We start from the raw sequence: 72,089 nt of genomic DNA, 5'->3' as shown, positions 1-72,089 counted from the left end.
GCCTCAGTGTTCACTGGAAACACATGCCGGAAGTTGCACAAAATCCTCACAACGTTAAAGTTTCCGCTCACAAGACCAAACATTTGCTCAGTGCCCCAAAGGATTTGAGGGAACATTGCCCCTCCCCCCCAAAAAATTTTTTTGACCGACCTACCTGGGCAAGCGCACTCTCGTTTCCATTACACATCACCCCTCCTTGTTACTGTTGCAGAACCCATCAAAGCCCTGATTGGTGAACCACTGATGCATTCACAGCTCTTTGTCTGTTGTCTTTGTCTGTTGGAAACAAACAGCTGTTTTATGACATAGAGGGTCCAGCCAAAAGGCAGAATGCTGTGCTGTGCATTACCGCTGGATTTCTACAAATGTTACAGACGGGAGATGACGTGCACCTGCGTGTACGTAGCAAACTTACTTGGAACCAAAAACCCACAAGAATAAACCAGCAGATCAGTGTCAAGTGATTATGACACCAGACAGCTGAATCTAGGTTCTCTGCTCTCACCCCCAATGAAATATGGACCTATCAGGAGCATCAGAAACCATAAGGCTGATGAATGTTAAACTCATTAGAGTATAACAATATAGAAATAGAAAATGTATTTAATTCAAACATTTCACCTTAAAATTGCTAAATAATACAATAGAAGCCATTTGAAATAACCTTTTGAGGTTCCATTTTCATTTGATAAAAAATATAGGTTATAGAACTCAATCACGACTGTCTTGATTTAGTTACATATTTCAAACAAACATGGACAGTCCAGGGATATTTTACCCCCAATCTTGATAAGAAATGACAATACCAGACAATTTTATTTAAATACAGAAATTGGAAACAAAATAAAATAATATGAGTAGTCTACACCAACATTAGTGAAAAATATAGCGCCACCAGGTGGTGGGGGACTCAGAAAGGTAATGTGAAATATATACCGCCACCTGGTGGTGGGGGACTCAGAAAGGTAAAGTAAAAAAATATAGCGCCACCTGGTGGTGGGGGACTCAGAAAGGTAATGTGACAAATATAGCGCCACCTGGTGGTGGGGGACTCAGAAAGTTAAAGTAAAAAGATATAGCGCCACCTGGTGGTGGGGACTCAGAAAGGTAACGTAAAAAATATAGCGCCACCTGGTGGTGGGGGACTCAGAAAGGTAAAGTGAAAAATATAGCGCCACCTGGTGGTGGGGGACTCAGAAAGGTAAAGTGAACAATATAGCGCCACCTGGTGGTGGGGGACTCAGAACGGTAAAGTGAACAATATAGCGCCACCTAGTGGTGGGGGACTCAGAAATGTAACGTGACAAATATAGCGCAACCTGGTGATGGGGGACTCAGAAAGATAAAGTGAAAAATATAGCGCCACCTGGTGGTGGGGGACTCAGAAAGGTAATGTGAAAAATATAGCGCCACCTGGTGGTGGGGGACTCAGAATGGTAAAGTAGTAAAGTAAAAAATATAGCGCCACCTGGTGGTGGGGGACTCAGAAAGGTAAAGTGAAAAATATAGCGTCACCTGGTGGTGGGGGACTCAGAAAGGTAATGTGAAAAATATAGCGCCACCTGGTGGTGGGGGACTCAGAAAGGGAAAGTGAAAAATATAGCGCCACCTGGTGGTGGGGGACTCAGAAAGGTAAAGTGAAAAATATAGCGCCACCTGATGGTGGGGGACTCAGAAAGATAAAGTGAAAAATATAGCGCCACCTGGTGGTTGGGGACTCAGAAAGGTAAAGTGAAAAATATAGCGCCACCTGGTAGTGGGGGACTCAGAAAGGTAAGGTGCCGGTTACTATATTTGCACACACTGTATATATATATATTTTCTGTTGTATTTTTGACTTTATGTTTTGTTTACCCCATATGTAACTCTGTGTTGTTATTGTTTTTATCGCACTGCTTTGCTTTATCTTGGCCAGGTCGCAGTTGTAAATGAGAACTTGTTCTCAACTGGCTTACCTGGTTAAATAAAGGTGACATTTTTTTTACAAAATAAAGAGGCACAATGAAGAATAGGACACAGACTCAAGTTTAACCCTTTATTGCCTCAGATGAAAGAATAGTCCATGAACAGCAGTCTAGTGGGTGGCGTTGTCCTCTCCCTGGAAGAGGTCATCCTGAGTCTAGCCCGGCCCAGCTCACCTCTTATGGTCCTTTGTAGCTCAGTTGGTAGAGCGTGGTGCTTGTAACGCCAGGGTAGCGAGTTCGAATCCTGGGACCACCTATACGTAAAATATATGCACGCATGACTGTAAGTCGCTTTGGATAAAAGCGTCTGCTAAATGGCATGTATTTTCTACTGGTCCCGGCCTGGCATTGTAAATGGTCCAGGGCCAAGGTGGGCAGGGTCAAGTCACGGGTCCTGTGAGAGGTCAGAGGTGTGACCTGTAATTGGATACTTTGACACCTCTGGGGTGGAGATCTCCCCCTGCAGCAGATCTGTGTCCAAAACAAGATTTGACTGGAAGAGTTTTCCACCATTAGTTTTCCATTCATACAACGTGTATGTTTCCATAGCAATCACATTTACATTTACGTCATTTAGCAGACGCTCTTATCCAGAGCGACTTACAAATTGGTGCAATAATCAAAAACTTGAACTAAGTTGTTCTGATGATAACACCCACCAGAGGGCGAACATATCTTGAAAGACTTTGGTAGCAAGCAGGACTACGTTTTTAGGGAGCGGTAATGAGGTGACCAATAATGGTTGCAATTGAGATCAACTGTGCGGGTGAATTTATAGCGCGTATTGAAGGTTTAACGAGAGATAAACTGGTGATGATCTCAGTGGTAAACTACATTTTAGATCAACTAGTGATAATCTCAGTGGTCAACTACATTTTAGATCAACTGGTGATAATCTCAGTGGTAAACTACATTTTAGATCAGCTGGTGATAATCTCAGTGGTAAACTAAACTTTAGATCAACTGGTGATAATCTCAGTGGTAAACTAAACTTTAGATCAACTGGTGATAATCTCAGTGGTAAACTACATTTTAGATCAGCTGGTGATAATCTCAGTGGTCAACTAAACTTTAGATCTTTACAGTACGGAGCTGTAGACACACATCATTCATCTCTTTACAGTACGGAGCTGTAGACACACATCACTCATCTCTTTACAGTACGGAGCTGTAGACACACATCACTCATCTCTTTACAGTACGGAGCTGTAGACACACATCACTCATCTCTTTACAGTACGGAGCTGTAGACACACATCACTCATCTCTTTACAGTACGGAGCTGTAGACACACATCATTCATCTCTTTACAGTACGGAGCTGTAGACACACATCACTCATCTCTTTACAGTACGGAGCTGTAGACACACATCACTCATCTCTTTACAGTACGGAGCTGTAGACACACATCATTCATCTCTTTGTGGACATTCAGAGAAAGAGGTCACATCCAACAGAATGGTTGTTTAATCAGTGTGTGTGTGTACAGGTGCTCCTGGGATGAACAGAGCTTTCCATGTATCTGTGTAGAGCGTTGAAGAGGTCTGGATCAGCAGGTGAAGTTCACTGCTCACGTCATCTGCAGCCCTCACACAAGGACACCTGTTAGAGCCTCTGATAAGAAGCAGATATTCCTTCTTTTTTTTTTCTCTCTCTCTCTCTCTCTCTCTCTCTCTCTCTCTCTCTCTCTCTCAATTTAAGGGCTTTATTGGCATGGGAAACATATGTTAACATTGCCAAAGCAAGTGAAGTAGATCAACAATAAATATTAACAGTAAACATTACACTCAGAAGTTCAATTTCAATTTTCAATTCAATTTAAGGGCTTTATTGGCATGGGAAACGTGTGTTAACATTGCCAAAGCAAGTGAAGTAGATAGTAAACAAAAGTGAAATAAACAATAAATATTAACAGTAAACATTACACTCAGAAGTTTCAAAAGAATAAAGACATTTCAAATGTCATATTATGTATATATACAGTGTTGTCAGTCAGGGAGGATTGAGAGAGAGGGAGAGCCCATTACAAGTTCAATCTGACTGAGTATCCATGTATAACTGCTGAACTGGAACCCTCCTATCCAGCAAGCCTCTGGGTCAGAAATAAAAATTGTAAGGTGTGAAGGTTTTTAATCTTTGATGCTTGAAACTTGGTAATCTTTTAATAGGGGTTTGAAGGCAGGCCTGCGGGCAATGTTGTACGATGTAGTCAATATCAACCAAATAAATATTGAATCTATGTAAATCTATATCTCATAATAAGTCAGAACAGTGAAGCGCAACACAGGAACGTGTTGCACACCGTACATGTATTCTCATCACTCAAATGCATGATTGTACGCACACACAGGCGCTCGAGCGAACAAACACACACACAGGCAAACACACTCTCTCTCTCTCTCTCTCTCTCTCTCTCTCTCTCTCTCTCTCTCTCTCTCTCTCTCTCTCTCTCTCTCTCTCTCTCTCTCTCTCTCTCTCTCTCTCTCTCTCTCTCTCTCACTGTAATCACTGAAGGATTATCAGTAACCCTGTTTCTATGAAGAACCGTTACAGATGCTCCAGGACCTCTCAAGATGAAAGACTGTTGTTTTGCTGTGTGATCTTTTTCTAGGAAATGCAACTCATCTCCCTTTTCTCATTACGATCAACTAAAGTATTCTAACAATCCTCAAAAGCTGTGTGAATTGAAATGTTCACTGCTCGTTCATTTCTAATGATTGCTTGTTTGTTGGTTTGTCCGTTTGTTTTCATGTGTGTGTGCATGCGTGCACTGTGTGTGTGTGTGTCAGAAAATAACAGTAAATAAATGGGTTTTCTCTGCAGCATGGAAAAATACAAAGTAACGCTCAGGAGGGAGCCCACCTTGATATAATCAACCATTACTCCAATCAATCTGTGGACATTCATCTCAGCAGGGAGCCCACCTTGATATAATCAACCATTCCTCCAATCAATCTGTGGACATTCATCTCAGCAGTCTGGAATCGGTCCATTTAAAATCAGAAAACTACATGTCATGTAGGAGTACAGTACATTGAGGTAAGAGGCTCAACTCACTTGCATGCAGGTACAGTACATTACTGTATAAATGGGCCATGCAGGTACAGTACATTACTGTATAAATGGGCCATGCAGGTACAGTACTTTACTGTATAAATGGGCCATGCAGGTACAGTACTTTACTGTATAAATGGGCCATGCAGGTACAGTACATTACTGTATAAATGGGCCATTAGGCGGCAGGTAGCTCAGTGGTTAAGAGCGTTGTGCCAGTAACCGAAAGGTCGCTGGTTCTAATCCCCGAGCCGACTAGGTGAAAAATCTGTCGATGTGCCCTTGAGCAAGGCACTTAACCCTAATTGCTCCTGTAAGTTGCTCTGGATAAGAGCGTCTGCTAAATGACCTATTTATTTATTTCAACACAAACACTAGGGATGCATCACAAATGGCTCCCTGTTTAATGCACTACTTTTGACCAGATCCCTATGGGCTATGTAGGGAGTAGGGTGTCATTTGGGATGCACACGGTTCAGGCTGTGGCTGTTGGCCTTCAGATTGTTTGGACCATTACTCACTAGGCTGAGCTATTCTACAGCATTGTCTTTTTGATCACATTAAAGGAGCTATATGGAATATTTTTTTGCATTGTAATTCCTGAAAATGTCCTTAATATACATCTTGTTGACAAGTCATGGTCCTCTGTAGCTCAGCTGGTAGAGCACGGTGCTTGTAACGCCAAGGTAGTGGGTTCGATCCCCGGGACCACCCATACACAAAAATGTATGCACGCATGACTGTAAGTCGCTTTGGATAAAAGTGTCTGCTAAATGGCATATTATTATTATTATAAGTCGATAACAAGAGATTTGCTGGCCCCAGTCAATTTGACAACAAGAGACGGTTCGTTGTTGAATTGTAACATGCAGTCACTATTATTATATTTGTGTTGTGGCAACCCGTTGCCTAGACCCATTGGATTAACCCAACTCAAAATATATCTTTGTTCAATACTTAGAGTAATACAGTGACATCTCCACCTATATGGCTATCTTTTAAGTTGGAAGTACTTAAGTGTTTTGAGTTTCATGAACTTTTTGACACTAAATTACATGACGTATTCTGAACTACAACACTTGAAATTACTTGAACATTAATATTTATTCTAGGGAACATTAAAATGTAGGGTACCTTCTACTTCAATTATTAACCTTCATTACTTTTATTTATTTCATGTGTAAGTAGTAAGTAGTTCTGATTAGTAATGTTCAGTGGTCGTGTCTTAATGTTGAACATTGTTTCATGTATTTGACCATTTCAACCCAGCTTGGCAGTCATTGTTGAGCACAGTGCTCATCCTCTAGCAGTAACTGGAGGTAGAGATGCTGTAACCAGTCATTGTTGAACACAGTGCTCATTCCTCTAGCAGTAACTGGAGGTAGAGATGCTGTAACCAGTCATTGTTGAACACAGTGCTCATTCCTCTAGCAGTAACTGGAGGTAGAGATGCTGTAACCAGTCATTGTTGAGCACAGTGCTCATTCCTCTAGCAGTAACTGGAGGTAGAGATGCTGTAACCAGTCATTGTTGAGCACAGTGCTCATTCCTCTAACAGTAACTGGAGGTAGAGCTGTAAGCAGTCATTGTTGAGCACAGTGCTCATTCCTCTAACAGTAACTGGAGGTAGAGATGCTGTAACCAGTCATTGTTGAACACAGTGCTCATTCCTCTAACAGTAACTGGAGGTAGAGCTGTAACCAGTCATTGTTGAGAACAGTGCTCATTCCTCTAACAGTAACTGGAGGTAGAGATGCTGTAACCAGTCATTGTTGAACACAGTGCTCATTCCTCTAGCAGTAACTGGAGGTAGAGATGCTGTAACCAGTCATTGTTGAGCACAGTGCTCATTCCTCTAACAGTAACTGGAGGTAGAGCTGTAACCAGTCATTGTTGAGCACAGTGCTCATTCCTCTAGCAGTAACTGGAGGTAGAGCTGTAACCAGTCATTGTTGAACACAGTGCTCATTCCTCTAACAGTAACTAGAGGTAGAGCTGTAACTAGTCATTGTTGAACACAGTGCTCATTCCTCTAACAGTAACTGGAGGTAGAGCTGTAACCAGTCATTGTTGAGCACAGTGCTCATTCCTCTAACAGTAACTGGAGGTAGAGATGCTGTAACCAGTCATTGTTGAACACAGTGCTCATTCCTCTAACAGTAACTGGAGGTAGAGATGCTGTAACCAGTCATTGTTGAACACAGTGCTCATTCCTCTAACAGTAACTGGAGGTAGAGCTGTAACCAGTCATTGTTGAGAACAGTGCTCATTCCTCTAACAGTAACTGGAGGTAGAGATGCTGTAACCAGTCATTGTTGAACACAGTGCTCATTCCTCTAGCAGTAACTGGAGGTAGAGATGCTGTAACCAGTCATTGTTGAGCACAGTGCTCATTCCTCTAGTAGTAACTGGAGGTAGAGCTGTAACTAGTCATTGTTGAACACAGTGCTCATTCCTCTAGCAGTAACTGGAGGTAGAGATGCTGTAACCAGTCATTGTTGAACACAGTGCTCATTCCTCTAACAGTAACTGGAGGTAGAGCTGTAACCAGTCATTGTTGAGAACAGTGCTCATTCCTCTAACAGTAACTGGAGGTAGAGATGCTGTAACCAGTCATTGTTGAGCACAGTGCTCATTCCTCTAGCAGTAACTGGAGGTAGAGCTGTAACCAGTCATTGTTGAACACAGTGCTCATTCCTCTAACAGTAACTAGAGGTAGAGCTGTAACCAGTCATTGTTGAACACAGTGCTCATTCCTCTAGCAGTAACTGGAGGTAGAGCTGTAACCAGTCATTGTTGAACACAGTGCTCATTCCTCTAGCAATAACTGGAGGTAGAGCTGTAACCAGTCATTGTTGAGCACAGTGCTCATTCCTCTAGCAGTAACTGGAGGTAGAGCTGTAACCAGTCATTGTTGAACACAGTGCTCATTCCTCTAGCAGTAACTGGAGGTAGAGATGTAACCAGTCATTGTTGAACACAGTGCTCATTCCTCTAACAGTAACTGGAGGTAGAGCTGTAACCAGTCATTGTTGAGCACAGTGCTCATTCCTCTAGCAGTAACTGGAGGCAGAGCTGTAACCAGTCATTGTTGAGCACAGTGCTCATTCCTCTAACAGTAACTGGAGGTAGAGCTGTAACCAGTCATTGTTGAACACAGTGCTCATTCCTCTAGCAGTAACTGGAGGTAGAGCTGTAACCAGTCATTGTTGAACACAGTGCTCATTCCTCTAACAGTAACTGGAGGTAGAGATGCTGTAACCAGTCATTGTTGAGCACAGTGCTCATTCCTCTAACAGTAACTGGAGGTAGAGATGCTGTAACCAGTCATTGTTGAGCACAGTGCTCATTCCTCTAGCAGTAACTGGAGGTAGAGCTGTAACCAGTCATTGTTGAACACAGTGCTCATTCCTCTAACAGTAACTGGAGGTAGAGATGCTGTAACCAGTCATTGTTGAACACAGTGCTCATTCCTCTAACAGTAACTGGAGGTAGAGCTGTAACCAGTCATTGTTGAACACAGTGCTCATTCCTCTGGCAGTAACTGGAGGTAGAGCTGTAACCAGTCATTGTTGAACACAGTGCTCATTCCTCTAACAGTAACTGGAGGTAGAGCTGTAACCAGTCATTGTTGAACACAGTGCTCATTCCTCTAACAGTAACTGGAGGTAGAGATGCTGTAACCAGTCATTGTTGAGCCCAGTGCTCATTCCTCTAACAGTAACTAGAGGTAGAGATGCTGTAACCAGTCATTGTTGAGCCCAGTGCTCATTCCTCTAACAGTAACTAGAGGTAGAGATGCTGTAACCAGTCATTGTTGAGAACAGTGCTCATTCCTCTAACAGTAACTGGAGGTAGAGATGTAACCAGTCATTGTTGAACACAGTGCTCATTCCTCTAACAGTAACTGGAGGTAGAGCTGTAACCAGTCATTGTTGAACACAGTGCTCATTCCTCTAGCAGTAACTGGAGGTAGAGATGCTGTAACCAGTCATTGTTGAGCACAGTGCTCATTCCTCTAACAGTAACTGGAGGTAGAGCTGTAACCAGTCATTGTTGAACACAGTGCTCATTCCTCTAACAGTAACTAGAGGTAGAGCTGTAACTAGTCATTGTTGAACACAGTGCTCATTCCTCCAGCAGTAACTGGAGGTAGAGATGCTGTAACCAGTCATTGTTGAACACAGTGCTCATTCCTCTAACAGTAACTAGAGGTAGAGCTGTAACCAGTCATTGTTGAACACAGTGCTCATTCCTCTAACAGTAACTAGAGGTAGAGCTGTAACCAGTCATTGTTGAGCACAGTGCTCATTCCTCTAGCAGTAACTAGAGGTAGAGCTGTAACCAGTCATTGTTGAACACAGTGCTCATTCCTCTAGCAGTAACTGGAGGTAGAGATGCTGTAACCAGTCATTGTTGAACACAGTGCTCATTCCTCTAACAGTAACTGGAGGTAGAGCTGTAACCAGTCATTGTTGAACACAGTGCTCATTCCTCCAACAGTAACTGGAGGTAGAGCTGTAACCAGTCATTGTTGAGAACAGTGCTCATTCCTCTAGCAGTAACTGGAGGTAGAGATGCTGTAACCAGTCATTGTTGAACACAGTGCTCATTCCTCCAACAGTAACTGGAGGTAGAGCTGTAACCAGTCATTGTTGAACACAGTGCTCATTCCTCTAACAGTAACTGGAGGTAGAGCTGTAACCAGTCATTGTTGAACACAGTGCTCATTCCTCTAGCAGTAACTGGAGGTAGAGATGCTGTAACCAGTCATTGTTGAACACAGTGCTCATTCCTCTAGCAGTAACAGGAGGTAGAGCTGTAACCAGTCATTGTTGAGCACAGTGCTCATTCCTCTAACAGTAACTGGAGGTAGAGATGCTGTAACCAGTCATTGTTGAACACAGTGCTCATTCCTCTAGCAGTAACTGGAGGTAGAGATGCTGTAACCAGTCATTGTTGAGCACAGTGCTCATTCCTCTAGCAGTAACTGGAGGTAGAGATGCTGTAACCAGTCATTGTTGAACACAGTGCTCATTCCTCTAGCAGTAACAGGAGGTAGAGCTGTAACCAGTCATTGTTGAGCACAGTGCTCATTCCTCTAACAGTAACTGGAGGTAGAGATGCTGTAACCAGTCATTGTTGAGCACAGTGCTCATTCCTCTGGCAGTAACTGGAGGTAGAGCTGTAACCAGTCATTGTTGAACACAGTGCTCATTCCTCTAGCAGTAACTGGAGGTAGAGATGTAACCAGTCATTGTTGAACACAGTGCTCATCCTCTAGCAGTAACTGGAGGTAGAGATGCTGTAACCAGTCATTGTTGAGAACAGTGCTCATTCCTCTAGCAGTAACTGGAGGTAGAGATGCTGTAACCAGTCATTGTTGAGAACAGTGCTCATTCCTCTAACAGTAACTGGAGGTAGAGATGCTGTAACCAGTCATTGTTGAGCACAGTGCTCATTCCTCTAACAGTAACTGGAGGTAGAGATGCTGTAACCAGTCATTGTTGAACACAGTGCTCATTCCTCTAACAGTAACTGGAGGTAGAGATGCTGTAACCAGTCATTGTTGAGCACAGTGCTCATTCCTCTAGCAGTAACTGGAGGTAGAGCTGTAACCAGTCATTGTTGAACACAGTGCTCATTCCTCTAGCAGTAACTGGAGGTAGAGATGCTGTAACCAGTCATTGTTGAGCACAGTGCTCATTCCTCTAGCAGTAACTGGAGGTAGAGCTGTAACCAGTCATTGTTGAACACAGTGCTCATTCCTCTAGCAGTAACTGGAGGTAGAGATGCTGTAACCAGTCATTGTTGAACACAGTGCTCATTCCTCTAGCAGTAACTGGAGGTAGAGCTGTAACCAGTCATTGTTGAGCACAGTGCTCATTCCTCTGGCAGTAACTGGAGGTAGAGCTGTAACCAGTCATTGTTGAACACAGTGCTCATTCCTCTAGCAGTAACTGGAGGTAGAGATGCTGTAACCAGTCATTGTTGAACACAGTGCTCATTCCTCTAGCAATAACTGGAGGTAGAGATGCTGTAACCAGTCATTGTTGAACACAGTGCTCATTCCTCTAGCAGTAACTGGAGGTAGAGATGCTGTAACCAGTCATTGTTGAACACAGTGCTCATTCCTCTGGCAGTAACTGGAGGTAGAGCTGTAACCAGTCATTGTTGAACACAGTGCTCATTCCTCTGGCAGTAACTGGAGGTAGAGCTGTAACCAGTCATTGTTGAACACAGTGCTCATTCCTCTAACAGTAACTGGAGGTAGAGATGTAACCAGTCATTGTTGAGAACAGTGCTCATTCCTCTAACAGTAACTGGAGGTAGAGATGTAACCAGTCATTGTTGAACACAGTGCTCATTCCTCTAACAGTAACTAGAGGTAGAGCTGTAACCAGTCATTGTTGAGCACAGTGCTCATTCCTCTAGCAGTAACTGGAGGTAGAGCTGTAACCAGTCATTGTTGAACACAGTGCTCATTCCTCTAGCAATAACTGGAGGTAGAGCTGTAACCAGTCATTGTTGAACACAGTGCTCATTCCTCTAGCAATAACTGGAGGTAGAGCTGTAACCAGTCATTGTTGAGCACAGTACTCATTCCTCTAACAGTAACTGGAGGTAGAGATGCTGTAACCAGTCATTGTTGAACACAGTGCTCATTCCTCTAACAGTAACTGGAGGTAGAGATGCTGTAACCAGTCATTGTTGAACACAGTGCTCATTCCTCTAGCAGTAACTGGAGGTAGAGATGCTGTAACCAGTCATTGTTGAGCACAGTGCTCATTCCTCTAACAGTAACTAGAGGTAGAGCTGTAACCAGTCATTGTTGAACACAGTGCTCATTCCTCTAGCAGTAACTGGAGGTAGAGATGCTGTAACCAGTCATTGTTGAACACAGTGCTCATTCCTCTAGCAGTAACTGGAGGTAGAGATGCTGTAACCAGTCATTGTTGAACACAGTGCTCATTCCTCTAGCAGTAACTGGAGGTAGAGATGCTGTAACCAGTCATTGTTGAACACAGTGCTCATTCCTCCAGCAGTAACTGGAGGTAGAGATGCTGTAACCAGTCATTGTTGAACACAGTGCTCATTCCTCTAGCAGTAACTGGAGGTAGAGATGCTGTAACCAGTCATTGTTGAGCACAGTGTTCATTCCTCTAGCAGTAACTGGAGGTAGCACTGTAAGCATTGCAGGATGCTGCACTAGCCTCTGTCATTAAGAGTGGAGTGCACGACCCTGTTGATGGTGGGAATGGCTTGTCTCATTATTGAACGTCAATTTACCTGCTGGTCTTGATATGATTGATATTGATATGATTACACCTCATAGCACAGCAAACCGCTTAAAGCAATTTTATAAATATTATTTTATTTCTTCAAACATGCATACAACATTGTGTAAAAGTATCGTAACGTCAACAATTTTGGAATTACCCACAATCCTCTAAAAACAGAGCCATGTGGCACTATTAAGTATTCATAACTTTAAAAATGTCATAATTCGTTTTAAGTAAAGACGTAAAACATAATAGAATAAAGTAAGAACAACTGATTTAATAAATGTTAGATTGACTTAAAAATATTAAATAATCGTAACTTGTAAAAACTCAATAACTTTAGATTAGCAGAACACAAATAAATTAAGTTATATTTACTCAATTACCTAATATTTGTTACATGATTTGAGTTCTACTGACAGTTGGAGATGTTTAAGTAGCCACTACTCAGTTTCTTTAATGGTGTTAGGCAGTACATTTTTACAGTGTATGTTTAAATGTTTTTAGTCAATGTAATTGTGTATATGTCAATAAATGGAATCCCACCTATATCCCGTGGGGCATCTCTTTGAATACATTCCTGACATGAAATATGGTTTTAGGACGAACATACAGTGCCTTCGGAAAGTATTCAGACCCCTTGACTTTTTCACACATTTTGTTACGTCACAGCCTTATTCTAAAATGGATTACATTTTTTACAATCCTCAGCAATCTACACACAATAACCCATAATGACATGAAAACATGCATGAAATTAGTTTGAATAGGACATATAGCAAAATGCATAGGAAAAGTAGTCATTGACAAGGTTAGAAATAATGATTTTTAATAGAAATAATAATTGTGTCCTTCAAACTTTGCTTTCGTAAAAGAATCCTTCATTTGCAGCGATTACAGCCTTGCAGACCTTTGGCATTCTAGTTGTCAATTTGTTGAGGTAATCTGAAGCGATTTCACCCCATGCTTCCTGAAGCACCTCTCACAAGTTGGATTGGCTTGATGAGCACTTCTTACGTACCATACGGTCAAGCTGCTCCCACAACAGCTCAATAGGGTTGAGATCCGGTGACTGTGCTGGCCACTCCATTATAGACAGAATACCAGCTGACTGCTTCTTCCCTAAATAGTTATTGCATAGTTTGGAGCTGTGCTTTGGGTCACTGTCCTGTTGTAGGATTGGCTCCAATCAAGCGCCGTCCACAGGGTATGGCATGGTATTGCAAAATGGAGTGATAGCCTTCCTTCTTCAAGATCCCTTTTACCCTGTACAAATCTCCCACTTTACCACCACCAAAGCACCCCCAGACCATCACATTACCTCCACCTTGCTTGACAGATGGTATCAAGCACTCCTCCAGCATCTTTTCATTTGGTCTGCGTCTCACAAATGTTATTCTTTGTGATCCGAACACCTCGAACTTCGATTAGTCTGTCCATAACACTTTTTTCCAATCTTCCTCTGTCCAGTGTCTGTGTTCTTTTGCCCATCTTAATCTTTTCTTTTTATTGGCCAGTCTGAGATATGGATTTTTCTTTGCAACTCTGCCTAGAAGGTCAGCATCCCGGAGTCGCCTCTTCACTGTTGACGTTGAGACTGGTGTTTTGTTGGTATTATTTAATGAAGCTGCCAGTTGAGGACCTGTGAGGCGTCTGTTTCTCAAACTAGACACTCTAATGTATTTGTCCTCTTGCTCAGCTGTGCACCGGGGCCTCCCACTCCTCTTTCTATTCTGGTTAGAGCCAGTTTGCGCTGTTCTGTGAAGGGAGTAGTACACAGCGTTGTACGAGATCTTCAGTTTCTTGGCAATTTCTCGCATGGAATAGCCTTCATTTCTCAGAACAAGAATAGACTGACGAGTTTCAGAAGAAAGTTATTTGTTTCTGGCCATTTTGATTCTGTAATCGAACCCATAATTGCTGATGCTCCAGATACTCAACTAGTCTGAAGAAGGCCAGTTTTATTGCTTATTTAAATCAGCACAACAGTTTTCAGCTGTCCTAACATAATTGTAAAAGGGTTTTCTAATTACCAATTAGGCTTTTAAAATGATGAACTTGGATTAGCAAACACAACGTGCCATTGGAACACAGGACTGATGGTTGCTGATAATGGGCCTCTGTACACCTATGTAGATATTCCATAAAAAATCAGCCGTTTCCAGCTACAATAGCCATTTACAACATTAACAATGTCTACACTGTATTTCTGATCAATTTGATGTTATTTTAATGGACAAAAAAATTGCTTTTCTTTCGAAAACAAGTATATTTCTAAGTGACCCCAAACTTTTGAACAGTAGCGTATTCAGACCCTTTGCTATGAGAATCGAAATTGAGCTCAGTTGCATCCTGTTTCCATTGATCATCCTTGAGATGTTTCTACAACTTGATTGGAGTCCACCTGTGGTAAATTCAATTGATTGGACATGATTTGGAAAGGCACACATGTCTGTATAAAGTCCCACAGTTCACAGTGCATGTCAGAGCAAAAACCAAGCCATGAGGTCGAAGGAATTGTCCGTAGAGCTCCGAGACAGGATTGTGTCGAGGCACAGATCTGGGGAATGGTACAAAAACATTTCTGCAACATTGAACGTCCCCAAGAACACAGTGGCCTCCATCATTCTTAAATGGAAGAAGTTTGGAACCACCAAGACTCTTCCTAGAGCTGGCCGCAATGGTCACTCTGACAGAGCTCCAGAGTTCCTCTGTGGAGATGGGAGAACCTTCCAGAAGGACAACCATCCCTGCAGCACTCCACCAATCAGGCCTTTATGGTAGAGTGGCCAGACGGAAGCCACTCCTCAGTAAAAGGCACATGACAGCACGCTTGGAGTTTGCCAAAGGCACTTAAAGTCTCTCAGACCATGAGAAACAAGATTCTTTGGTCTGATGAAACCAAGATTGAACTCTTTGGCCTGAATGCCAAGCGTCATGCCTGGAGGAAACCTGGCACCATCCCTACGGTGAAGCATGGTGGTGGCAGCATCATGCTGTGGGAATGTTTTTCAGCGGCAGGGATTGGGAGACTAGTCAGGATCGAGGGAAAGCTGAACGGAGCAAAGTACAGAGAGATCCTTGATGGAAACCTGCTCCAGAGCGCTCAGGACCTCAGACTAGGGCGAAGGTTCACCTTCCAAGAGGACAACGACCCTAAGCACACAGCCAACACATCGCAGGAGTGGCTTCGGGACAAGTCTCTGAATGTCCTTGAGTGGCCCAGCCAGAGCCCAGACTTGAACCCGATCGAACATCTCTGGAGAGACCTGAAAATAGCTGTGCAGCGACGCTCCCCATCCAACCTGACAGAGTTGAGAGGATCTGCAGAGAAGAATGTGAGAAACTCCCCAAATACATGTGTGCCAAGCTTGTAGCATCATACCCAAGAAGACTCAAGGCTGTAATCGCTGTCAAAGGTGCTTCAACAAAGTACTGAGTAAAGGGTCTGAATACTTATGTAAATGTACATTTTTGCTTTGTCATTATGGGGTATTGTGTGTAGATTGATGAGGGGAATTTTTTCAAATCAATTTTAGAATAAGGCTGTAACCTAACAAAATGTGGAAAAAGTCAAGGGGTCTGAATACTTTCCGAAGGCACTGTATTGTAGTTTTGCCACGCGCTAACAACTGCCCCTTGAGGATTAATTAAGTTATTGAATTGATTTTAATGAAATTAAGTCAGTAAAAGCAAAATCCCATTTCAATAATTGAATATATATATATATATATGTGGTCCTCTGTAGCTCAGCTGGTAGAGCACGGCGCTTGTAACGCCAAGGTAGTGGGTTCGATCCCCGGGACCACCCATACACAAAAAAAAATGTATGCACGCATGACTGTAAGTCGCTTTGGATAAAAGCGTCTGCTAAATGGCATATTATTATTATATATACAGTACCGTTCAAAAGTTTGGACACACCTACTCATTCAAGAGTTTTTCTTTATTTCTACTATTTTCTACATTGTAGAATAATAGTGAAGACATAAAATCTATGAAATAAGACATTTGGAATCATGTAGTAAACGAAGAAGTGTTAAACAAATCAAAATATATTTGAGATTCTTCAAAGTAGCTGTCATCAAGGCAAAAGGTGGCTACTTTGAAGAATCTCAAACATAAAATATATTTGGATTTGTTTAACACTTTTTTGGTTACTACATGATTCCATAAGTGTTTTTTCATAGTTTTGATGTCTTCACTATTATTCTACAATGTAGAAAATAGTAAAAATAAAGAAAAACTGTTGAATGAGTAGGTGTGTCCAAACTTTTGACGGGTACTGAATATATATTTTTTAATGGAGAAGCTATTAATTCCAAACGTTTTTCAATTTTAGAATTTGTACTTAAAATCAGTATCTGAATTGAGTGACTTCAATTCAAATGGACCCTAACACAGCTGTACACTATTGCAAACAAAACATAAATCTCATGCAGTACAATACGACATCACTTTTTTTACATAATTAACTTCTCTTGATGTGTGACTGCTGTCCTTAAGAGGGGAAACGGTCTTAATCTCATTCTGTGTTTTCATGGTCACATTTCAGGTCTTTGTCCAAAAGGCAAGAATGCTCAGAAACCTCTGGAATGCCTCATTCACGGCATTACAGGTCCATCCCACCGAGTCTCTCACACACACACACACACACACACACACACACACACACACACACACACCCTCGCACACACACACACACACACACACACACACACACACACACACACACACACACACACACACACACACACACACACACACACACACACACACACACACACACACACACACACACACACACACACACACACCCTCGCACTCACACACACACACACACACACACCCTCGCACACACACACACACACACACACACACACACACACACACACACACACACACACACACACACACACACACTTCCCTTGACAAGCAGTGAGTAAAGTGTGTATGAACATTCTGTTGTTTGGCCTCCATTATCTTCCAATGGCCTTTGATCCACTATGTAATATCAAATCAAATCAAAAGTTATTGGTCACATACACGTGTTTAGCAGATGTTACTGCGGGTGTAGCGAAATGCTTGTGCTTCTAGCTCCGACAGTGCAGTAATATCTAACAAGTAATATCTAACAATTTCACAACATACACCCAATACACACAAATCTAGTAAGGTAATGGAATTTAAGAATATATACATATATGGACAAGCAATGACAGAGCGGCATGGACTAAGATGCAGTAGAATATTATAGAATAGAATACAGTATACAGTGAGGGAAAAAAGTATTTGATCCCCTGCTGATTTTGTACGTTTGCCCACTGACAAAGAAATGATCAGTCTATAATTCTAATGGTAGATGGTAGGTTTATTTGAACAGTGAGAGACAGAATAACAACAAAGAAATCCAGAAAAATGCATGTCAAAAATGTTATAAATTGATTTGCATTTTAATGAGGGAAATAAGTATTTGACCCCTCTGCAAAACATGGCTTAGTATTTGGTGGCAAAGCCCTTGTTGGCAATCACAGAGGTCAGACGTTTCTTGTAGTTGGCCACCAGGTTTGCACACATCTCAGGAGGGATTTTGTCCCACTCCTCTTTGCAGATCTTCTCCAAGTCATTAAGGTTTCGAGGCTGACGTTTGGCAACTCGAACCTTCAGCTCCCTCCACAGATTTTCTATGGGATTAAGGTCTGGCTAGGCTACTCCAGGACCTTAATGTGCTTCTTCTTGAGCCACTCCTTTGTTGCCTTGGCCGTGTGTTTTGGGTCATTGTCATGCTGGAATACCCATCCACGACCCATTTTCAATGCCCTGGCTGAGGGAAGGAGGTTCTCACCCAAGATTTGACGGTACATGGCCCCATCCATCGTCCCTTTGATGCGGTGAAGTTGTCCTATCCCCTTAGCAGAAAAACACCCCCAAAGCATAATGTTTCCACCTCCATGTTTGACGGTGGGGATGGTGTTCTTGGGGTCATAGGCAGCATTCCTCCTCCTCCAAACACGGCGAGTTGAGTTGATGCCAAAGAGCTCCATTTTGGTCTCATCTGACCACAACACTTTCACCCAGTTCTCCTCTGAATCATTCAGATGTTCATTGGCAAACTTCAGACGAGCCTGTATATGTGCTTTCTTGAGCAGGGGGACCTTGCGGGCGCTGCAGGATTTCAGTCCTTCACAGCATAGTGTGTTACCAATTGTTTTCTTGGTGACTATGGTCCCAGCTGCCTTGAGATCATTGACAAGATCCTCCTGTGTAGTTCTGGGCTGATTCCTCACCGTTCTCATGATCATTGCAACTCCACAAGGTGAGATCTTGCATGGAGCCCCAGGCCGAGGGAGATTGACAGTTCTTTTGTGTTTCTTCCATTTGCAAATAATCGCACCAACTGTTGTCACCTTCTCACCAAGCTGCTTGGCGATGGTCTTGTAGCCCGTTCCAGCCTTGTGTAGGTCTACAATCTTGTCCCTGACATCCTTGGAGAGCTCTTTGGTCTTGGCCATGGTGGAGAGTTTGGAATTTGATTGATTGATTGCTTCTGTGGACAGGTGTCTTTTATACAGGTAACAAGCTGAGATTAGGAGCACTCCCTTTAAGAGTGTGCTCCTAATCTCAGCTCGTTACCTGTATAAAAGACACCTGGGAGCCAGAAATCTTTCTGATTGAGAGGGGGTGAAATACTTATTTTCCTGATTAAAATGCAAATCAATGTATAACGTTTTTGAGATGCTTTTTTCTGGATTTTGTTGTTGTTATTCTGTCTCTCACTGTTCAAATAAACCTACCATTAAAATTATAGACTGATCATTTCTTTGTCAGTGGGCAAACGTACAAAATCAGCAGGGGATCAAATACTTTTTCCCCCTCACTGTATATAGTGCAATATATGTAAACATTATTAAAGTGACTAGTGTTCCATTTCTTAAAGTGGCCAGTGGCAGCATTGGAATAGCAGTTGAAATGTGACGTATGAGGTGAAATGTTTTTGTTGTGGAGAACATAAATATGTCATGAGAAGTGTTGACAACCAATGTCAGTGGTGACGACCAAACACAACTTTGATTTGATTTCATCCCAGTAGTTCATCAACGGATGGTTCACTGAACCATGTGTTCTACTATGGTCAATAACAGAAAAAGTTTGTGTGAAATAACAGGTTCTACAAGTTATTGGAGAACATTTTAGAAAAGACAGCACAACACCATAGCATGACCCTCAAGTCCTTTGTTTGGGACGGGGCTAAGAGCTTTCATTTACTGGCAGCAGTCTGAGAGAAAGGACTATAGAGAATCTATCTATAGAAGTGCCCAGTGCATCATTGAACATCTCGAACTACAATAGCAAGGACATAGAGATCAATAGTAGAGAGGTAAATGAGAGAACATATTTTTCAGGGTGGGGTTCAACCACAGTCGGCTTCAACCACAGTCGGGTTCAACCACAGATCAGGTGCACTGTGTGTCCATGACAACCCTCCATCGCCTCCATTCCATCTCCTCAGAGGAGAAACATTCAGAAATTATTATTTCCATTGCCACCCACATAAGCTTTCCAAAACTATAGCTGCTGCATGGTTATTACTTCCTATATCAGGGGCCGAGTATCAAATGGGACCCTACTCCTTCCCTATATCGTGCACTACTTTTGACCAAATCCCTATGTGCCCTGGTCTAGAGTAGTGCACTATAAAGGGAATAGGGTACCATTTGGGACTCGGGCAGGTTCACTATTTTCTGCCTTTTTTTTTTTTTTTTAGCTTATTAATGATAATAGCCGATAATTATGTGCAAATTAAACCCATGGAGGTTGATGTGATGTGTGAAGTGTAATATAAAACATTGGAGAGGGGCAAGCCGAGGCACTTTACCTCTTTTAGATTACAGCCCTCAGTTGACGAGAGGTTTTAAAATGTCTCTATCCCCCTCTGTGCCCAATTCATTCTGACTCCTCCAGGTAGCTATGGTTCATAGCAACAGTCATTACAAGAGTTCCCTGCACATTCTGCTGCAGAATTCACAGAACAGAGAGTACATATTGTAGCCTCTGTATATTTACATTACAAATATATCAACTGTACAATATGGAGTTTGGTATAGTTAATGTTGAGGATGTAATGACCAGACCGGTGGTTCCCAACCAGGGGTACTAGGACCCCTTGGGGTAGTGTACTTAGCCTATCCACAGGGGGTACTTGAGAAGACTCATGAGACCATAGGCTTACTGGTAAAATGCACATGCGGGGGTATTTCAGGGGTACTGCGGAGAGAGCAGAACTCAGTCGGTAGTACAGTAAATGATAAAGGGGCCAGAGAATATGCAGAGACAAAGCTGCAGAGAAAAACTAAAAAAAACGGGAAAACAGTTTTTGAAAACATTGGTATTGGAAAAGCGTTGGACACATGCTCTCTGTAATGACGGGGGTTTTCTGCAGCACAGTTATGAGGCCCCTGCAATAGACTGGCGTCTTGTCCAGGGGCTGCACCTGTACACCAAGCTGCTTCACGCTACAAAACCAGGAGAGCTCCTGCACCTATGAGCTGTTCTGGTTCACACAAGACAAGGCTACTTACTGGTTCACACAAGACAAGGCTACTTACTGGTTCTGCATCCTGGGCTGACCAATCACCACTATACACAACTGTTCTGCATCCTGGGCTGACCAATCACCACTATACACAACTGTTCTGCATCCTGGGCTGACCAATCACCACTATACACAACTGTTCTGCATCCTGGGCTGACCAATCACCACTATACACAACTGTTCTGCAGCCTGGGCTGACCAATCACCACTATACACAACTGTTCTGCATCCTGGGCTGACCAATCACCACTATACACAACTGTTCTGCATCCTGGGCTGACCAATCACCACTATACATAACTGTTCTGCATCCTGTTCTGCATCCTGGGCTGACTACAAAGACATACTTTAATGTTGCATCAGCTTCATGGGGTTTAACAAAACATAGCCTCCTCTCTAGTTTATTTTTCATAGTTTATCAAGGGTGTTGTGACTCTTCTGTTCTCGTTCTGTTCGTCCGTTTCATCTCAGACTCCAGTCTTCCAGTCTCTCTCTCTCTCTCTCTCTCTCTCTCTCTCTCTCTCTCTCTCTCTCTCTCTCTCTCTCTCTCTCTCTCTCTCTCTCTCTCTCTCTCTCTCTCTCTCTCTCTCTCTCTCTCTCTCTCTCTCTCTCTCTCTCTCTCTCTCTCTCTCTCTCTCTCTCTCTCTCTCTCTCTCTCTCTCTCTCTCTCTCTCTCTCTCTCTCTCTCTCTCTCTCTCTCTCTCTCTCTCTCTCTCTCTCTCTCTCTCTCTCTCTCTCTCTCTCTCTCTCTCTCTCTCTCTCTCTCTCTCTCTCTCTCTCTCTCTCTCTCTCTCTCTCTCTCTCTCTCTCTCTCTCTCTCTCTCTCTCTCTCTCAACAACCTTGGGGCCAGAATTCTGTTTGCCATCCTATCTTCTAACCCAGAATTTACCAACCTTGGTTTTGCCCTAGCACTACACAGCTAATTCAAAGAATCAAAGCTTGATAATTTAGGGCTCTATTCAATCTGTATAGCTGAAGTGTTTACTGTGAATGCTGTCTCCGCTAAAGCAGGAACATTGCCTTTGAATTTCAATCATGCTGTAAAGCTGAACTTATTGATGTGGATTGAATAGAGTCCTTAGTGTTAATTCCCTTCATTTTGTATCATTCCATCCATTACAACGATTCTTGTACCTTAATCTGCTTCCTCTGTAAATGATGTCAGGTCCGTGTGGTTGTAGCTGAAGATCACCACTAGCAAATGGGGGATAATATTTAGGACTCTATTCCATCTGTAGCGCTGAAGCGGTACGGATAGCGTGCTAGAAATGTAAAGGTCATTTTCTATTGAGCTGACATCTACAGCGTTGACAGTGAATGCTGTCTCCTCTAACGCGGGAGCATTGCCTTTTAAATTTATATCACGCAGTAACGCTGAATTTCCATGATAAAGGAGTGAACAGAGCCCTTAATAAAAAAAACATTGACATGAAGGCTGATTAAATAATTATGGAGCACAGATCAAACCGTTATTACAGTTATACTTCGTTGATCTCCATATTCTAAACACATTCTCCATAGCCTACATTCTAGTGTTGTGCCGATCAAATTCAAATTAAAAAAAGGTACACAGTTTTTAAAAGGGCTTGCTTTAAATAAATGAACGGAAAAGCACATTTAATGAAAGCTTCCTGATCAATTCTGTCGGGCCACCCAATGGGTGTGTTTTCGGGGGCTGAATTAAATGTATTCAGTGCGTGCAAATGAGCCACACCCGCATAGCTCACTAGGCACCTGCATAAGGTAAGTCTGAATTACAACAACTGAGAAAGAGTTATCTGCTCCTCTGCGTCTGCAGTCCCTGCCCATAGCCAGTTCAGAGCCCTCAGCCTCAGCTGGCCCTCAGCCTCAGCTGGCCCTCAGCCTCAGCTGGCCCTCAGCCTCAGCTGGCCCTCAGCCTCAGCTGGCCCCGTCTCCTGCTCAGCTAGATTCTCAGTCTCAGCTAGGTTCTCAGTCTCCTGCTCAGCTGGGTTCTCAGTCGCCTGCTCAGCTAGATTGTCCGTCTCAACTGGGTCCTCAGTCTCCTGCTCAGCTGGCTCCTCAGTCTCCTGCTCAGCTGGCTCCTCAGTCTCCTGCTCAGCTGGCTTCTCAGTCTCCTGCTCAGCTGGCTTCTCTGTCTCCTGCTCAGCTGGCTTCTCAGTCTCATGCTCAGCTGGCTCCTCAGTCTCCTGCTCAGCTGGCTCCTCAGTCTCCTGCTCAGCTGGCTTCTCGGTCTCCTGCTCAGCTGGCTTCTCAGTCTCCTGCTCAGCTGGCTTCTCTGTCTCCTGCTCAGCTGGCTTCTCAGTCTCCTGCTCAGCTGGCTCCTCAGTCTCCTGCTCAGCTGGCTTCTCAGTCTCCTGCTCAGCTGGCTTCTCAGTCTCCTGCTCAGCTGGCTTCTCAGTTTCCTGCCATACATGGCTTGCAGTCCTCCGTCTAGGTAGTAGGTGCTAAGTCCCTTACCCTGTCAGGCTTTTTATACATGACCCTAAGCATGATGGGATGTTAATTGTTTAATTAACTCAGGAACCACACCTACCGTATGTGGAAGCACCTGCTTTCAATATACTTTGTATCCCTCATTTACTCAAGTGTTTCCTTTATTTTGCCAGTTACCTGTATGTTGCCAACAGTGGTGTAAACATACTTTTAGGTAGTTTTTTTGGGTATCTGTACTTTGCATTAATATTTATATTTTTGACAACTTTGACCTTTACTTCACTACATTCCTAAAGAAAATAATGTACTTTTTACCCCAATACATTTTCCCTAACACCCAAAAGTACTCGTTAGATTTTGAATGCTTAGCAGGACAGGAAAGTGGTCCAATTTACGCACTTATCCAAAGAACATACCTGTTCATCCCTACTGCCTCTGATCTGGCAGACTCACTAAACACAAATGCTTCGCTTGAAAATTGTTTCTGAGTGTTGGAGTGTGCCTCAGGCTATCTGTAAATTTAAAAAACTAGAAAATTGTGCCGTCTGGTTTGCTAAATATAAGGAATTTAAATGATTTATACTTTTGCTTTTGATAATTAAGTATATTTTAGCATTTACATTTACTTTTGATACTTAAGAATATTTAAAACCAAATACTTTTAGACTTTTACTCAAGTAGTATTTTACTGGGTGAGTTTCACATATACTTGAGCCATTTTCTATTAAGATAGCTTTACTCAAGTATGACAATTGGGTACTTTATTTTACTTTTTCCACCACTGGTTGCCAGTAGAACTGTCTATCACATGGTACCGCAGTGATTTATGTAACATTACATGCTACTGTTATTAGCAGGGTGCCATTCTATAGTTTCTGGAATTTTCCAGCCTTATCCAGCTTGCTCTCATGATCCAGCGAATGTACAGTGGCCATGCCTCCAGATAACATCTAGCCAGGACAGCGAGAGGGACATACAGTTGAAGTCGGAAGTTTAACATACACCTTTGCCAAATACATTTAAACTCAGTTTTTCACAATTCCTGACATTTAATTCTAGTAACAATTCCCTGTTTTAGGTCTGTTAGGATCACCACTTTATTTTAAGAATGTGAAATGTCAGAATAATAGTAGAGAGAATGATTTATTTCAGCTTTTATTTCTTTCATCACATTCCCAGTGGGTCAGAAGTTTACATACACTCAATTAGTATTTGGTAGCATTGCCTTTAAATTGTTTAACTTGGGTCAAACGTTTCGGGTAGCCTTCCACAAGCTTCCCACAATAAGTTGGGTGAATTTTGACCCATTCCTCCTGACAGAGCTGGTGTAACTGAGTCAGGTTTGTAGGCCTCCTTGCTCGCACACGATTTTTCAGTTCTGCCCATACATTTTCTATAGGATTGAGGTCAGGGCTTTGTGATAGCCACTCCAATACCTTAACTTTGTTGTCCTTAAGCCATTTTGCCACAACTCTGGAAGTATGCTTGGGGTCATTGTCCATTTGGAAGACCCATTTGCGACCAACCTTTAACTTCCTGACTGATGTCTTGAGATGTTGCTTCAATATATCCACATAATTTTCCTTCCTCATGATGCCATCTCTTTTGTGACGTGCACAGGTCCCTCCTGCAGCAAAGCACCCCCCAGCATAATGCTGCCACCCCAGTGCTTCACGGTTGGGATGGTGTTCTTCAGCTTGCAAGCATCCCCCTTTTTCCTCCAAACATAACGATGGTCATTATGGCCAAACAGTTCTATTTTTGTTTCATCAGACCAGAGGACATTTCTCCAAAAAGTACAATCTTTGTCCCCATGTGCAGTTGCAAACCGTAGTCTGGCTTTTTTATGGCGGTTTTGGAGAAGTGGCTTCTTCCTTGATGAGCGGCCTTTCAGGTTATGTCGATATAGGACTCGTTTTACTGTGGATATAGATAATTTTCTACCTGTTTCCTCCAGCATCTTCAAAGAGGCACTGAGTTTGAAGGTAGGCCTTGAAATACATCCACAGGTACACCTCCAATTGACTCAAATGATGTCAATTAGCCTATTAGAAGCTTCTAAAGCCATGACATAATTTTCTGGAATTTTCCAAGCTGTTTAAAGGCACAGTCAAACTTCTGACCCACTATAATTGTGATACAGTGAATTATAAGTGAAATAACCTGTCTGTAAACAATTGTTGGAAAAATTACTTGTGTCATGCACAAAGTAGATGTCCTAACCGACTTGCCAAAACTATAGTTTGTTAACAAGAAATTTGTAGAGTTGTTGAAAAACGAGTTTTAATGACTCCAACCTAAGTGTATGTAAACTTCCGCCTTCAACTGTACATCTTAATGGGGCCTTGTAGTTGACAAAGCAAAAACAGGTTGAGAAATTTTTGTAAATGTATTAGGAAAAAAAACCTTAGGGTCGTTGTCCTGTTGGAAGATGAACCTTCGCCCCAGTCTGAGGTCCTGAGCGCTCTGGAGCAGGTTTTCATCAAGGATCTCTCTGTACTTTGCTCCGTTCAGCTTTTTCCCTCGATCCTGACTAGTCTCCCAGTCCCTGCTGCTGAAAAACATTCCCACAGCATGAGGCTGCCACCACCATGCTTCACCGTAGGGATGGTGCCAGGTTTCCTCCAGACGTGATGCTTGGCATTCAAGCCAAAGAGTTCAATCTTGGTTTCATCAGACCAGAGAATCTTGTTTCTCATGGTCTGAGAGTCTTAAGGTGCCTTTTGGCAAACTCCAAGCGGGCTGTCATGTGCCTTTTACTGAGGTGTGGCTTCCGTCTGGCCTGATTGGTGGAGTGCTGCAGAAATGGTTGTCCTTCTGGAAGTTTCTTCCATCTCCACAGAGGAACTCTGGAGCTCTGTCAGAGTGACCATTGGGTTCTTGGTCACCTCCCTGAGCAAGGCCCTTCTCCCCGATTGCTCAGTTTGGCCGGGCAGCCAGCTCTAGGAAGAGTCTTGGTGGTTCCAAACTTCTTCCATTTAAGAATGATGGAGGCCACCATGTTCTTGGGGACCTTCAATGCTGCAGAAATGTTTTGGTACCCTTCCCCAGACCCGTGCCTCGACACAATCCTGTCTCGGAGCTCTACGGACAATTCCTTCCACCTCGTGGCTTGGTTTTTGCTCTGACATGCACTGTCAACTGTGGGACCTTTTATAGACAGGTGTGTGCCTTTCCAAATCATGTCCAATCAATTGAATTTACCACAGGTGGACTCCAATCAAGTTGTAGAAAAATCTCAAGGATGATCAATGGAAACAGGATGCACCGGAGCTCAATTTCAAGTCTCATAGCAAAGGGTCTGAATACTTACGCAAATAAGGTATTTCTGTTTTTTATTTGTAATACATTTGCAAAAATGTCTAAAAACCTGTTTCGCTTCGTCATTATGGAGTATTGTGTGTAGACTGATGAGGATTTTTATTTATTTAATACATTTTAGAATAAGGCTGTAACGTAACAAAATGTGGAATGCACTGTATGTACAGTGGGGGAAAAAAGTATTTAGTCAGCCACCAATTGTGCAAGTTCTCCCACTTAAAAAGATGAGAGAGGCCTGTCATTTTCATCATAGGTACACGTCAACTATGACAGACAAATTGAGAAAAAGAAATCCAGAAAATCACATTGTAGGATTTTTTATGAATTTATTTGCAAATTATGGTGGAAAATAAGTATTTGGTCACCTACAAACAAGCAAGATTTCTGGGTCTCACAGACCTGTAACTTCTTCTTTAAGAGGCTCCTCTGTCCTCCACTCGTTACCTGTATTAATGGCACCTGTTTGAACTTGTTATCAGTATAAAAGACACCTGTCCACAACCTCAAACAGTCACACTCCAAACTCCACTATGGCCAAGACCAAAGAGCTGTCAAAGGACACCAGAAACAAAATTGTAGACCTGCACCAGGCTGGGAAGACTGAATCTGCAATAGGTAAGCAGCTTGGTTTGAAGAAATCAACTGTGGGAGCAATTATTAGGAAATGGAAGACATACAAGACCACTGATAATCTCCCTCGATCTGGGGCTCCACGCAAGATCTCACCCCGTGGGGTCAAAATGATCACAAGAACGGTGAGCAAAAATCCCAGAACCACACGGGGGGACCTAGTGAATGACCTGCAGAGAGCTGGGACCAAAGTAACAAAGCCTACCATCAGTAACACACTACGCCGCCAGGGACTCAAATCCTGCAGTGCCAGACGTGTCCCCCTGCTTAAGCCAGTACATGTCCAGGTGCGTCTGAAGTTTGCTAGAGTGCATTTGGATGATCAAGAAGAGGATTGGGAGAATGTCATATGGTCAGATGAAACCAAAATATAACTTTTTGGTAAAAACTCAACTCGTCGTGTTTGGAGGACAAAGAATGCTGAGTTGCATCCAAAGAACACCATACCTACTGTGAAGCATGGGGGTGGAAACATCATGCTTTGGGGCTGTTTTTTTGCAAAGGGACCAGGACGACTGATCCGTGTAAAGGAAAGAATGAATGGGGCCATGTATCGTGAGATTTTGAGTGAAAACCTCCTTCCATCAGCAAGGGCATTGAAGATGAAACGTGGCTGGGTCTTTCAGCATGACAATGATCCCAAACACACCGCCCGGGCAACGAAGGAGTGGCTTCGTAAGAAGCATTTCAAGGTCCTGGAGTGGCCTAGCCAGTCTCCAGATCTCAACCCCATAGAAAATCTTTGGAGGGAGTTGAAAGTCCGTGTTGCCCAGCAACAGCCCCAAAACATCACTGCTCTAGAGGAGATCTGCATGGAGGAATGGGCCAAAATACCAGCAACAGTGTGTGAAAACCTTGTGAAGACTTACAGAAAACGTTTGACCTGTGTCATTGCCAACAAAGGGTATATAACAAAGTATTGAGAAACTTTTGTTATTGACCAAATACTAATTTTCCACCATCATTTGCAAATAAATTCATAAAAAATCCTACAATGTGATTTTCTGGATTTATTTTTCTCATTTTGTCTGTCATAGTTGACGTGTACCTATGATGAAAATTACAGGCCTCTCTCATCTTTTTAAGTGGGAGAACTTGCACAATTGGTGGCTGACTAAATACTTTTTTCCCCCACTGTATGTATGCATTTATGTATGTATCCAACAGATCCACAGATGATGCAATCTCTATTGCACTCCACACTGCCCTTTCCCACCTGGACAAGAGGAAAACCTACGTGAGAATGCTATTCATTGACTACAGCTCAGCATTCAACACCATAGTACCCTCAAAGCTCATCACTAAGCTAAGGACCCTGGGACTAAACACCGCCCTCTGCAACTGGATCCTGGACTTCCTGACGGGCCGCCCCCAGGTGGTAAGGGTAGGTAACAACAGCTTCTACCTCCAAGCCATAAGACAGCTAATCATGGCTACACAGACTATTTGCATTGCCCCCCCACCCCACCCCCTCTTTTACACTGCTGCTACTCTCTGTTTATTATCTATGCATAGTCACTTTAACTCTCCCCCAATTTTTCTTAAAACTGCATTGTTGGTTAAGGGCTTATAAGTAAGCATTTCACTGTAAGGTCTACACACCTGTTGTATTCGGCGCATGTGGCAAATAAAATATGATTTGATTAGATTTTTCTATGTACACTTCTCATTCTGCAGTAGTTATATAGGATGAGCCGTCACTAGAATACAGGGCACCCTATATGTAGACTTGTCATTCTGATAATGGTCGTGGATTATTATTGTATACATGGATCCTCATGATTTATTCTCTCCTTTCTCATTCCACACATAAAATAGCTCTAAAGGAAGCAGCTGTGTGTCTTTAACAACAACCTTGGGGCCAGAATTCAGTTTTACAATCCTATCCTCTAACCGATCCCCTTATCTCCTCTCTTGTCCTTCAGAGGTCCTATAAAAGCCCGGAGCCTGGCAGACTCCAGCTGCCGTCGCTGTCGCCAACATTACAGTAATGCTGCCTGCCGTAGTGAAGCTCTGCTGTGGAATCTCCTACCCTCACCTCAGGACCATGGCAGGTAAAAAACATACAACTATATCATCTTGGTTGTGTCCCAAATGGCCTCCTATTTCCTATGTAGTGCACTACTTTTTATCCAGGGCCCTATTGGGGGCCATTTTGGATGCAGCACTGGAGAGAAACATCACATTTCTCTCATTCCTTAGATTGTAGGATTACCGTGTCGTGCACAATGCACGTAGCCTGGTCCCAGATCAGTTTCTGCTGCCTTGCCAACTCCCTCTTATGGTCGTTGCAAGACAGCACAAACAGGTCTGGGACCAGCCAGTGCACGTGCGTCTGGATGGAGTTATCTATTGTTGCTGTTATTACTATGGCGTCTTGGCTGTGACTAGTAGTAGTCTTTGTTTCCTGACAAGTCCTTTAAGTCCCCATCAACAACTCTGCCAAGTGTACATCACTTTGAGTTGCAGAATGGATCAAATCCATCCTGAGTGGCAGTCTGTGTCATGGTAAACATGTTTGGCTTGATAATGAGAAATGGAGTTGACAGGCTATATGAAAATGTGCTGACTGTTATTATCGTTGTTGTTGTTGTTGTTGTTGTCCCATGACAGGACTGCAACGGCCAGCTATCGCAGCGATCGGCCAGGAACTTGCTCACATGCAGAGGAGTGGGCAGACCCAACTACCAGCATGGACCAACCATACGGGTTGGCAGACTGGCACCGCTCAGCATCAGCACAGTGGTAAGCCTGGGAATGACACACAGATTACACACATTTTCAACGGCATTATTATTTTACACAGAGCACAAACTGCCCTTATCATAGTTATATTGACATATTTTCCAAGGGCATTACTTTTTTTACTATAAAACTTTTACTGACCATTGAATATTAAACAGCTTCAATTACAACTGGATCGAAGTGAGCGCTGCTGTGAGGGGCCCCTTTATCATGTGTATGTAAACGTGTTACAGAGAGCTCCAGAAGAGAGATAGCCAACCCAGTCCCATTGAAGGAGGATGAGCTGCTGTACATAAGGCGAGGCCACGAGGCGCTGACCAAGGCTCTGGACATTGTGGAGGATAAGGACGGATGGGAAACAGAACTCACAGAGGTAGTGCATCATCCATACAACCGTCTAGCGTTGATTAAAGAGGCAATACAGAATTGGTACATTGATTTTTGGCAAACCATCATGTATTGTCCCTTTAAAATGTGTTGCTTCCTGTGTAAAATGCTTCCAAAAATAGCTATTGCTAATGAAACCTTATACTGATGCCAAACCACCAAACTGTCATATAGGACAAGGGGGTAGGTACATGATCTGACTATAGGACAAGGGGGTAGGTACATGATCTGACTATAGGACAAGGGGGTAGGTACATGATCTGAATAGCTATCGCCATTGTATCCCGTCTTCAAAACCCATCAAATCTAATTGACATAGGCCATTGTTGCCACAATGTCAAACCTTTTAACATTTTTACCTTTTAGTCAATTAGCAGACGTTCTTATCCAGAGCAACTTAACAGCCAAGTGCATTCAACTTAGTTCAGAAGGGACCCTTTTTGACTTGTAGGAGAAAATACACTTTGTATAAAATCTCAGAACCCAGAACCAAATGTGCTATTAGTTATTTAAATTGGCTGTTCCAAAAGCAGTAGCTACATTTTTACACTGACTTACAGTTTTAGTGAGTGCATACATTTTCATACTGGCCCCCCCGTGGGAAACGAATCCACAACCCTGGCGGTTGCAAGCGCCATGCTCTACCAACTGATCTACAGGGGACTTAGCTACTCTTACGCTCAGAGTCTCTCACAAGACGTTCTTTCTGTAACTATGTCTTGTGGGATGCATACTATTGCCACATTGCCAAACTTTCTCTTTCCGTTACTTTGACATTTAGGTAAAAACTGGGACTTGATCTAAATAGCTATTGGCATTGAAAATCTTGTACCGGTATATGCATATAGATGCCTCACTGCCAAAACGTTATAACTCTGGAGTAGAGAAACTTTCTGTAATCTCAGAACCAAATGGAAGTAGAAAGACTATCACAAGAGAACGTTCAGTAATTGTGTTGTATAGGAAACCATGGACATCGTTAGAAACCTTCCTGAAAAAAACCGTTGTTGTTAAAAAAGGAAACCATATGGACGCCACATTCCAAAACGTCTTGTAACTTTCCGTAAACACTGTTGTGTTGTCATAGGAGAACGGGGATGTGGTCTACAGTAAAGTGTTGTCGGGGGACAGGAAGGTCTTCAGACTGGAGACTGTGTTAGAAGCCACCCCAGAAGAGATACATCACATCCTGTGGAAGGTCGAGGAGATGCACCAGTGGAACCCAAGCATCAAAAACATCAAGGTAACTGTTCCGTCATAGTAGGGCAGCTGTTGGTCAGTGTGTAATCTTAACACCTCCCCTTAGGATATCATTGATGACTGTAAGTTGCTTTGGATAAAAGCGTCTGCTAAATGGAATATTATATTATTATTATTATTATTATTATTATTATTATTATTATATTATTATTATAATAATTATATTATTATTATAATTATATTATAATTATAATTATATTATTATTATTATTATATTATTATTATATTATTATTATATTATTATTATTATAATAATTATATTATTATTATTATATTATTATTATTATTATTATTATTATATAATTATAATTATAATTATAATTATAATTATAATTATATTATGATTATTATTATTATTATTATCTTCTGTTCTCCTTCCTCTATCTATTACGGCATCCTTTACATTTATATTCTACACGTGTTATTATCCAACTGGTATTGTATTTACCTTCTAAGTATGTGTATCAGGGCGTCTGTAAACTGTAAAATATTTGTAACAAGGTGTTTCTAAAACTCTCATGCACAATTTAGGCATATTTTATAACTACAGTGGCAAGAAAAAGTATGTGAACCTTTTGGAATTACCTGCATTTCTGCATAAATTGGTCATACAATTTGATCTGATCTTCATCTAAGTCACAAAAATAGACAAACACAGTCTGCTTAAACTAATAACACACAAACATTTATAAGTTTTCATGTCTTTATTGAACATACCGTGTAAACATTCACAGTGCAGGGTGGGAAAAGTATGTGAACCCTTGGATTTAATAACTGGTTGACCCTCCTTTGGCAGCAATAACTGTCACGCCCTGACCTATAGGCTCTAGTTAGTTTGGTCAGGGTGTGAATATATGTGGGGGTTTTTCTATGTGGGGGATTCTATGTTTGTATTTCTATGTTTGGCCGGGTGTGATTCCCAATCAGAGGCAGCTGTCGCTCGTTGTCTCTGATTGGGGATCATACTTAGGCAGCCAGTTTTTCTGCCTGGGTTGTGGGATCTTGTTTGTGTTCGGTGAGTTTTGGCTTGTTCGTGTATAGCCTTCCGACGTCACGTTTCGTTGTCTTTTGTTGTTTTTGTATGTTTATAAACATGTATGCATTTCACGCTGCGCCTTGGTCTGGCCCGTTTATCAACGACCGTGACAGAAGATCCCACCAAAAATGGACCAAGCAGCGTGCCCAGGAGCAGACACCCTGGACACAGGTGGGGAAGTCATTTTGGACTTGGGAGGAGATATTGGCTGGTGGAGGACCCTGGGCGAAGGTGGAAGCCCAGGCAGGAGAGGAGCAATGGCAACACAGAAGGCGCCGGCCGAGGAGGAAGCCCGAGAGACAGCCCCAATAATTTTTTTGGGGGGGCCTAAAAGGGTGATCGGGGATCGACAGAGAAGAGCCCCGACCACTGCACTCGTAGGGGCTCAGGGAGGAGTCCTCACGGGAGGAGGACTGGGCGCGGAGAGTGAAAGACTGGTACAGTCAGAGATCTCTAACGTCAGTTCCCAGTCTGGTACACCTCGTGCCTGCGTCTCGCAACAAGCTAGTGGTGCGTGTTCCCAGTCCAGTACGGCCCGTCCCTGTTCCTCGCACCAAACCAGTGGTGCGTGTCGCCAGCCCGGTACGCCCCGCACCTGCTCCCCGCACCAAACCAGTGGTGCGTGTCCCCAGTCCGGTCCGGCCCGTTCCTGCTCCTCGCACCAGACCTGTGGTGTGTGTCTCCAGTCCGGCCCGTTCCTGCTCCTCGCACCAGACCTGTGGTGCGTGTCTCCAGTCCGGCCCGGCCCGTACCTGCTCCTCGCACCAGACCAGGGGTGCGTGTTCCCAGTCCGGCCCGGCCCGTTCCTGCTCCTCGCACCAGGCCAGTGGTGAGTGTTCCCAGTCCAGTCCGGCCCGTGCCTGCTCCTCGCACCAGACCTGTGGTGCGTGTCTCCAGTCCGGCCTGTGCCTGCTCCTCGCACCAGACCAGTGGTGCGTGTTCCCAGTCCGGTCCGGCCCGTGCCTGCTCCTCGCACCAGACCAGTGGTGCGTGTTCCCAATCCGGCCCGGCCCGTGCCTGCTCCTCGCACCAGACCAGTGGTGCGTGTTCCCAGTCCGGTCCGGCCCGTGCCTGCTCCTCGCACCAGACCAGGGGTGCGTGTTCCCAGTCCGGCCCGTTCCTGCTCCTCGCACCAGACCAGTGGTGCGTGTTTCCAGTCCGGCACGGTCAGGACTCTGACTGGGCCACTCCAGAAGGCGTATTCTCTTCTGTTGAAGCCATTCTGTTGTTGATTTACTTCTGTGTTTTGGGTCGTTGTCCTGTTGCATCACCCAACTTCTGTTGAGCTTCAATTGGCGGACAGATAGCCTTACATTCTCCTGCAACATTGGGATGAGGTTTTGATGTTGGTGTGCTGTGCCTTTTTTTCTCCACACACAGTGTTGTGTTCCTTCCAAACAACTCAACTTTAGTTTCATCTGTCCACAGAATATTTTGCCAGTAGCGCTGCGGAACATCCAGGAACATCGCGAACTTCAGACGTGCAGCGAAGTCCCATGAACACCGTTCTTGTTTAGTGTTTTACGTATCGTAGACTCGTCAACAGAGATGTTAGCATGTTCCAGAGATTTTCTGTAAGTCTTTAGCTGACACTCTATCCTCTAATTTTGTGAGTGTTTTTTAGGGCAAGGCAGCTCTAACCAACATCTCCAATCTCGTCTCATTGATTGGACTCCAGGTTAGCTGACTCCTGACTCCAATTAGCTTTTGGAGACGTTATTAGCCTAGGGGTTCACATTTTTTTCCAACCTACACTGTGAATGTTTAAATGATGTATTCAATATAGACAAGAAAAATCCAATAATTTGTGTGTTATTAGTTTAAGCACACTGTTTGTCTATTGTTGTGACTTAGATGAAGATCAGATCAAATTTTATGACCAATTTATTCAGAAATCCAGGTAATTCCAAAGGGTTCACATAATTGTATTATTATTATTATTATTATAACAATTATTATTATTTTATTTGTATTACTTTGATTCTTTATTTTAACGTTTTTTTTTTTTTTTTTTGCTCTGATTTTCGGGGTGAGGGGGAGTGGGAGACATTGGGATGGGTGGGAAACAGGGAGGGGGTCAGGGATCAATAGGGAAGGATTAGGGGAAAAAAGAAAAAGAAAAAGGAACGTGCAAATTATTGTATGTTTATCTTTCTTCTTCAATCAAATATTATGAAAATTGTTTAAAAAACATCAAGGTAAGCAGACTCATCTAAGCTGACATATGGAATTGTTTTAAGATGGGCATACTATGGATCATTCAGCTTTTTGATTTTGAATTTTAGGACCCCTTTAGGTATAAACAAAATATATTACCAAATTATTTGATAAAATATTGAGTTTGGCCTTTACTACTATAGCCCAGAGAAACGCATTGAACAACACATTCATTAAATGGCAAAACAAGACAGTCAAAAAAGAAACCATGAGAAACAAGGTTATTGAGTGTCTGTCCTATATCTAGGAGATACAGTACCAGTCAAAAGTTTGGACACACCTACTCATTCAAAGGTTTTTCTTTATTTTCACTATTTTCTACATTGCAGAATAATAGTGAAGACATCAAAACTATGACATAACACATATGGAATCATGTAGTAACCTAAAAAAGTGTTAAACAAATCAAAAATATATTTTATATTCTTCAAAGTAGCCACCCTTTACCTTGATGGCAGCTTTGCACACTCAGCCAGCTTCACCTGGAATGCTTTTTCCAACAGTCTTGATGGAGTTCCCACATATGCTGAGCACTTGTTGGCTGGTTTTCCTTCGCTCTGCGGTCCAACTCATCCCAAACCATCTCAATTGGGTTGAGTTCGGGTGATTGTGGAGGCCAGGTCATCTGATGCAGCACTCCATCACTCTCCTTCTTTGTCAAATAGCCGTTACACAGCCTGGAGGGGTGTTGGGTCATTGTCCTGTTGAAAAACAAATGATAGTCCCACTAAGCCCAAACCAGATGGGATGGCGTATCGCTGCAGAATGCTGTGGTAGCCATGCTGGTTAATTGTGCCTTGAATTCTAAATAAATCACAGACAGTGTCACCAGCAAAGCACCCCCACACCATCACACCTCCTCCTCCCTGCTTTACGGTGGGAAATACACATGCGGAGATCATCTGTTCACCCACAACGCGTCTCACAAAGACACGGCGGTTGGAACCAAAAATCTCCAATTTGGACTCCAGACCAAAGGACACATTTCCACCGGTCTAATGTCCATTGCTCGTGTTTCTTGGCCCAAGCAGGTCTCTTCTTGTTATTGGTGTCCTTTAGTAGAGGTTTCTTTGCAGCAATTCGACCATGAAGGCCTGATTCACGTAGTCTCCTCTGAACAGTTGATGTTGAGATGTGTCTGTTACTTGAACTCTGTGAAACATTTATTTGGGCTGCAATTTCGGAGGCTGGTAACTCTAATGAACTTATCCTCTGTAGCAGAGGTAACTCTGGGTCTTCCATTCCTGTGGCGGTCCTCATGAGAGCCAGTTTCATCATAGCGCTTTATGGTTTTTGTGACTGCGCCTACATTTACATTTTACATTTTTGTCATTTAGCAGACGCTCTTATCCAGAGCGACTTACAGTTAGTGAGCGCATACATTTTTATTTGTTATACTGGAATCGAACCCACAACCCTGGCGTTGCAAATGCCATGATCTACCAACTGAGCTACATCCCCTGCCGGCCATTCCCTCCCCTACCCTGGACGACACTGGGCCAATTGTGCGCCGCCCCATGGGTCTCCCGGTCGCTTGAAGAAACTTTCAAAGTTCATGACATTTTCTGGACTGGCTGACCTTCATGTCTTAAAGTAATGATGGACAGTTGTTTGTCTTTGCTTATTTGAGCTGTTCTTGCCATAATATGGACTTGGTCTTTTACCAAATAGGGCTATCTTCTGTATAGCCCCCCCCTCCCACCTTGTCACAACACATCTGATTGGCTCAAACGCATTAAGAAGGAAAAAAATTCCACAAATTAACTTTTAAGAAGGCACACCTGTTAATTGAAATGCATTCCAGGTGAAGCTGGTTGAATGAATGCCAAGAGTGTGCAAAGCTGTCATCAAGGCAAAGGGTGGCTACTTTGAAGAATCTAAAATCTATTTTGATTTGTTTTACACTTTCTTGGTTACTACATGATTCCATATGTGTTATTTCATAGTTTTGATGTCTTCACTATTATTCTACAATGTAGAAAAGAGTAAAAATAAAGAAAAACCCTTGAATGAGTAGGTGTGTCCATACTTTTGACTGGTACTGTATATATATTTTTTTTCACACATATTTAACCCTTTTTTTGGGTAGGCATAGAACTACCTTCATACTTCCATTCATTTTTTAAAAACCGGTACAGGTTACCTTCAGAAGAGTCCCGTGACACTTGTGGCAGTCATCGAGAACACTATCGTTTTCGTGAGAATCTCCCCTTTCCACAGTGGGGTCACATTAGTTTGTAGCCCAAACGGTTCGGACGCTACAAACAGAAGTTGGCACATCGACGGTACCGACTTCAGACGAGTCCCCTGACACTTGTGGGGGTCGTAGAGCGTTCGGACGCTACAGAGACTTTTGTGAGAAGACCGATTTGGTCGGGATGTCTCATGGTCTGACAAACACCGCTCTAGCTCTGCCACCTTTCACCTCAGATGTGCAAATGCGACATCGGCGGATGCGGTGGATTGAGACGCATCCGACGCTTAAACTGACGGATTTTGATGGGGATTTTTTTTATTATGTTATTTAGATTGACACGCCGGTGCGTCAATCGACTCAAGGGGTTTCAATAATTCAGTAATGACTAGGAAAAATGATGGCAATCGTGTTTTTAAATCGGCAGTAAGAAACTGCTAGCCATTGGCTGCTAACAGCTGAGAACTGCTAGCTAACTGGCAAGCGTAAAACAGTCAACAACTTCGGGACTACAGACCCCCAGACATCGTCTGACCTGCCAGAAATGCACAGTCAAAGAGGAGATTAATGCTTTTTTTTTATAGAGGCAAACTAAAACAAGAAACGTTACACAGTGTGTAAATGATAACACATTATTGCAGGAAATGAAGACATGTATATAAAATGCTGGAATTAAACAATTAACTATGCAAATTAGCTAAAGCTGTACGCATTAAGGAAATAGACGCCTGGCTCAAATAGAATCCTGTCTCTAATAAGCGACTGTTGTGTTCAGTGATTGAAGCAAATAAACGCCCGGGCTATTAATTGAAGTTTTACGGTAGACATGGACACACACAGTGTCGATAGTCTTTACAACGCCAGGATATCACACTTGTCTCAGGGCATTCTGATGAGGGAAGAACAAAACTACTACGGCAGATCCTGTGTCTTCAGCTGGCATTATGAAGTCCGCGTCCCAAATGCCACCCTATTCCCTATACAGTGCACTAGTTTTGACAAGAGAAAGTAGTGCACCATATAGGGAATAGGGTCCTATTTGGGAACACGTAGCAGTACATTGAATGAGATTGTATTGGTCTGTCTCTTGTGTTGAAGGTTCTAAAGCAAGCTGGCCCGGAAACCATGGTTACGCATGAGGTGTCAGCAGAGACAGCCGGCAACCTGATAGGCCAGAGAGACTTCCTGAGTGTGAGACACTTCTCCAGACAGGAGTCATGTATCTATCTGGGGGGAGCAGCCACGCACCTGGAGTCCTTCCCTCCTCAGAAAGGCTTCGTCAGGTAACACCAACACCGGCTTTGCTCGGATAACCCTGGCTCATAGAGTTGGATAGAGGGAGCGCTTGGACCAAAGCCTGTTTATGGCTCATGCTGTCACAGAAGTGCCATTGCAAAGATATGAGATGAGCTCTCTAGTTAATCTCTATGTCCTGGCTACTGTACAACACATCCCCTCAACTCCCTATGTCCTGGCTACTGTTCAACACATCACCCCAACTCTCTATGTCCTTTCTACTGTTCAACACATCCCCTCAACTCCCTATGTCCTGGCTACTTTACAACACATCCCCTCAACTCTCTATGTCCTGGCTGCTGTTCAACACATCCCCTCAACTCTCTATGTACTGGCTACTGTTCAACACATCACCTCAACTCTCTATGTCCTGGCTACTGTTCAACACATCACCTCATCTCTCTATGTCCTGGCTACTGTACAACACATCCCTTCAACTCTCTATGTCCTGGCTACTGTTCAACACATCACCTAAACTCTCTATGTCCTGGCTGCTGTTCAACACATCACCTCAACTCTCTATGTCCTGGCTACTGTTCAACACATCCCCTCAACTCTCTATGTCCTGGCTACTGTTCAACACATCCCCTCAACTCTCTATGTCCTGGCTACTGTACAACACATCACCTCAACTCTCTATGTCCTGGCTACTGTTCAACACATCCCCTCAACTCTCTATGTCCTGGCTACTGTTCAACACATCACCTCAACTCTCTATGTCCTGGCTACTGTTCAACACATCACCTCAACTCTCTATGTCCTGGCTACTGTTCAACACATCACCTCAACTCTCTATGTCCTGGCTACTGTTCAACACATCCCCTCAACTCTCTATGTCCTGGCTACTGTACAACACATCACCTCAACTCTCTATGTCCTGGCTACTGTACAACACATCCCCTCAACTCTCTATGTCCTGGCTACTGTTCAACACATCCCCTCAACTCTCTATGTCCTGGCTACTGTTCAACACATCACCTCAACTCTCTATGTCCTGGCTGCTGACCAACACATCCCCTCAACTCTCTATGTCCTGGCTACTGTACAACACATCCCCTCAACTCTCTATGTCCTGGCTACTGTTCAACACATCACCTCAACTCTCTATGTCCTGGCTACTGTTCAACACATCCCCTCAACTCTCTATGTCCTGGCTACTGTTCAACACATCCCCTCATCTCTCTATGTCCTGGCTACTGTACAACACATCCCTTCAACTCTCTATGTCCTGGCTACTGTTCAACACATCACCTAAACTCTCTATGTCCTGGCTGCTGTTCAACACATCACCTCAACTCTCTATGTCCTGGCTACTGTTCAACACATCCCCTCAACTCTCTATGTCCTGGCTACTGTTCAACACATCCCCTCAACTCTCTATGTCCTGGCTACTGTACAACACATCCCCTCAACTCTCTATGTCCTGGCTACTGTTCAACACATCACCTCAACTCTCTATGTCCTGGCTGCTGTTCAACACATCACCTCAACTCTCTATGTCCTGGCTACTGTTCAACACATCACCTCAACTCTCTATGTCCTGGCTACTGTTCAACACATCACCTCAACTCTCTATGTCCTGGCTACTGTTCAACACCCACAACACATCACCACAGCTTACCTTGAATAAGATGTATTTTTGCTGTATTCTGCTGTATAGCCAACTGTTGTGGTAATTGGCATGACAGCGACCATAGCTGTTGGTTATAGAGCAGGAACAGATCTGGGACCAGGTTGTTGTTTGATGCACTGCTCTGAAACCTTTGGCATTGATATAAAAAGGTTATTTGAGGTTGAGTTAATACCATGCTGTAGGTTTGTATACATTACATCAGTAATATAGTTTTTTACTGAGTGATTTTGTTGACTTGATCTGAACAGAGCGGAGGATGGCCCAACTTGTATTATCATCGAGCCCCTGGCAAACCAAACAGGAAGGAGTCACTTTACCTGGCTCCTCAACATGGATGTTAAGGTAGAGATAGATAAATATATACATACACACACACACATATATATATATATATGTGTGTGTGTGTGTGTGTGTGTGTGTGTGTGTGTGTGTGTGTGTGTATGTATGTATGTATGTATGTATGTATGTATGTATGTATGTATGTATGTATATATACAGTGGGGGAAAAAAGTATTTAGTCAGCCACCAATTGTGCAAGTTCTCCCACTTAAAAAGATGAGAGGCCTGTAATTTTCATCATAGGTACACGTCAACTATGACAGACAAAATGAGATTTTTTTTCTCCAGAATATCACATTGTAGGATTTTTAATGAATTTATTTGCAAATTATGGTGGAAAATAAGTATTTGGTCAATAACAAAAGTTTCTCAATACTTTGTTATGTATCCTTTGTTGGCAATGACACAGGTCAAACGTTTTCTGTAAGTCTTCACAAGGTTTTCACACACTGTTGCTGGTATTTTGGCCCATTCCTCCATGCAGATCTCCTCTAGAGCAGTGATGTTTTGGGGCTGTTGCTGGGCAACACAGACTTTCAACTCCCTCCAAAGATTTTCTATGGGGTTGAGATCTGGAGACTGGCTAGGCCACTTCAGGACCTTGAAATGCTTCTTACGAAGCCACTCCTTCGTTGCCCGGGCGGTGTGTTTGGGATCATTGTCATGCTGAAAGACCCAGCCACGTTTCATCTTCAATGCCCTTGCTGATGGAAGGAGGTTTTCACTCAAAATCTACGATACATGGCCCCATTCATTCTTTCCTTTACACGGATCAGTCATCCTGGTCCCTTTGCAGAAAAACAGCCCCAAAGCATGATGTTTCCACCCCCATGCTTCACAGTAGGTATGGTGTTCTTTGGATGCAACTCAGCATTCTTTGTCCTCCAAACACGACGAGTTGAATTTTGACCAAAACGTTCTATTTTGGTTTCATCTGACCATTTGACATTCTCCCAATCCTCTTCTGGATCATCCAAATGCACTCTAGCAAACTTCAGACGGGCCTGGACATGTACTGGCTTAAGCAGGGGGACACGTCTGGCACTGCAGGATTTGAGTCCCTGGCGGCGTAGTGTGTTACTGATGGTAGGCTTTGTTACTTTGGTCCCAGCTCTCTGCAGGTCATTCACTAGGTCCCCCCGTGTGGTTCTGGGATTTTTGCTCACCGTTCTTGTGATCATTTTGACCCCACGGGGTGAGATCTTGCGTGGAGCCCCAGATCGAGGGAGAATATCAGTGGTCTTGTATGTCTTCCATTTCCTAATAATTGCTCCCACAGTTGATTTCTTCAAACCAAGCTGCTTACCTATTGCAGATTCAGTCTTCCCAGCCTGGTGCAGGTCTACAATTTTGTTTCTGGTGTCCTTTGACAGCTCTTTGGTCTTGGCCATAGTGGAGTTTGGAGTGTGACTGTTTGAGGTTGTGGACAGGTGTCTTTTATACTGATAACAAGTTCAAACAGGTGCCATTAATACAGGTAACGAGTGGAGGACAGAGGAGCCTCTTAAAGAAGAAGTTACAGGCCTGTGAGAGCCAGAAATCTTGCTTGTTTGTAGGTGACCAAATACTTATTTTCCACCATAATTTGCAAATAAATTCATAAAAAATCCTACAATGTGATTTTCTGGATTTTTTTTCCTCAATTTGTCTGTCATAGTTGACGTGTACCTATGATGAAAATTACAGGCCTCTCTCATCTTTTTAAGTGGGAGAACTTGCACAATTGGTGGCTGACTAAATACTTTTTTTCCCCACTGTATATATATATATATATATATATATATATATATATATATATATATATATATATATATATATATATATATATATATACACTACCAGTCAAAAGTTTGGACACACCTACTCATTCAAGGGTTTGTCTTTATTTTTACTATTTTCTACATTGTAGAATAATAGTGAAGACATCAAAACTATGAAATAACACATATGGAATCATGTAGTAACCAAAAAAAGTGTTAAACAAATCTAAAAATATTTTATATTTGAGATTCTTCAAATAGCCACCCTTTGCCTTGATGACAGCTTTGCACACTCTTGGCATTCTCTCAACCAGCTTCATGAGGTAGTCACCTTGAATGCATTTCAATTAACAGGTTAATTTGTGACATTTCTTTCCTTCTTAATGCGTTTGAGCCAATCAGTTGTGTTGTGACAAAGTAGGGGGGGTATACAGAAGATATCCCTACTTGGTTAAAGACCAAGTCCATATTATGGCAAGAACAGCTCAAATAAGCAAAGAGAAACGACTGTCCATCATTACTTTAAGACATGAAGGTCAGTCAATATGGAACATTTCAAGAACTTGGAAAGTTTCTTCAAGTGCAGTCGCAAAAACCATCAAGCGCTATGATGAAACTGGCTCTCATGAGGACAACCACAGGAATGGAAGACCCAGAGTTACTTCTGCTGCAGAAGATAAGTTCATTAGAGATACCAGCGTCCGAAATTGCAGCCCAAATAAATGCTTCACAGAGTTCAAGTCACAGACACATCTCAACAGCAACTGTTCAGAGGGGACTGTGTGAATCAGGCCTTCATGGTAAAATTGATGCAAAGAAACCACTACTAAAGGACACCAATAAGAAGAAGAGACCTGCTTGGGCCAAGAAACACAAGCAATGGACATTAGACCGGTGGAAATGTGTCCTTTGGTCTGGAGTCCAAATTGGAGATTTTTGGTTCCAACCGCTGTGTCTTTGTGAGACGCGGTGTGGGTGAACGGATGATCTCCCCATGTGTAGTTCCCACCGTAAAGCATGGAGGAGGAGGTGTTATGGTGTGGGGGTGCTTTGCTGGTGACACTGTCTGTGATTTATTTAAAATTCAAGGCACACTTAACCAGCATGGCTACCACAGCATTCTGCAGCGATACGCCATCCCATCTGGTTTGGGCTTAGTGGGACTGTCATTTGTTTTTCAACAGGACAATAACCCAACACCCCTCCAGGCTGTGTAAGGGCTATTTTACCTAGAAGGAGAGTGATGGAGTGCTGCATCAGATGACCTGCCTCCACAATCACCCGACCTCAACCCAATTGAGATGGTTTGGGATGAGTCGGACGGCAGAGTGAAGGAAAAGCAGCCAACAGGTGCTCAGCATATGTTGGAACTCCTTCAAGACTGTTGGAAAAAGCATTGCAGGTGAAGCTGGTTGAGAGAATGCCAAGAGTGTGCAAAGCTGTCATCAAGGCAAAGGGTGGCTACTTTGAAGAATCACCAATATAAAATATATTTTGATTTGTTGAACGCTTTTTTTGGTTACTACATGATTCCGTATGTGTTATTTCATAGTTTTGATGTCTTCACTGTTATTCTACAATGTAGAAAATAGTTAAAAAAATAAAGAAAAACCCTGGAATGAGTAGGTGTGTCCAAACTTTAGACTGGTACTGTATATATATATATTATGATATTTTTGTATCCACTTATTGAATTGAGTGACTTGAATTAGAATTGATTGACCCCAACTTGTTAGGCTACACATTGACTAGGATGTTATCAAATGTCAGTTTAGCTCTTGAATATCAATTCAGACCTGTGCTAAAGTACCAGTCTGTTTGTGCCGTCACGCTAAACAAGTTCGCATGACAGCACAGACAGACGGGCGCTCAGGCTACTTAAGGGGGGGTCTGAATTGATATTCAAGGCCACCATCTACAACTAAAGCTGCTGTGAAAATGACCTATAGCTAATAGCAGTCAGTAGGCTGCTGTACTATCGAATAATCAAACAAACTGACGGCTCTATTCACTCCGTTTGCACACACTCACACTCACACCAACACACCTCCTGCTGCTGCCATTGGGGTTTTTATCTTCCTCTAAAGACTTTCTGTCAATTTAAGCTAAGCGTGATGTTTCACAGGAAATGTAGCTTTCATTTTCAGCTTCTGGAACCTTCTATAGGTCTTCAGGTTGCTAAGACTGCTGTACTAGTAAGTCATAGAACTTCCTTAAGAGAACATGTATGACCAAGCAAGCCCATCCAATGAAATGCAAGCACACGACTATGCATGTGCAGGAAATGGAACACCGCTGAAGCAGCTGTCTTCCTGAGGCTCGGCTGTCTTCCTGAGGCTCGGCTGTCATAGTGTGCACTTCACAGTTCTTCATAAGACTAAACACGACAAAAGGCAAATTAATCTTCCAATCCTTCCACCATGATGACACCTCATTTACACGTAGGGTGAGATATGGTCTACCTTCGTCACCATGATGACACCTCATTTACACATAGGGGTCTGAAGGATGAATCTGTATGTATTTTCAGGGCTGGTTGCCAAAGTCAATCGTCAATCAAGCGTTGCCGCGAGCGCAGGTGGATTTCACCCGGTGTCTGCGCAGACGGCTGGCCGAGGGACCCACTCAGCGACACACACACCACCATGCTCCCACAGAGTCCGGAGCCAGACAACCACCACACTAATTGGAGTTGAGTGCTTGAGGGCAGAGACAGAGACAGAGACAGACGTAGAGAGCGACTGCAGACCAGGCTGCCATTCACACACAAGAGAGACAGAACCGTCTGCAGGCTGGCTCTGGCCTTTCACTAGGAGCACCCAGAGGAGAGCCACCGCCGCTGTGAAGACATGCCAGGGTGCCCTCTTTGCCACGGCGTGTGACACGCGCACACACACGCACGGGAAGTGTTGGAGAAGCTACTCTGAAAATACAGATTACCAAGCTACCAATTACTTCACACTGGAAGAAGTTAAGCTACACTAAAGCTACCCTTAAGAAAAAATAGAATTTACCTAACTAAAGTTACTTTGTACAAGTAGTTCACTACATCCAAACTACTTTGTGATAAATTATCATATCTACATCTGAAACGTCATAGACTACACATTGCAAAGATAGTTCACTTGGGGGTCATATGTTAACAGAATGTGTAACTTTGCCTGTTAAAAGACAACAAAACAATGTTTCAAGTGAAAATTAGGCAGGTGGGATGCCGAAAAAGAAAGGAAATGATTGCCTACTTTACCCGTATTTTATTATAGAAAAAGAAGTAGTGTGTAATTCCAGTAGTTAGCTACACCACTACAAAACAGTAGTGTGTAATTCCAGTAGTTAGCTACACCACTACAAAACAGTAGTGTGTAATTCCAGTAGTTAGCTACACCACTACAAAACAGTAGTGTGTAATTCCAGTAGTTAGCTACACCACTACAAAACAGTAGTGTGTAATTCCAGTAGTTAGCTACACCACTACAAAACAGTAGTGTGTAATTCCAGTAGTTAGCTACACCACTACAATAAAGTAATGAGCTCAACTACCACCAAGCTACTGCAAAATGTAGTTACATTACATGTAGTTCACACTCCCCAACACTGCGCACCGGCACACACACACACACACACACACACACACACACACACACACACACACACACACACACACACACACACACACACACACACGCACACACACACGTCTGCCTGTCTGAGAGAACAAGCTGAGCTCATAATAGGAATTAATGAATAATATACTGTACCACACAAACCTCATGACAATGTATTTCTGTGTCTTCTGTAACTCTGCTACTGCTTGAAACACCTACAAAAGAAATGCCTTTCAGTCTACCATCAAATGGAATATTAGTAGCTGACCGTACAGTATGATGTGGTGCATTCTGGAGAGGAAAATAAAATAACCTTTATGGTCTTCAAATATTGCTTCCAGCAGAGTATTTTCCAAACCCAGTTCTTTGTACATTTTAGTAGACGCTTTTATCTAGAGCAATTAGAGTTAAGTGCCTTGCTCAAGGGCACATCGACAGATGTTTCACCTAGTCGGCTCGGGGATTAGAACCAGCGTCCTTTCGATTACTGGCACAACGCTCTTAACCACTAAGCTACCTTCCATGTCATAAAGACAACATTAATAAAGTGGCGGACAGAGAAGAGGATGAACAGCTAATAATGGTTTTAGTGCAGCAGGGAGGACAAGCAGCATCGCAGTATTGGAAACAAAGGCTGTTCTCAGGGCAGGCCTGGTTGTGGCTAGATATGTTCAAGTAGCGTCGGGGGATAAATTGTAGCATTTTAGGCAGTGTTGTAGTACAGTCCGGTCTCGAGACCACATATTGGTCGGTGTCGGATTCATTTATATTTGTATAGGGCCGATGGAAAGACAGCAGTCACACAGCATGATGTTAAAGGATAAGCAGTCACACAGCATGATGTTAAAGGATAAGCAGTCACACACAGCATGATGTTAAAGGATAAGCAGTCACACAGCATGATGTTAAAGGATAAGCAGTCACACAGCAGGATGTTAAAGGATAAGCAGTCACACAGCATGATGTTAAAGGATAAGCAGTCACACACAGCATGATGTTAAAGGATAAGCAGTCACACAGCATGATGTTAAAGGATAAGCAGTCACACAGCAGGATGTTAAAGGATAAGCAGTCACACACAGCATGATGTTAAAGGATAAGCAGTCACACAGCATGATGTTAAAGGATAAGCAGTCACACACAGCAGGATGTTAAAGGATAAGCAGTCACACACAGCATGATGTTAAAGGATAAGCAGTCACACAGCAGGATGTTAAAGGATAAGCAGTCACACAGCATGATGTTAAAGGATAAGCAGTCACACAGCATGATGTTAAAGGATAAGCAGTCACACAGCATGATGTTAAAGGATAAGCAGTCACACAGCAGGATGTTAAAGGATAAGCAGTCACACAGCAGGATGTTAAAGGATAAGCAGTCATACACAGCAGGATGTTAAAGGATAAGCAGTCACACAGCATGATGTTAAAGGATAAGCAGTCACACACAGCATGATGTTAAAGGATAAGCAGTCACACAGCATGATGTTAAAGGATAAGCAGTCACACACAGCATGATGTTAAAGGATAAGCAGTCACACAGCATGATGTTAAAGGATAAGCAGTCACACACAGCATGATGTTAAAGGATAAGCAGTCACACAGCATGATGTTAAAGGACAAGCAGTCACACAGCAGGATGTTAAAGGATAAGCAGTCACACAGCAGGATGTTAAAGGATAAGCAGTCACACACAGCATGATGTTAAAGGATAAGCAGTCACACAGCAGGATGTTAAAGGATAAGCAGTCACACACAGCATGATGTTAAAGGATAAGCAGTCACACAGCAGGATGTTAAAGGATAAGCAGTCACACACAGCATGATGTTAAAGGATAAGCAGTCACACACAGCATGATGTTAAAGGATAAGCAGTCACACAGCATGATGTTAAAGGATAAGCAGTCACACACAGCATGATGTTAAAGGATAAGCAGTCACACACAGCATGATGTTAAAGGATAAGCAGTCACACAGCATGATGTTAAAGGATAAGCAGTCTCACAGCATGATGTTAAAGGATAAGCAGTCACACAGCATGATGTTAAAGGATAAGCAGTCACACAGCATCATGTTAAAGGATAAGCAGTCACACAGCATGATGTTAAAGGATAAGCAGTCACACAGCAGGATGTTAAAGGATAAGCAGTCACACACAGCAGGATGTTAAAGGATAAGCAGTCACACAGCAGGATGTTAAAGGATAAGCAGTCACACAGCAGGATGTTAAAGGATAAACAGTCACACAGCATGATGTTAAAGGATAAGCAGTCACACAGCATGATGTTAAAGGATAAGCAGTCACACAGCATGATGTTAAAGGATAAGCAGTCACACACAGCATGATGTTAAAGGATAAGCAGTCACACAGCATGATGTTAAAAGATAAGCAGTCACACACAGCATGACGTTAAAGGATAAGCAGTCACACAGCATGATGTTAAAGGATAAGCAGTCACACACAGCATGATGTTAAAGGATAAGCAGTCACACACAGCATGATGTTAAAGGATAAGCAGTCACACACAGCAGGATGTTAAAGGATAAGCAGTCACACACAGCAGGATGTTAAAGGATAAGCAGTCACACAGCATGATGTTAAAGGATAAACAGTCACACACAGCAGGATGTTAAAGGATAAGCAGTCACACAGCATGATGTTAAAGGATAAGCAGTCACACACAGCAGGATGTTAAAGGATAAGCAGTCATACACAGCAGGATGTTAAAGGATAAGCAGTCACACAGCAGGATGTTAAAGGCTAAGCAGTCACACAGCATGATGTTAAAGGATAAGCAGTCACACACAGCATGATGTTAAAGGATAAGCAGTCATACACAGCATGATGTTAAAGGATAAGCAGTCACACAGCAGGATGTTAAAGGATAAGCAGTCACACAGCAGGATGTTAAAGGATAAGCAGTCACACAGCATGATGTTAAAGGATAAGCAGTCACACAGCATGATGTTAAAGGATAAGCAGTCACACAGCATGATGTTAAAGGATAAGCAGTCACACAGCATGATGTTAAAGGATAAGCAGTCACACAGCATGATGTTAAAGGATAAGCAGTCACACAGCATGATGTTAAAGGATAAGCAGTCACACAGCATCATGTTAAAGGATAAGCAGTCACACAGCATCATGTTAAAGGATAAGCAGTCACACACAGCAGGATGTTAAAGGATAAGCAGTCACACAGCAGGATGTGTTTGTGAGCGCCGACATGGTGCCTGTGCTCTAGCAAAGGAAGCGCTGTCTTCCTCACAGAGACGGATGAAACTGTAATTATGACAACCAGGCTGTTTCTCGTTCACTGCAGCCAGGTGACCAAGTTCTTGTATTGTTGCCTGTGCCAGGAGCGTCATTGTCAGCACGTTTCTCTGGTCCTTATGTAATTGAAAAGAAACTAAGTGAAACTGACTACGTGATACAGACTCCTGATAGAAAACGCCAATCTCGTGTGTGCCACATTAACATGTTGAAGACGTACCACACCAGACCCGTCACTCAGATAGACGGTCCAGAGAAACTGGCCGAGACGGCTGTCTCTATTGGCTGCTGCGGCTGTAGAGGGAGGTCATGTTAATGATGTGGACGGAGACGGTTTGGAGTTGCGCAATACTCAGCAGCAGTGTGCTAGATTGCCCAATTCAGAGATACTGCTGTCTCTCCTGTCAAGCCTGATTCATTTAACGGACGGACAGACAGATGATATTGTGAGACTATTACACAGCTTTCCATGTCTTTTTTAATGACGTTCCTACACGCACAAATGTGTTAGAACATGACATTAATGTTGGAAACGCTGCACCTATCAAGCAACATGCTTATCGTGTCAACGTCTCTAAAAGAAAGATAATGAGGGATGAGGTCGGTTATTTGCTGGAGAATAACCTGGCTATGACGAGTTCAAGTCCTTGGAGTTCTTCGTACATTTTGGTTCCCAAACCTGATGGGACATCCAGGTTATGTACGGACTATCGAAAGGTCAATGCTGTCACAGTGCCCGACTCGTTCCCCAGACTGGATGACTGTATTGACACTGTTGGTGCTGCTACTTATGTAACCAAACTAGATCTTCTAAAAAGGTTACTGGCAGGTGCAGTTAACCTCACGTGCCTCCGACATCTCTGCCTTTGTGACTCCAGACCACTTCCTACAATATGCTGTCATGGCATTTGGGATGCGGAACGCACCAGCCCCTTTCCAACGCCTGGTTAACACAGTATTGGCTGGAGTTCCTAATTGTAGTGCTTACCTTGATGATCTGGTAATTTATTCAACTGAGTGGTCAGATCATATTAACACTCTAAGGGTAGTGTGTGAACGTCTAGCAGCCGCTTCTCTAACCCTGAACTTAGCAAAGTGCGAGTTTGGGAAGGCCACTGTTACTTATCTCGGTAAACAGGTCGGCCATGGTCAGGTGCGCCCTGTAGATGCCAAAGTCTCAGCTATAAATGCATTTCCCACACCTACCAACAGAAGAGAGCTATGCCGCTTTTTAGGGATGGTTGGCTACTACCGTAGTTTCTGTAAAAATGTATCTGCGGTAGTTGCTCCATTAACGGATTTGCTCAGTCCGGCGAGAAAATGTGTTTGGTCTGAAGATTGTCACACTGCTTTTAACACTGCTAAAGCACTCTTATGCACTACCCCTGTTCTTGCTGCGCCAGATTTTGAACGACCGTTTAAACTGGAGGTAGATGCAAGTGCCAGAGGTGCTGGTGCTGTTCTACTGCAGCCGGACCAGAGTGGAGTGGACCATCCTGTCTGTTATCTTTCACGGAAATTTAACAAATGTCAGACGAACCATTCCACCATTGAACAAGAAGCTCTAGCTTTGTTGTTAGCTCTGCAGTACTTTGAAGTCTATGTTGGTTCCAGTGCATTACCAGTGATAGTGTATACTGACCATAACCCCTTAGTTTTCCTCCACCGTATGTACAACCAGAACCAACGCGTTATGCGTTGGGCACTCGTAGTGCAAAATTATAATTTGGAGATCCGCCACAAAAAGGGTTCGGATAATGTGTTTGGCAGATGCTTTGTCTCGTGTTTAGAGATCTAGTAGTTTTTTTTATCCCGTCAGGATGCTGTTGATCTTTGAATCTTTGGTTGTTGTGATAGTATGTGTGTCGCAAAACCATTGTGGTTTGCTCTTTTAAGGGTGGGAGTGTTACGGATACAGGTATCCTGTGTGTGTTTTTCCTCTCCTTCTGCCCTAATCACAGGTGTCCTTTATGTTCCTGATTGGTGGTCGTTGGGGTGTCCCACCTGTCCGACATCGTTTGTCTGCTGATTGCTGAGGTGGACATTCCTCTGCATTGCACCACCTGTTTCTGGTTTTTCACTCACATCACCACATCCCATTGTTTTAAAAGCCAGTCAGTTGCGTTTGCTGACAGAGACTCTTTTCATTTGTGAGTATGGATACTGTGGTGTCCTGTTTTTTGTGTACTCACTCATTTGCTGATTACTCTGTATGGTAACTATATTGTGTAAGTCGCTCTGGATAAGAGCGCCTGCTAAATTATGCAAATGTAAATGTGTGTTCCTGGGAAAAGGGGGATTTAGCAAGTTGCATACATTACCTGTAGAAATAACATTGTCTAAAAACACTAGTTAGATCTGAGCAGACCACCCACTGTATTTTTGTATGGTTAGCAGTAGCTTAGCGGTTCTTGAGGCAGGCAAGATCAGTTTAGGGGTTTTTGACATTATTGTTTAATTCCTTGGGTCCTGCTCAGCCCTTTTTACCAAACCTTTACCGTGTGTTCATAATAAACATTTTGTGTTTGACGGTAGCTTATGGTTGTCGGTGTATTTTTGTTCTCACTGTTTCCGTGTCACTATTCTAATTTGCATGAGTTATGTTACGGGTCTCTTTTCCATCCACCCTAGACTTTTAAAGCCACGGGGTTCGTAACACACACAGCATGATGTTAAAGGATAAGCAGTCACACAGCAGGATGTTAAAGGATAAGCAGTCACACAACATGATGTTAAAGGATAAGCAGTCACACACAGCAGGATGTTAAAGGATAAGCAGTCACACACAGCATGATGTTAAAGGATAAGCAGTCACACACAGCAGGATGTTAAAGGATAAGCAGTCACACACAGCAGGATGTTAAAGGATAAGCAGTCACACAGCATGATGTTAAAGGATAAGCAGTCACACACAGCAGGATGTTAAAGGATAAGCAGTCACACAGCAGGATGTTAAAGGATAAGCAGTCATACACAGCAGGATGTTAAAGGATAAGCAGTCACACACAGCAGGATGTTAAAGGATAAGCAGTCACACAGCAGGATGTTAAAGGATAAGCAGTCATACACAGCAGGATGTTAAAGGATAAGCAGTCACACAGCAGGATGTTAAAGGATAAGCAGTCACACAGCAGGATGTTAAAGGATAAGCAGTCACACAGCAGGATGTTAAAGGATAAGCAGTCACACAGCAGGATGTTAAAGGATAAGCAGTCACACAGCAGGATGTTAAAGGATAAGCAGTCACACAGCAGGATGTTAAAGGATAAGCAGTCACACAGCAGGATGTTAAAGGATAAGCAGTCACACAGCATGATGTTAAAGGATAAGCAGTCACACAGCATGATGTTAAAGGATAAGCAGTCACACAGCATGATGTTAAAGGATAAGCAGTCACACAGCATGATGTTAAAGGATAAGCAGTCACACAGCAGGATGTTAAAGGATAAGCAGTCACACAGCAGGATGTTAAAGGATAAGCAGTCACACAGCATGATGTTAAAGGATAAGCAGTCACACAGCAGGATGTTAAAGGATAAGCAGTCACACAGCAGGATGTTAAAGGATAAGCAGTCACACAGCATGATGTTAAAGGATAAGCAGTCACACAGCATGATGTTAAAGGATAAGCAGTCACACAGCATGATGTTAAAGGATAAGCAGTCACACAGCAGGATGTTAAAGGATAAGCAGTCACACACAGCAGGATGTTAAAGGATAAGCAGTCACACAGCAGGATGTTAAAGGATAAGCAGTCACACAGCAGGATGTTAAAGGATAAGCAGTCACACAGCAGGATGTTAAAGGATAAGCAGTCACACAGCATGATGTTAAAGGATAAGCAGTCACACAGCAGGATGTTAAAGGATAAGCAGTCACACAGCAGGATGTTAAAGGATAAGCAGTCACACAGCAGGATGTTAAAGGATAAGCAGTCACACAGCAGGATGTTAAAGGATAAGCAGTCACACAGCATGATGTTAAAGGATAAGCAGTCACACAGCAGGATGTTAAAGGATAAGCAGTCACACAGCATGATGTTAAAGGATAAGCAGTCACACAGCAGGATGTTAAAGGATAAGCAGTCACACAGCAGGATGTTAAAGGATAAGCAGTCACACAGCATGATGTTAAAGGATAAGCAGTCACACAGCAGGATGTTAAAGGATAAGCAGTCACACAGCAGGATGTTAAAGGATAAGCAGTCACACAGCATGATGTTAAAGGATAAGCAGTCACACAGCAGGATGTTAAAGGATAAGCAGTCACACAGCATGATGTTAAAGGATAAGCAGTCACACACAGCATGATGTTAAAGGATAAGCAGTCACACAGCATGATGTTAAAGGATAAGCAGTCACACAGCAGGATGTTAAAGGATAAGCAGTCACACACAGCATGATGTTAAAGGATAAGCAGTCACACAGCATGATGTTAAAGGATAAGCAGTCACACAGCATGATGTTAAAGGATAAGCAGTCACACAGCATGATGTTAAAGGATAAGCAGTCACACAGCATGATGTTAAAGGATAAGCAGTCACACAGCAGGATGTTAAAGGATAAGCAGTCACACAGCAGGATGTTAAAGGATAAGCAGTCACACAGCAGGATGTTAAAGGATAAGCAGTCACACAGCAGGATGTTAAAGGATAAGCAGTCACACAGCAGGATGTTAAAGGATAAGCAGTCACACAGCATGATGTTAAAGGATAAGCAGTCACACAGCAGGATGTTAAAGGATAAGCAGTCACACAGCATGATGTTAAAGGATAAGCAGTCACACAGCATGATGTTAAAGGATAAGCAGTCACACAGCATGATGTTAAAGGATAAGCAGTCACACAACATGATGTTAAAGGATAAGCAGTCACACAGCATGATGTTAAAGGATAAGCAGTCACACAGCAGGATTTTAAAGGATAAGCAGTCACACAACATGATGTTAAAGGATAAGCAGTCACACAGCATGATGTTAAAGGATAAGCAGTCCATAAACTCAGACATAAGCCAGTATATCCCAATCATAAGAATACAAAAACACAACCATTAAGCATTTCCCAATCGAAATGTACACCTACTACTTCCCTTTGCAAAAAAGCATTTCACTTTTAGCACACAAAGTAACCTGTGACCTAAAGTTTAAAGTGGAACTGACAGCGTTTTAACTACTTTGCAGATATGAAACAATCAGACAATCATAATTTTAGTCACAAATTCCCAGTTTATGCCACAAAACCAACTTCTTAAGAGGTTTTAAAAATAGGTTATTTTCGACTCAACGTTCCATGGCGTACACTAAGGCATTGTTGGCAGAATAGATGGATGCAGTTCAATACATGTATAATATAATTCACCAATACATTTCTAGACAAAAACGGACTAATGTAACTAAGGCTGGGAATGTTAATACAATCAAACTAGTAAGGGCAACGATCACAAGTGAGTTGTAACGTGGCTAATAGGCTAGCGTATCTATTTATGTAGCAAGCTAAAAACACAGAGCCTAGAGTTAGCTAGCTAGCTAGCTGCTAGGAGGATGTAATGCCATTGGAGGAGTGGGTGAGTGACTGACTTTTTCCCCTCATATCGTTTTTCGGTGGATATCCACAGCTAGAGATGCATCTTTAGCCAGTTAGCTTGGGTGCTTGGTTGGGACAAGCATGCATTGGCAGGCAAGCTGCAGAAGGACGAGGAGGCTACTATTCCCCATCGTTTATCAGTGCAATTTTGACGGCCAACTAGCTGGGTTTATCTAAATGTTCCTTCGTTAGATTTTAGCTCATCTTGCGCTGGCTAACATTAGTTGTTGATCTTGTTGTTGTTGTTGATGTGCAAAACTGAGGGAGAGAGAGCTTACCTTTTCATGGTTGTTTGATCAATTTGACTGTAAAGTTCCCAAATGTAAGAGGACTCCCATGGTGTTTACATATTTGCAGAAATCCATTCAGGTGTATTTTTTGGCGAATGCATTCTAATGATCTAAAGTCGCGCTGTTGCAACTTCCTGTAAACACACAGTCCAGTTCAAAGTGAATGATGGCAGGCCCGTGTGACAAATGGTTTGTTTTTATAAAGGTCTTCTGTAGCTCTGATTGGCTATAGTGCACCAGTCTGTGTGTAGACTCCGGTCCTGGACAAGACATATGTTTTTATTAGGTTTTATTTACTGCAGTGTCTATTAATTGTCCAAACGCACAGCCGCTTTCTCGCTCTATACTGCTATAGAATTTTCACAAATGCATTAGTATATGTAATTCCCAAACGTTCTAAGAATTTATGAAAACGTGGAAATTACCATATCTAAGTGGTCGCTTGTCAGATTCTTTTTTTTAAGTGTCATATTCTTCCTGGGGGTGTACATGAACAGAATTTGGCCCAGTGTCGTCCGGGTTTGGCCAGTGTAGGCCGTCTTTGTAAATAAGAATTAGTTCTTAACTGACTTGCCTACTATTGGTCGCCAAACCCACTGGCTCCAGGCCATCTATAAATCACTGCTAGGCAAATCCCCACCTTATCTTAGCTCATTGGTCACCATAGCAACACCCACCCGTAGTATGCCCTCCAGCGGGTATATCTCACTGGTCATCCCCAAAGCCAACACCTCCTTTGGCCGCCATTCCTTCCAGTTCTCTGCTGCCAATGACTGGAACGAATTGCAAAAATCTCTGAAGCTGGAGACTCTTTTATCTCCCTCACTAACTTTAAGCATCAGTTGTCAGAGCACCTTACCGATCACTGCACCTGTACACAGCCCATCTGAAATTAGCCCACCCAACTACCTCATCCCTATATTGTTATTTATTTTTGCTCATTTGCACCCCAGTATCTCTATTTGCACATCATCTCTTGCACATCTATCATTCCAGTGTTAATACTAATTGTAATTATTTTGCACTATAGCCTATTTTTTGCCTTACCTCCATAACTTGCTACATTTGCACACACTGTATATATATTTTCTGTTGTATTTTGGACTTTATGTTTTGTTTTACCCCATATGTAACTCTGTGTTGTTTTTATCGCACTGCTTTGCTTTATCTTGGCCAGGTCGCAGTTGTAAATGAGAACTTATTCTCAACTGGCTTCTTACCTGGTTAAATAAAGGTGAAATAAAAATAAATAAATAAAAAGTTAAATAAAGGTTAAATAAAAATGTAATAAGATTTAATGTTGCTAAAATGCTGTCAGTTCCACTTAAAATGCGAACGTATGGAAATGTCTGCCTTCTTGAAGGCTAACATGTCACTGCGCAATAGCAAGCGGTAGTTTACCCACGGTCTAGCTATCTAGCTAGCTTTTGTTGTCAGCGGCTGCAGCAGCTGTTATCAAAGAGGATGTTGTTGCTAATTTGTTAGCTTCTCCCTTTTCAAGAATAACTTTTAACAAGTTAAGTTTCAAATGATCATCATCTGGTGAGTGGAACTGTGTTTTTTATTGCAGCGTGCTTGCTGTTGTTAGCCATCTCTTTGAAAATAACTTGTGGTAAAAACGGTCCCACTCATTAAGTCAAAATGTGATTGGTTGATTCCACTGTCACTCCAAAATGTTGCCCTAATACAGTTGAATAGCAGACGCCTTTATCTTGCTTCTGATGGCCTAGCCAATGGCTGATTTAGCTAGCTAGATCTGATTGGATCTTTTTTTCCTCTTATATGCCATTTAGCAGACTCTTTTATCCTCTTCAGTGTTAACCCTTTCCATTCCAACAAAAACTGAAGAGATTAAATCAGAACATCATTGAAAATAATATTATTATAATTATAATATTATTATAATCATTATTTTATCAATTCTTAGCCCTTCTCTGAAGGCGTAGAAGGCCCATTGTTCCCCACTGTGTTTGGGTTAGTAATAATTTGTAGAGTGGCTCTATTTTCCCTCAGCATGCATTTTTTTCACTAATCTGAATGTCTAAAGAATCCATATGTTCTGAAATATGAACACAGAAATACTGGACATTTTGAACTATTATTATGGTGGTGATTTGACAAAATTAATATCATGGTCTTGAATTGGTCCCCCCCCCCCCGTCCCCCGTCCCCCCCGTCCCCCCTCTTCCAATAACACGATACTCCACACGACAACCCGTCACCATCATCATTCAGAATCTCCGTTAATACCTAGCGCTAACATGTCATGTGTCCTGATATTGTCCACATTCTGATTGTGATATTTTATGAGAAGTGCCTATACACGGTATTAAAATGGATCTCTTATCCGCCCACTGTGTCTGCATTGTGACCTCATTTCCTGGTCCCTCCCTGTCAGAATTTTTTTCTCTCACAGCTAGTCCTTCAAAAACAATATTGATGTATTTATTTGAAGACACAAATGATTGGCATAAGTCAATGGGGCCACCTGTCAATGATTTTAGAGGGGGGGGGATAAGGATAATGTAAATGACTTCACTGTACAGATCTGTCTAAACGTGTAAGAAGATATCCAAACACAATGGGTCCCTGGCTAGATCTGGAGGTGGTCAGGAAGATCTGAACACAATCAGATCACAGTGTGTCTTGCCATGCCAGTTATGTCTGAATAAGGTTTCAGAAGGAGCCATGCCAGTTATGTCTGAATAAGGTTTCAGAAGGAGTTATGCCATGCCAGTTATGTCTGAATAAGGTTTCAGAAGGAGTTATGCCAGTTATGTCTGAATAAGGTTTCAGAAGGAGCCATGCCATGCCAGTTATGTCTGAATAAGGTTTCAGAAGGAGTTATGCCAGTTATGTCTGAATAAGGTTTCAGAAGGAGTTATGCCAGTTATGTCTGAATAAGGTTTCAGAAGGAGCCATGCCAGTTATGTCTGAATAAGGTTTCAGAAGGAGTTATGCCAGTTATGTCTGAATAAGGTTTCAGAAGGAGTTATGCCAGTTATGTCTGAATAATGTTTCAGAAGGAGCCATGCCAGTTATGTCTGAATAAGGTTTCAGAAGGAGTTATGCCAGTTATGTCTGAATAAGGTTTCAGAAGGAGTTATGCCAGTTATGTCTGAATAAGGTTTCAGAAGGAGCCATGCCAGTTATGTCTGAATAAGGTTTCAGAAAACTGAGGGAGAGAGAGCTTACCTTTTCATGGTTGTTTGATCAATTTGACTGTAAAGTTCCCAAATGTAAGAGGACTCCCATGGTGTTTACATATTTGCAGAAATCCATTCAGGTGTATTTTTTGGCGAATGCATTCTAATGATCTAAAGTCGCGCTGTTGCAACTTCCTGTAAACACACAGTCCAGTTCAAAGTGAATGATGGCAGGCCCGTGTGACAAATGGTTTGTTTTTATAAAGGTCTTCTGTAGCTCTGATTGGCTATAGTGCACCAGTCTGTGTGTAGACTCCGGTCCTGGACAAGACATATGTTTTTATTAGGTTTTATTTACTGCAGTGTCTATTAATTGTCCAAACGCACAGCCGCTTTCTCGCTCTATACTGCTATAGAATTTTCACAAATGCATTAGTATATGTAATTCCCAAACGTTCTAAGAATTTATGAAAACGTGGAAATTACCATATCTAAGTGGTCGCTTGTCAGATTCTTTTTTTTAAGTGTCATATTCTTCCTGGGGGTGTACATGAACAGAATTTGGCCCAGTGTCGTCCGGGTTTGGCCAGTGTAGGCCGTCTTTGTAAATAAGAATTAGTTCTTAACTGACTTGCCTACTATTGGTCGCCAAACCCACTGGCTCCAGGCCATCTATAAATCACTGCTAGGCAAATCCCCACCTTATCTTAGCTCATTGGTCACCATAGCAACACCCACCCGTAGTATGCCCTCCAGCGGGTATATCTCACTGGTCATCCCCAAAGCCAACACCTCCTTTGGCCGCCATTCCTTCCAGTTCTCTGCTGCCAATGACTGGAACGAATTGCAAAAATCTCTGAAGCTGGAGACTCTTTTATCTCCCTCACTAACTTTAAGCATCAGTTGTCAGAGCACCTTACCGATCACTGCACCTGTACACAGCCCATCTGAAATTAGCCCACCCAACTACCTCATCCCTATATTGTTATTTATTTTTGCTCATTTGCACCCCAGTATCTCTATTTGCACATCATCTCTTGCACATCTATCATTCCAGTGTTAATACTAATTGTAATTATTTTGCACTATAGCCTATTTTTTGCCTTACCTCCATAACTTGCTACATTTGCACACACTGTATATATATTTTCTGTTGTATTTTGGACTTTATGTTTTGTTTTACCCCATATGTAACTCTGTGTTGTTTTTATCGCACTGCTTTGCTTTATCTTGGCCAGGTCGCAGTTGTAAATGAGAACTTATTCTCAACTGGCTTCTTACCTGGTTAAATAAAGGTGAAATAAAAATAAATAAATAAAAAGTTAAATAAAGGTTAAATAAAAATGTAATAAGATTTAATGTTGCTAAAATGCTGTCAGTTCCACTTAAAATGCGAACGTATGGAAATGTCTGCCTTCTTGAAGGCTAACATGTCACTGCGCAATAGCAAGCGGTAGTTTACCCACGGTCTAGCTATCTAGCTAGCTTTTGTTGTCAGCGGCTGCAGCAGCTGTTATCAAAGAGGATGTTGTTGCTAATTTGTTAGCTTCTCCCTTTTCAAGAATAACTTTTAACAAGTTAAGTTTCAAATGATCATCATCTGGTGAGTGGAACTGTGTTTTTTATTGCAGCGTGCTTGCTGTTGTTAGCCATCTCTTTGAAAATAACTTGTGGTAAAAACGGTCCCACTCATTAAGTCAAAATGTGATTGGTTGATTCCACTGTCACTCCAAAATGTTGCCCTAATACAGTTGAATAGCAGACGCCTTTATCTTGCTTCTGATGGCCTAGCCAATGGCTGATTTAGCTAGCTAGATCTGATTGGATCTTTTTTTCCTCTTATATGCCATTTAGCAGACTCTTTTATCCTCTTCAGTGTTAACCCTTTCCATTCCAACAAAAACTGAAGAGATTAAATCAGAACATCATTGAAAATAATATTATTATAATTATAATATTATTATAATCATTATTTTATCAATTCTTAGCCCTTCTCTGAAGGCGTAGAAGGCCCATTGTTCCCCACTGTGTTTGGGTTAGTAATAATTTGTAGAGTGGCTCTATTTTCCCTCAGCATGCATTTTTTTCACTAATCTGAATGTCTAAAGAATCCATATGTTCTGAAATATGAACACAGAAATACTGGACATTTTGAACTATTATTATGGTGGTGATTTGACAAAATTAATATCATGGTCTTGAATTGGTCCCCCCCCCCCCGTCCCCCGTCCCCCCCGTCCCCCCTCTTCCAATAACACGATACTCCACACGACAACCCGTCACCATCATCATTCAGAATCTCCGTTAATACCTAGCGCTAACATGTCATGTGTCCTGATATTGTCCACATTCTGATTGTGATATTTTATGAGAAGTGCCTATACACGGTATTAAAATGGATCTCTTATCCGCCCACTGTGTCTGCATTGTGACCTCATTTCCTGGTCCCTCCCTGTCAGAATTTTTTTCTCTCACAGCTAGTCCTTCAAAAACAATATTGATGTATTTATTTGAAGACACAAATGATTGGCATAAGTCAATGGGGCCACCTGTCAATGATTTTAGAGGGGGGGGGATAAGGATAATGTAAATGACTTCACTGTACAGATCTGTCTAAACGTGTAAGAAGATATCCAAACACAATGGGTCCCTGGCTAGATCTGGAGGTGGTCAGGAAGATCTGAACACAATCAGATCACAGTGTGTCTTGCCATGCCAGTTATGTCTGAATAAGGTTTCAGAAGGAGCCATGCCAGTTATGTCTGAATAAGGTTTCAGAAGGAGTTATGCCATGCCAGTTATGTCTGAATAAGGTTTCAGAAGGAGTTATGCCAGTTATGTCTGAATAAGGTTTCAGAAGGAGCCATGCCATGCCAGTTATGTCTGAATAAGGTTTCAGAAGGAGTTATGCCAGTTATGTCTGAATAAGGTTTCAGAAGGAGTTATGCCAGTTATGTCTGAATAAGGTTTCAGAAGGAGCCATGCCAGTTATGTCTGAATAAGGTTTCAGAAGGAGTTATGCCAGTTATGTCTGAATAAGGTTTCAGAAGGAGTTATGCCAGTTATGTCTGAATAATGTTTCAGAAGGAGCCATGCCAGTTATGTCTGAATAAGGTTTCAGAAGGAGTTATGCCAGTTATGTCTGAATAAGGTTTCAGAAGGAGTTATGCCAGTTATGTCTGAATAAGGTTTCAGAAGGAGCCATGCCAGTTATGTCTGAATAAGGTTTCAGAAGGAGTTATGCCAGTTATGTCTGAATAAGGTTTCAGAAGGAGCCATGCCAGTTATGTCTGAATAAGGTTTCAGAAGGAGCCATGCCAGTTATGTCTGAATAAGGTTTCAGAAGGAGTTATGCCAGTTATGTCTGAATAAGGTTTCAGAAGGAGCCATGCCAGTTATGTCTGAATAAGGTTTCAGAAGGAGTTATGCCATGCCAGTTATGTCTGAATAAGGTTTCAGAAGGAGTTATGCCAGTTATGTCTGAATAAGGTTTCAGAAGGAGCCATGCCATGCCAGTTATGTCTGAATAAGGTTTCAGAAGGAGTTATGCCAGTTATGTCTGAATAAGGTTTCAGAAGGAGTTATGCCAGTTATGTCTGAATAAGGTTTCAGAAGGAGCCATGCCAGTTATGTCTGAATAAGGTTTCAGAAGGAGTTATGCCAGTTATGTCTGAATAAGGTTTCAGAAGGAGTTATGCCAGTTATGTCTGAATAATGTTTCAGAAGGAGCCATGCCAGTTATGTCTGAATAAGGTTTCAGAAGGAGTTATGCCAGTTATGTCTGAATAAGGTTTCAGAAGGAGTTATGCCAGTTATGTCTGAATAAGGTTTCAGAAGGAGCCATGCCAGTTATGTCTGAATAAGGTTTCAGAAGGAGTTATGCCAGTTATGTCTGAATAAGGTTTCAGAAGGAGCCATGCCAGTTATGTCTGAATAAGGTTTCAGAAGGAGTTATGCCAGTTATGTCTGAATAATGTTTCAGAAGGAGCCATGCCAGTTATGTCTGAATAAGGTTTCAGAAGGAGTTATGCCAGTTATGTCTGAATAAGGTTTCAGAAGGAGTTATGCCAGTTATGTCTGAATAATGTTTCAGAAGGAGCCATGCCAGTTATGTCTGAATAAGGTTTCAGAAGGAGTTATGCCATGCCAGTTATGTCTGAATAAGGTTTCAGAAGGAGTTATGCCATGCCAGTTATGTCTGAATAAGGTTTCAGAAGGAGTTATGCCAGTTATGTCTGAATAAGGTTTCAGAAGGAGTTATGCCAGTTATGTCTGAATAAGGTTTCAGAAGGAGCCATGCCAGTTATGTCTGAATAAGGTTTCAGAAGGAGCCATGCCAGTTATGTCTGAATAAGGTTTCAGAAGGAGTTATGCCATGCCAGTTATGTCTGAATAAGGTTCCAGAAGGAGTTATGCCAGTTATGTCTGAATAAGGTTTCAGAAGGAGTTATGCCATGCCAGTTATGTCTGAATAAGGTTTCAGAAGGAGTTATGCCAGTTATGTCTGAATAAGGTTTCAGAAGGAGTTATGCCAGTTATGTCTGAATAAGGTTTCAGAAGGAGTTATGCCAGTTATGTCTGAATAAGGTTTCAGAAGGAGTTATGCCAGTTATGTCTGAATAAGGTTTCAGAAGGAGCCATGCCAGTTATGTCTGAATAAGGTTTCAGAAGGAGTTATGCCAGTTATGTCTGAATAAGGTTTCAGAAGGAGTTATGCCAGTTATGTCTGAATAATGTTTCAGAAGGAGCCATGCCAGTTATGTCTGAATAAGGTTTCAGAAGGAGTTATGCCAGTTATGTCTGAATAAGGTTTCAGAAGGAGTTATGCCAGTTATGTCTGAATAAGGTTTCAGAAGGAGCCATGCCAGTTATGTCTGAATAAGGTTTCAGAAGGAGTTATGCCAGTTATGTCTGAATAAGGTTTCAGAAGGAGCCATGCCAGTTATGTCTGAATAAGGTTTCAGAAGGAGTTATGCCAGTTATGTCTGAATAATGTTTCAGAAGGAGCCATGCCAGTTATGTCTGAATAAGGTTTCAGAAGGAGTTATGCCAGTTATGTCTGAATAAGGTTTCAGAAGGAGTTATGCCAGTTATGTCTGAATAATGTTTCAGAAGGAGCCATGCCAGTTATGTCTGAATAAGGTTTCAGAAGGAGTTATGCCAGTTATGTCTGAATAAGGTTTCAGAAGGAGTTATGCCAGTTATGTCTGAATAAGGTTTCAGAAGGAGTTATGCCAGTTATGTCTGAATAAGGTTTCAGAAGGAGTTATGCCAGTTATGTCTGAATAAGGTTTCAGAAGGAGTTATGCCAGTTATGTCTGAATAAGGTTTCAGAAGGAGTTATGCCATGCCAGTTATGTCTGAATAAGGTTTCTCAAGGCTTCATTACTTTAACACCAGGACATCCATCCATACTGAGTAAATACAGACGCATTTAAGCGGCAATCTGCAGTTCGAACAATTACAAAGGAGACACCCCGCCACTGATATGGTAAACAGCTGAGGGAGAAATGTGACCACTTTCAAATTCATAGACAGAGCTGTGGATGACCATCCATGACACTGTATCACAATGATAGTTTGCCCATGTTTCAGGCTGTACAGTGTTTGTTTACATGGACATTGTTTACAAACTAAATAGTTAAGACAAGCTTATACACTGAGTGTACAAAACATTAGGAACACCCGCTCTTTCCATGACAGACTGACCATGTGAATCCAGATGAAAGCTATGATCCCTTATTGATGTCACCTGTTAAATCCACTTCAAATCAGTGTTGATGAAGGGGAGGAGACAGGTTAAAGAAGGATTTTTAAGCCTTGAGACAACTGAGACATGGATTGTGTATGTGTGCCATTCAGAGGGTGAATGGGTAAGACAAAATATGTAAGTGCCTTTGAACGGGGTATGGTTGTAGGTGTCAGGCGCACTGGTTTGAGTGTGTCAAGAACTGCAACGCTGCTGGGCTTTTCACATTTAACAGTTTCCCGTGTGTATCAAGAATGGTCCACCACCCAAAGGACATCCAGCCATCTTGACACAACTGTGGGAAGCATTGGAGTCAACATGGGCCAGCATCCCTGTGGAACGCTTTTGACACCTTGTAGGGTCCACGCCCACGACGAATTGAGGCTGTTCTGAGGGCAAAAGAGGATGCAACTCAATGTTAGGAAGGTGTTCCTAATGTTTTGTACACTCAGTGTATTTTGAGTTCTGATGGGGTACGAAAGTTGAACTAAGCTAATGAGGCAACTGTAAGTTATATTCTTCAAGAATCAATGGGTATACATCATCAATATTTAGAAGTCTAAAAAAATGGATGTAGCTACTGCAGATTGTCCCTTTAAGATGTTGTCTGGGTATGAACTGAATCCTGCTGTTAGTATAAAAAAAAAGGTTGAACAAAGGAAAAAAGATTTTGAACCACAGGGTATTGTCCTAATCTGACTGAGCTTTCCCACCAGCTAATTAGCTCTCGACTCGGACCAGGACGATGCAAAAAAAAGAACTTTTACATTCTTCTTTCAAACATTATTTCTCCCTACCATTTAAACATTTAATAAATATTAACATTTAAAGCTTTTCATTCATGTATATACAAGAACTATACAATACACATAAGGATGTTATGAACTGCAAGACAGGAATGAGGTAATGCACAACTTGAAACAGCGTGACATCAGACCAACCGCTCTGCAGACTTACAGCATTCTCTCTCAACTTCTCAATGACGTCATCATACTTTACATTCCGTTGGCTGGCTGTTAGTTTCTTAGATAATAATATGCTGCTGAAATTTACACTATATACAAAATTACTTGAAAAATATATCAAAAAAATATCAATAATGTTTTTTCTTTTTATCTTTTAAAGCATATGTGAGTTTTTCCACAAAGGCAATGTGCATGCTACAGTGGGGTTGGCTTTGCAAACAGACTTGACCTGTTGACCTTTTGATGACCTCTGGAGGTCAATCTCTTGTAAATGGTTGTTTGAGAAGCACATCAACAATAAGAGCACCAATGGGGAGAGGTTACAAAGCTCCCTGGAGGAAGTGACATCATCACCAAGACTTTGCAACATCATCACCAAGACTTTGCGACATCATCACCAATACATTGTGGCATCGTCACCAAGACTTTGCGACATCATCACCAATACATTGTGACATCATCACCAAGACTTTGCGACATCATCACCAATACATTGTGACATCATCACCAAGACTTTGCGACATTATCACCAAGACTTTGCAACATTATCTCCAATACCTGTGACATCCTCAACAAGATTTGTGAAATCACCAAGACTTTGCGACATCATCACTACAACTTGTGACAGCCCCCAAAGTAAAGGTTTTTGTCCGTGCCACATAATATCTTCACAATATTAAGTTCAATAAGTAGTTCTGATGCACTTTCAAAATATGTTTGCACAACTCTACACAGATCAGGAAGTAATGGCAGCCAATGCAGTCGTCACATTGTTTAACATGTACACAGATTAGGAAGTAATGGCAGCCAATGCAGTCGTCACATTGTTTAACATGTCTTGTAGTCATTTTAGTTTCAGCACCTTTTTATTTTCTTGTTTTTCTTCCATTTCTTAACTGAAGCAGAGAGGGCTGAGTGATGCAGTGCAAATGCATAGAGATCGCTCTGCTGGTTCGATGAGGTAACCATTACTGGTCTAAGTCCACTGGCATGTTAATTTATTCTTGCAGCAATCGGTTGAGAGTCCAGTCCAGGATAATCCCTCAGATGGTTGTAATAATGTTGTAACGTTGTAATAAAGTTGTCACATTGTAACATTGTCACATTGTAACATTGTAACGCTGTAACACTGTAATGCTGTAACAACGTTGTAATAACGTTGAGCTGACGGAAGTCATGGTGGACCATATTACTGAGCAGCAAGTCACAGGATAAGTCAGGGATCATGTCACCACATGGGACATGGTTCTGGTTGTTCTGGTTCTGTGAGCTGAGTCCCTCTCTGATCCTACATCCTCCCTTCTTGACCTGGCAGCAGCCACGCCAGCCACAGCTCCAGCAGGCCCGGGTTCAGGGCCGGGGCCGGCGGCTTGGCCTAAAGAGCGGTTGTTTGGACTGCTGTGCTCTTTAGATGGCGATAAAGCAGGGTCTCCATTGGAGTCTGGAGCAGCGTTGGGCCAGAGCCGGGGCCGGAGAGGCGGGCTGGGACCTGGAGGTAGAGAAGGGAGCACAGGGACCGAGTCTCCATCCCCGACCCCCAAGGAAGGACCCTTGGGAGGGACCGCACCCGCCGACGGTGAGGTGGTCAGGCCCTGGGCAGTGGAGCGAGGCCGTCTAGGGGTCTTAGTGGTTCGGGGTGGGCTCTGGGTAGTGGTGGGGGGGAGCGGGGTGTCTGATGGTAGGGTGGTGGAGGCGGTGGGGTTCGGCTGGGTGGAGGTCTCCTGGTCTGAGCCAGTCTCAGAGTCTGAGGATTCTCCAGTCTTGTGGAGGTCTGGGGATGGAGAGAAGAGGGTGGTGAAGCCTTCCTTCTTGTTGCAGGATTCACAGCACAGTTTGTTGTAGCCAGGGATGGAACAGTAGCGGGCTAGGACCTCCATCTGGCAGAATATAGACTTGTCCCCAAGACATGGCTCATCTGTGGGGTGAGAGCATAACACAGTCAGAACAGACACGTAGACATTACCGCTCTCTCCTCACGCTGTAGTGACCTTAACCCAACACCTAGCAACCTCTTCAACCGTATCCCGTTCCGTTGGCATTCACTGAAAACTTGTGGCTTTCTCGTGGCTTTTCTTTTGCAAAATAACTATGAATTAACTGTCTTATTTTCAAATAAATGTGTATTACATATAACATCACGTTAAGGTGAGGGCTATTCTCTGTATTACAAGGAACAATAGCAGGTCTACTTCTCTCCAGTAGCTGGCATATTCTGTCCGTTCATAATTCACCGGTGGGAACATGGCGGCTCTCAACACCCATGAATGATAAGAGGCCATCTGCGCTCTTTTAATGTCCTTACTACTGAATAGTGTCACACGCTGTCGAAATAATGAATAAATCCAAAACTGAGGCTTGAATGCAAAATAAAGATGTTTATTAAAACACCCGACAACTGAAATAGTTGGCCAATACTATCCGAGAGATTGTTCGTGAGGACATTACCTCTCCCTTTGACTTGCAATTAAAACCGATAAATGAATCTCTTGCACTGCTGTGGATACCTACTCAACTGAAGTGGAAAGTTTGGAGACAGTGGCCAATGTGACAGAGAAGTGACTCCATGACCTGGATGGGGAACGACCAATGGCTGGGTTTCCCTGTGGGTCCTGTTTTTTGTTTCACTAATGATTTCATACCATTATCTACACATCTCATTTCTTTCATCAAGAAAATAGAAATTCGACATATGAGCTTGTCTGACCACCACACTTACTACTGCCTACTTCAAATTTCTGCATCTCCTAAAAGAGCCACAAGATGGTGTTTCAACGTTTCATTACTACATAAACCTATATTCTGTGATCAATTTGAAATTAAACTAAAATAATTCATAATGATCAATAAAAATTCAGTCGATGACCCCCGGATTCTATGGGATGCCAGCAAAGGATAAAAAAATAAAATAACTGCATTTGCATCTGTGTTGAATAAATCACAATTAAAGAAGGTATCATAATTTGAAATGTTAACTGTGTTAGAGTGTTCTCAACAAACACTGTTTTCACACCAGTTAGCTATTACTCTTTCCAAAATCAAGGTCCTTTTTAGCTCAGTTGGTAGAGCATGGGGCTTGCAATGCCAGGGTAGTGGGTTCGATTCCGGGGACCACCGCTACGTTAAAAAAACCTGCGTATGCACACATGACTATAAGTCGCTTTGGATAAAAGCGTCTGCTAAATGGCATATTATGATATAAGACAGAAGTTAATTTATTGACAAGACAGAGAGCAGAATTTGCGATCCCATCGAGTAAGGCAACCATTACTTCCATGGTCCCGTTGTTTACTGGCCAACAAGCTACGCAGTAATGATCAATTAGCTGATACAGCAACTATTAAAACTGAAACAGGGGAATTACTATCAGAACCCAAACAGAGGAAGCCACCTCGCTGCAAGCCCAAATCTCTCTATGAACTCAAAAGGGCATAGAACACCTTCCTAATACTGAGTTGCACCCCCCTTTGCCCTCAGAACAGCCTCAATTCGTCGGGGTATGGAATCTACAAGGTGTCAAAAGCGTTCCACAGGGATGCTGGCCCGTCTTGACTCCAATGCTTCCCACAGTTATGTCAAGTTAGCTGGATGTCCTTTGGGTGGTGGACCATTCATGATACACACGGGAAACTGTTGAGTGTGAAAAACCCAGCAGCGTTGCAGTTCTTGACACACTCAAACCAGTGTGCCCAGCACCTACTACCATACCCTGTTTAATGGCACTCAAATCTTTTGTCTTGCCCATTCACCCTCTGAATGGCACACATACACAATCCATGTCTCAATTGTCTCAAGGATTAAAAATCCTTCATTAACCTGTCTCCTCCCCTTCATCTACACTGATTGAAGTGGATTTAACAAGTGACATCAATAAGGGGTCATAGCTTTCACCTGGATTTACCTGGTCAGTCTATGTCATGGAAAGAGCAGGTGTTCCTAATGGTTTGTATACACAGTGTAGTTCCTTCTTTAGATAAAACCATTGCCAGAAACTTTAACAGAATGCTCAAATAAATTAAATCCGACCTCAGTAGATGGAATAATATCCCATTTGCGGCTGAATTTCTGTAGTTCAATGCTTCCCATGGCTCTGGCTATTGGGCAGAAAGTCATAGTACGGTTTAAAAATGTACACGGCAAGGTGAACGATCCCGGATAAAATTAACACATTTACAAAGAGGGAAATATGTAGGAGGACTACCTGTACCAGAGCTTAAGTGGTATTTCCAGGCACTAGCATTTCACCCCATTCAAAATTGGTTTAGACATGATTCTTCTCCACCCTGTCTCCTATTGCCCTGGAAGAGGTGGTCTTCACTGATATATCCCTTTAAACAATGTCAACTATGTTTTAGTCCTATTATTGCTCACACAATTTCTATTTGAAAAACAATGTAACTGGGAATCAAAATGGCATGTCCATACTCCAATATTTCATAATAATGCCTTGCAAATCTGGAGGGCGACCTTTTGACCCCCAATGGTCCAAATGTGGAATCCGTACCCTTACCGATACCATGGACATTAATGGTTTGAGAACATTCCAAGGCAACATGTTTTGTAAATATATTTACAACTATGCTGGCCTATGGAGTCCCTTGGGAAACTCAACTGCCGAAACATCCAACGATGGGATTTATAAATAAATGATCTGGGCTCCTGAAAGGACTGATCTCTATAATATAGAAACAACTTTTGGAAAGCTCATATTCTGAGCTAGCCATTAAAAAAAGTATGGTCCACAGATCTAACTGAATCTGAACCACCCTTTAACTGGAACAGAATATGGAAAAATATGACCTTGGCATCCCGTAATCCGAACCACCAATTTATACATGTTAAGTTTATTCACAGACTGTATTTAACACCAAAGAAACGTTTTACGATGAAATTGGCCCCAACTCCCAACTGTTCACTGTGTCCCCTAAATCAGGTAGACACATTCATTCATATGATGTGGGAGTGCCCTGCAGTTAAATGCTTTTGGGCAAAGAAAAATATATATATATTCGAAGTACGTGAATTTAAATATTCAATGCTTTCCATCTATTATGTTACGCAACGATGATAGCCCCTTGAATCGCTCAATCAGAGAAGATTACTGCTGGCAGGCAGCACTACTGCAAAAGAATGGTTGACTCTAAGATGGCGACCACCTCACTCTCTCTCCCATTTAACCAGTGGATACAGTTACTATTAGAAGTTATAACATTAGAATTATCGACAGCAACAATAAATGGTGCTAGTCAAGGAACAATCAGATGTTTAAAATGGTAAGCCGCTAAGAATAAAAATAGACTAGTATCCAATAAAATACAATAGAAGCATCCCATGCTCACTTACTGGAGGAGATTTTGTGGACAGGATTCTCAGGAACAATCTGATGTACACCCTCCGTCTTTGTCGTTGAATTCTCCATCGCTTCTATATTGAAAGGGGGCAGCGATGACTGTCCTGTTTTTACCAGAAGGTGAGAGAGGGCAAACTTTACAGATTATTACATGGTGGGACTTTCAAGGTTTTCATTGGTTTTCTAGAAATCCAGGTTGGAGGATTCCAGATTTCCTGCTTTTTCCTTCCTTGTTCTAGTAATGTACCAACTGGGATTTCTGGACATCCTGGACATTTTGGGAAAGTTACTTTGGGAAGGGTGGTGGTTCTATGCAGTGATGTAATGTACTTAAGTAAAAAAAACTTTAAAGTACTACTTAAGTAGTTGTGTGGATTTCCACAGGAAATCCAGGGGCGGCTGTAAAATAGGCTGGCCTTCTCAACCTTGAATGGCCTTCAGACCTGTCAATCACCAATCATTGTGATTGGCCATGGTAGCCAAAATAATGGCGTGCACAGCATTTTTATACATGACCCTAAGCATGATGGGATGTTAATTGTTTAATTAACTCAGGAATCACACCTACCGTATGTGGAAGCACCTGCTTTCAATATACTTTGTATCCCTCATTTACTCGAGTGTTTCCTTTATTTTGGCAGTTACCTGTATATTACCAACAGTGGTGTAAACATACTTTTGGGTAGTTTTTTGGGGTATTTGTACTTTAGTCAAAAATATAAATGGTAAAGTACTTTTACTTCACTACATTCCTAAATAAAATAATGTACTTTTTACTCCATACATTTTCCCTGACACCCAAAAGTACTCGTTAGATTTTGAAAGCTTAGCAGGACAGGAAAATGGTCAAATTCCCGCACTTATCAAGAGAACACGTGGTCATCCCTACTGCCTCTGATCTGGCGGACTCACTAAACAAACATGCATTGTTTGTAAATGTTGGAGTGTGCTCCTGGCTATCCGTAAATGTTAAAAACAAGAAAATGGTGCCGTCTGCTTTGCTGAATATAAGGTATTTGAAATGATTTATACTTTTACTTTTACTTTGATACTTAAGTATATTTTAGCAATTACATTTACTTTTGATACTTATGTATATTTAAAAACAAATACTTTTAGACTTTTACTCAAGTAGTATTTTACTGGGTGTCTTTCACTTTTACTTGAGTCATTTTCTATTAAGGTATCTTTACTTTTACTCAAGTATGACAACTTTTTCCACTACTGGTTCTATGTGGAACCATAATGACTCACATAGCCCTTCCATCTCTTTAATGGTTCTTTGCAGTTCAGAAAATGGTTCTTTCCTCTTTTAGTGATCATTAAAATGTAGGGGAGGCGGCTCATTAAAATATTTTGAGGCGTGGTTTGTTCGCAGCTCTTTTTGTGCAACCGTGAGTGAGAGTGTCATGTCAGGATATCTAATCTGTTGTGTTATGCCATTATATATTATATATGACAATGGCCAGTGATAGTGTCTTGTGAAAGAGTCATGTATGGCTTTGTGTCAATTGAGAACAGATGACTAAAATCAGTCATCGGGTCTCACTTCTCTCCTCAGGGACGCCCAGATGTTCCAGAGGTAGCTCACTTGATTCAACTTGTCAATGAACACAATAATAACACCTATGGAGTTTTAACAATATAATATGGCTGACCAGAATAAACAACCCTGTATGGTTCTTCAAAAGGATCTACGAAGAACCTTTCAGATTGACAAAGGTTCTTTATAGAACCATTCTCCATAAAGGTTCTATAAAGAACCATAAGAAAAGGGTTGTAACCATAGTGGAACCCTTTATTGATGCTATATATAACATTTTATTAATGGTTCTTCATAGAACATTAGCACCATAAATGTTCTATTTAGAACCTTGAGCATGGTTCGTTATAGTACCTTCAAAGAAAGGTTACATATAGCACCAACAAGGGATTTTCTATGGCAGCGGCTCCCGAACTAGGGGTCGGCTGATATGAAAATGGGGTCACGGAAGAATTTCTAAAA

General features: G+C 42.3%; 2 protein-coding genes across 2 annotated transcripts in view; one reads left to right on the top strand and one right to left on the bottom strand.

The window, feature by feature from the left end:
* Positions 1-29,867: 29,867 nt before the first annotated feature.
* LOC311111069 (steroidogenic acute regulatory protein, mitochondrial-like) lies at positions 29,868-44,814 on the top strand (the record flags this gene model as incomplete). Its single annotated transcript, XM_084189066.1, has 6 exons — positions 29,868-30,006; positions 30,240-30,379; positions 31,481-31,636; positions 38,199-38,383; positions 40,278-40,371; positions 44,659-44,814. 6 exons carry the CDS (start codon positions 29,868-29,870, stop codon positions 44,812-44,814), a joined length of 870 nt encoding a protein of 289 aa, XP_084045192.1.
* Positions 44,815-64,963: 20,149 nt separating this feature from the next.
* LOC311111094 (A disintegrin and metalloproteinase with thrombospondin motifs 14-like) overlaps positions 64,964-72,089 on the bottom strand; it is a gene marked incomplete at its 5' end in the record, with an annotated part of 276,043 nt that continues 268,917 nt past the window's right edge. Inside the window, 2 exons of the mRNA XM_084189095.1 lie at positions 64,964-66,652; positions 70,078-70,188. Of these exons, the coding sequence (XP_084045221.1) occupies positions 65,961-66,652; positions 70,078-70,188 (803 nt within the window). The 3' untranslated portion in view covers positions 64,964-65,960. The remainder of the gene's footprint in view (positions 66,653-70,077; positions 70,189-72,089) is intronic.

The sequence above is a fragment of the Coregonus lavaretus genome, assembly GCF_964263955.1.
Source record: "Coregonus lavaretus genome assembly, contig: SUPER_36_unloc_1, whole genome shotgun sequence".
Classification (NCBI taxonomy): domain Eukaryota; kingdom Metazoa; phylum Chordata; class Actinopteri; order Salmoniformes; family Salmonidae; genus Coregonus; species Coregonus lavaretus.
Note: the sequence above shows the minus strand (reverse complement) of the source record. Positions and strands in the feature narration are given on the sequence as shown.